This window comes from Pongo pygmaeus, chromosome 6 (genome assembly GCF_028885625.2).
Source record: "Pongo pygmaeus isolate AG05252 chromosome 6, NHGRI_mPonPyg2-v2.0_pri, whole genome shotgun sequence".
NCBI classification, from domain to species: Eukaryota; Metazoa; Chordata; class Mammalia; order Primates; family Hominidae; genus Pongo; species Pongo pygmaeus.
Genome location: NC_072379.2, coordinates 124,168,956 through 124,241,044, shown reverse-complemented (window position 1 = coordinate 124,241,044; position 72,089 = coordinate 124,168,956). Strand labels below are relative to the sequence as shown.

Here is a 72,089-nt window from a genome sequence, read left to right as displayed (position 1 = left end):
AAATAAGCAAGCATCTTTGATTTTCCTTGCACTAATGTCAACAAGACCTACCTCTACTTAACAGCTTCTATCCGCACATGTCTGTCAACAGATTCACCAAGGATCTCTGTAATTAATATGCTTATCCTAGTGTTAATGGTACAATTGCAAACCTATAATTAACACTTCAGTATATAATTAATACTAACATTTCAACCATATATTACAGCTGACACATTTCTGATTAAAAGAACAAACTGAATTCAACAAATATTTATGTGCAACTACAGTAATTAGATGAAGATTGTGGGACAATGACAAATCAATTCCAAAGACAAATTTGCAATCTCTTGAACAATGAAAAAAGCCCACAATTGAACCATGCTATGATTTTAATAATGTCAAAACACAAACAGGTATTTTCACACAAACCATGGATAACGAAATTTTTTTAAATATTCAATTATAGTTCAATACAAGAGTTGGAAATTTCCTTTCTACAAAGAGCAAGATCATAATTATTTTCAGTTTTGTGGGCCATTCCATCTCTTCCACAGCCATTCAACTTTTTCAGAGTAGGTGTGCCTGTGTTCCAACAAGCTTTATTTACAAAAAATAAAAAATAGCAGGTGGCTCAATTCTCCCCCGAGGTTGTACTTTACCAATTCCTGTTTTAGTGGACATACTTGGATCTGTGGTATTTTATACATTAGTGCAATGTGATATGAAAAGATTGCTTTCATTTTCAAAATCCTTTGTATAACATGTCTTGAAGACATGATAAACTTTGTATTATTTTCACAATATGAGAGTTCTAGAATTCACATTATCAAATATTTATTCCATACTCTGTGTTGTATGATGCATGAGGGATAGGGAGAGGAAAACATGTATTGGTATGAAATTCTTTCTGACAAGCTTTGTTTCAAAGTGGCTGCACTATTTCCTAGGATTGCTGTAACAAATTACCATAAATCTGTTGCCTTAACATAACAGACATGTATTTGCTCACAGTTCTGAAGACTAAAACGCTGAAATCAAGGTATGAGCAGTGCCAAGGTCCCTCAGAAAACTCTAAGGAAGAATCTTGCCTTGCTTTTTTCTACTGCTGTTGGCTCTCCGCAATCCTTAGCGTCCCTGAGTTTGTAGCTGCATTACTTCAATCATCTTCAAATCATCTTTTCTTTGTGAGCCTCTGTGCCCTCTCCTTTTCTTTTAAGAACACCAGTCACCATAAACCTAGGTCGATTTTATCTTGAGATCCTTAACTATTAACATATGCAAAGACCCTATATCCAAATAAGATCGTATGCTATGGTTCCAGATGGATATGAATTTTGGGAGGGGGCAGTATTTAATCCACTACACTAGTCACTATTTTTAAATTAAAGTATGATTTCATGACTCCTTTAATTTCTTTCAAGTAGCACTATTTTGCTTTTAACTCCTCAAAGAGCGGAGCTCAAAGCCTTTGTCAGTTTGGTTTTGTTGAGCAACACAGATTTTTGTACTTTTAGTAGAGATGAGAACCACTACAGATTGTAGCAGAATCAGGGAATTAATTAAAAATTGGAGCTTAAATAAATGTGAAAGAGTTGATATGAATTTTCTGGAAGGCTGTAGCTGAAAAATAGGAGAAAAATTCATGGGAGTGACTGTAGAAGCCAAGACTGATGGAGAAGTCTGAGATGCCTCTACTCTGTTTCATTAAAACTACAAAATGAGAGTTAATGGAAACATCTCCAAACTGTCAAGTATGTCCACCATGACTGCAAAATGAGAACTTATGGAAGGTCTACAGAATGGCTGTTCATGACTTTCATAACCTTCTGAGAATAATAGCTTCTACTTCATATACACCTTTACAGAATTTCTTCTTGTTGGCAAAGTCAAACCCAAAACCATACAGAGAAGGGGATTCTGGGCATATATTTTCCAGCCTTCACAGGGAGTGGTGGTAAATATATATATTTATATTTATATTTATATTTATATATATAGGCACAGGCTATGCCTGTGAGATTGAGACACATATATATATGTCTCCAAGTGCCTTTATCAACTTGGCATCCATAATCATCATTTTTACCATATTTACTTTACATATAATATGTAAAGTGCCATCAGATTCTGCAGTCAGTGCAGTATCCCTGCTATTTGCAGAGTCGTTCACTGGCATCAGGAGCCGAAATTGACCTTGTTGCATCTCAGCTTTCATAGTTTTGAACTCCGATGGCAAACATTACAAATCAGTAATGTTTTTAGGTTTTGTGGGGGGTTTTTGAGTGAAGTGGGGGTAAGGGAGTCAGTTTATGAGTACACAACTGCCTGACTCAGTTTGGTGGGCAGTGGTATGGTATGGTATGGTATGGTATGGTATGGTATGATATGGTATGGTATCATATCATATCACAAAAATCAGCATTAGTATGTAACTGTTATCTAATAAAACCCTCAACTACTGAATATCATTGTTTCTTCAATACACAATCACCAAAAAAAATGCCACCATAGTGCATTTAGAGAGAGTTAGAAAAGCAATTGGCAGAATAAATTGTTGGCACAGTAAAAGAGTCCTTCACTAAGGGTCTAAACTTTCTTTCTCTTAAAGATTCCTGGGCCTGTGAATTCACTCAATTCTGGGAATTACATGTGGTGCCATCAGTAATGTAAAACCTTGTTTATATAAATCCTTAAGAAGGCTACTGTATTAGTCCATTTTCATAGTGCTATAAAGAACTGCCTGAGACTGAGTAATTTATAAAGAAAAGAGATTGAATTGACGCACAATTCCACATGGCTGGGAAGGCCTCAGGAAACTTATAATTAAGGCAGAAGGTGAAGGGGCAGCAAGGCAATCCTGAGAATTTCACGATATGCTAGCAAAAGATTGTTCAAGATCTCTGTAGGTCAAACCATTCTTGGTGCTGCTCTGGTCCTGCTACGGATTAGGCTTACTCTATGTAGGCTGTCTATAGTGATTAAGTGGCACTGCATGGCCCCACCATTATAAAATTCCATCATTTCATTATATTTAATAATCCCATTTTAATAACACAATTTCCCACTACTATGCTTTGCTTGCAGAGAAAAACCACTATCATGCCTTTTGAAAGTGCTATTGCTTCCCTCATTGTGTGGGTTGAATTCCAAAAAATATGTTGAAGAACTGTAAATGTGACATCATTTGGAAACATATACTTTGTAGACATTATTGAGTTAAGTTGAGGTCATACTGGATTAGAGAGGGCCTTAATTCAATGACTGGGATACTTAGAGAGAGAGAGAGAGATTTAGGGAAAAAAGGGACACAGAGGAGACACGCAGAGGAAAGAGCCATGTAAGACGGAGGCAGGGATTAGAGTTCCAATGCCAAAAATCAAGGAATGCCAAGGATTGACAGCAAACAGCAGAAAGAAGAGGAAAGAAAAGACTATTCCTTAGAGCCTTCGGAGGGAGCACAGTGCTACCATTGGCTTGATTTGGGGGTTTGTAGCCTCTAGAATTGTGAGAAATAAATTTCTGTTATTTAAGCCACCAAGTTTATGGTAACCCACTAAGGTAAAACTAAGAAACAAACTCACTTGCTAATATATCTCACAAGGTTGTCCTTTGGATTATCTCAGGGGACCTAGTTAGGAATAAGAGAAAAGATTATATAAAATAAATCCACTCGAGCTTTTCTACCTTCTTAAACTTTGAACACCAAAGATTTTCTAACTTGTCAAGTGTACATATTTTTAAAATATTGGCCTTCATTGTATCCTAATTACCGGACAATTAGATTATTTATCCCTTTAAATCTAATCAGATCAGATGATCAATTCTAATTTCATAACCTAAGTCTGTACTCACCAAAGCACTTATGGTACCAAAAATTGTATTAATCCTGGTGTATTCAAGAAAATAGAGCCACTACAATTTTTCAGGAAAGAATTTAATCAAGAAATTTGAGCTTAAACAAATGTAGGAGGACATGTTAGAGGGAAGGTCTGGAATACCTTAGCCAAAGGCATGGAGAGACAATTGTTAATGGCTTCAAACAGGAGCAGGTAGAGAAGGCAGAGCTTGTGGAGAAGACTAAGAAGTCATTACATTCATCTTCTATTTTCAAAAAGGAGTTAGCTGGAGAGTGGCATCACTGCAATGTCTTGGTTGCCAAGAGTAATGGCTTCTAAATCTCACCTGAGCTCCTCTCATTGGAAAACCTTAAACCAACACCATATACTTAAGAGGATTCTAGGAAACCTAGTTCCCAGCTTTGACAGTGAGTGTTGTGTAGAAGAGTATGTTGGCTCCAACACAGGGCCCCTCCACTCCAGACTAAAAATATTTCTGTAATATTTCTATCTATATATTTCCATCTATGTATTTCTATATACGAGTTCTTACTTAGAAATGGAGATAAGACTATTCCTTGAAAAATTACCTTAAATTCTAGTTCTACTTAAATGCTATGGACCCAATTCAGTTTCTAAGCCTTATTGTCTAGAAGTACGTAAGAAAATATTCTAATTTTCTCTAGAGTTTAATTTCAGTATAAAGACCAAAGATATTTTTAGCAACATCTTGATGAGATTTCAGTGAAACTGTCTGCTTGCATCATTAAAGCATCTGTCTTAAACTCTGTGACAAAACAGGTAATATGTTTCAACTAAGATGTGTCATGCTTGGAAGTATTACTAGTCCACATTCAATTTCTGACATCATATGAAAAGATGCTTTGAGTTTAATTGTAGATTCTATTGAATTGTAGCCACTTACATTTCTAATATCATACTGAACTACACAGTGAGGTAATAGAGTGATGCTGTATTTTTACTTATACCATGAAAGGCAATAAATTGCTTAGTCATTCTCATATTCACAAGACAATATCATAATGGCATAAGAAATAGATTGATGATTTCAAAAGTCTCTCTAAAACCATTCACTAATTTTTAGATGAATGAGATTATTTCATAAGGCAAGACTGTTTAATATTTCTAAATTTTCAGTGATGAAATTTTGTTGTTGTCATTCTTCTTTATTATAACAAATATAACCCTGTATATGTATTTGTATAAGCAAATTCCACTGAGTGAAATTCAGTTTGCTCAATTATTCATAAATAGTCCATCCTCTTCCTACTTCCCTCAAAAAAGATAAACAAACAGAAACCAAACAAATCTGGAATTTTAACTATAAAGAGTCATGTGGTCTCAGAAAACAGAAGCCAATATATTGGAAAAAAAAAAAAGGAAAAACCCAAATCAGACTGCATAGACTTTGATTCCATGTTTGAAAGAATATGTACATTTGTAGATACCTATCTAACCTCTTCTGCTGATCCTTAGGGGTTATTGACACCTCTTCTGCAATATGTACCTTGTCTGCATTGTTTGTGGCAAAATAAAGAATAAAAGAACCAAGAGAAAATATTCTCTTAGGCTTGTATATTCTAAGTACATTTTGAGGGTACAAGCATGAAGCTAGAATTTAGGTTGCATAACTAAAAGTTTTTCAAATCCATTTATTTAATAACTATTATTTCATAAGTACTTGTGAGTCAGGACATTCTATTTGTCATCAAATTGATAATAGTTAAACTTAAATGCTATAATCATTTTGGAGAGCTAAATATCTGCCATGACATTAAAGTGAAGTATATTCAGGATAATTTGGGGTGTAATGTTTTCAACACATCAGCTATTAGACTATCATTTATAGAAAAAGTAATTACACTTAAATTTTATCAAATTCCGAGTAGGTCATTGGGGTATAGAGATACAGAGGTTATACATGTGTATGCCTAGAATATATGAGATATCAAAGTTGAAGATTTCAAATGAGGTTTTTAAGCTAAAAGGAACATATTTCTAAAATAATATCATAGTGGTAAAGAGCAGGACTACAGGAGTTAGACTATCCAGTTTGAAATCAGCTTCTAACAAGCATCTAAAATTCCTCAGTGAGAACTTTGGGAAGTGATTTAATTTTCCTGAGATCGAGTTTCATTTTTGTGAAAATGAGGGTAAAAAATAATTCCAAGATCTCACATAAAACACGCAAACATTTAAAGTGGTTCCAAACACATGCAAAAGGTGCAACAAGAGTAATGATTATTACTTGTTAAAATGTCAAATGTATTTTGTCCAATTACATTGAAACATGGAATATATATTTTGGCCTGTAGATATCCAGGTCCACTCAAATGCAGAGTCTATTGCTATATGATTTATCTTTAGATGTTCCTGCCATTGTAACCAAGATGTGCCATATTTTTTCACCATTTAAAACTAACACTTCCTTTAATGGCTTACCACAGGAAGTATAGTTTTCAGTTATTTGAGGGGTTCATTTTATTCCTTTTATTCTTCCCTCCTTCTGTCCTTCCTTCTTTTCCTTCCTTTCTCTTTAAACCAGGTTTTCCTATCCAAGTATTTCTGAAAATTCTCAGGGAAGATCACATAACCTCTACAGGCAGCTGATTTTAGACCTTAGCCTCAGTCTGAAGTTGTTAAAGGTGATAGTTATTAAAGCACTCCCATATTGATTCATTCTAAATGTAGATATAAGCTGCTCACTGAGAGGAGACAAGTATAGTTAGTAAAAATATCACTGCAACAAAACAAAAGATAAAACCAAATTCTATTAATGGCTGCAAGCCTGAAGTAGATATGCCTTCCCTGACCCAACTCCCCAGGCCTTGAAATTTCTGTAAAATGTAAAAATGAGCAAAGAAACAAAAAGTCTTCTGCAGAAGGTAATTTTGGCCTTCATGAATACATCTCTGGCCTCATGGCTTTTTTCTTATACTCTGGTCATTCCAAAAAATTATATACATAGTTTAATGGATAAATTATTTTGGAAGATATTAATCTTTAAATTTCAAACATCAAATTAACATTAAAGATATAACAACATAATAGGTAAAGACATGCTAATTTATTCATTTCTATTAAAGCACCAAAAATAAATGTGTTTTTTTTTTAATTTTTGAAACCAAAATTATACATGGCATAAATGTTTGAAACATCTTACTGGCAGGTTTTAATGCTTTAAAAATTGAATAATGTATCTTAAAAACCAAAATTACAAATAACACTAGAAATAAACACATTAAGGTAAAAATGTACACTTTTCAATTTGATTGCACACACATACTACCAATCTATTTGGGGTAAATAATTCTGATATATTAGATGTCTATGTGATGGTGTTTGAGGTTTGACCACAATGGGGAGGTTGGCTTGACACCTGTATATTGGTATCATTGGTCCTGCCTGTTTCAGTGCTGTTCTTACCCATGTCAAGTTGTGTGTTTACTTATTTATTCATTTGAATTGTTGATGCATGAAGCTAAGTAAATTCTATTTCTTGGTTTATGAAATATCACCTTCGTTACAAGATGTGACTCCTATTTTAATTTATTTGATTGTGTTTCTCCTTCATCTTTTACCATCGCTGACTTTCCTTTCCTTCTATAGGCATGCAGTCTTAAGATTTTGGTAAAATGTTGTTGATCTATTACTACTACTGCCTCTGGAGAAAATGTCTAGAACAAGATGCTAAAATAAAAATGATACCCAGTGAAAGACCTGTCACTATATTTTACAAAAGGCCCCGTGTTTTCAGTGTTTGAAACTAAAAACAACTAAATACAGAACTAAAAACAACAACAATAATAATAATATAGTCACATTGAAAGAAAACCACTCCTTTCGAATGTTTTGTATTTACCATTTTAGGACAATAGAAAAAAGTTTCATTTATTTTTTTCTAGAAGTAACTATGTTCAAAGTGGATTCTTTCCACAAGTTTGACATTAACTAGTTAAACTTTCTTAATAGATTCTATAGTCATAAACTTTTATTTGTTTAAATGCCAATATAGATATGCAGAACTTATCTTTACTATACATGGGCTTTTGAGGATCTGAATCATAATTGTCTATTTTAAGAGGCACAGAGAAATAGTATTGCTACTGATTTACAGCAGCTGCCTCCATAAGCCTCAATTTGTAATGCGATAGTAATCACACAAGGGGTAGAGAGGAATGTAGAGTAAGAAGTATTGATATTCTATATCAACTGTATTTGGTTGTATAAAACCATAGGGACCCTCTAAGTTTTCTGACATAACAAGATAGTGTCGGTTTTCTGAAAACAGCAGAGGGTGGGTAGGGGAAGGCAGCCTCGGAAACACATACTAACATTTACTACAAATTGTTGCCTTTTAATCAAATGACAAATGAGATCTATGACCACTTTATAGAATAACGGTTCTGTTTATCTAATAAGTACAGCATATTAACTATGCTATCCCAAGTACTTTTAAAAAAGCCTAATGATTGTATTGATGTTGATGACTCTAGTGTTTAAATATCAGTAACACTGCAAATCTGACAGAGGATAGTAGAAACAATTGATCTAGTTTTTCCAACTTTTTGAAAGCAAACATCCAGCTTTTAGTTTGTTTTATATTCATAACGGCCTTTTGCATGATATTAGGCAAAATTGAAGAGCAGTACGTCACTATTATGCAATTTTTTTTTTTTTTCTGGGGGGACGGAGTCTTTCTCTGTCGCCCAGGTTGGAGTGCAGTGGCGCAATCTGGGCTCACTGCAAGCTCCACCTCCTGGGTTCACGCCATTCTCCTGCCTCAGTTTCCCAAGTAGCTGGGACTACAGGTGCCCACCACCACGCCCTGCTAATTTTTTATATGCAATTGTTGATAACCAACTCAATTTTCATGTTTTAATTTTAGGAAAAACTTTCTCTCATATATGACCATAACTCATTAGTTATAAGATAACTTGATGGGAGTTGGAGGCTGGACTTAGTGAATATCCATTTTCACCAGGGAGCAATAAAGGGAACATGCAACTGTACTGTACTGAAAAATAGGGCACTAAAATTTGAAATTAAAGAAGACATAGAAAGTGAGGGCACGATGTAAATTTACAAGTATTTTCATCCAGAGCTGCCTAAGTCCTATTAAGAAAGGCAATACGTGGACATTCATCTACTTTCATAAGGAGTCTACAAGCCAGAAAAATATGTGTGACAATGAGGTAGAGAAAGCAAAACAGCTACAAGTTGAAGAAGAAAAATCAGTGACTATTTTATAAGACCATTAAAAAGATGATATTTTAAAATAAAAATGGTAGTGTATTAAAGTCAAATGGACAGAAACATTTGTTATAGATGTAGTGTTATTAGATACCTATGATACTAATCATCATCATAGCTAAAAATCACTAAGTACTTACCATTGGTCTAACACCATAATGTGTCTATCTACTTCTTCAGGCAGTTATTTTCCCCAATTTACAGATAAGTAAATTAAGACTCTCAGAGTTTCCTACAGCCTTACTATGAAATCAAATAATTTATCTTGAAGTCAGATGAAATTAGAAGTTAGACTAGAATCCTGGGTGTTTTGTTTTTTTTTTTTTTTTTTTTGCTAAGCCATTAGTAGAATTTAATCTTTTTTTTTTTTTTTTTTTTTTTTTTTTTTTTTTTTTTTTTGAGACAGTCTTGCTCTGTTGCCAGGCTGGAATGCAGCCGTGGGATCTTGGCTCACTGCAGTCTCCACCTCCTCCTGGGTTCGAGTGATTCTCCTGCCTCAGCCTCCCAAGTAGCTGGGATTACAGGCACGTGCCACCACGCTCAGCTAATTTTTGTGTTTTTAGTAGAGACAGGGTTTCACCATGTTGGCCAGGCTGATCTTGAACTCCTGACCTCAAGTGATCTGCCCGCCTCAGCCTCCCAGAGTGTTAGGGTTACAGGTATGAGCCACCGAGCCTGGCATTATCTTTTTAATTTCCTGTTTAACTGTGACTTATTTTATTAAATCAGTTTTGATTGTCTGAAAAAATGCACTGTATTTACAGTAGATCATTTCTAGCATTAATAGCGTATAGTAGTTCAAACCCTCAAATAAAAGAACATTGTTTTTGCTTATAAAACTTAAAAATATAATGTCTTTATTGAGTTAATTCTTTCTAGACATGTTCTTTATAAAATGATACTAAGTTTATAGCTTCCATACAAAAATAGTTTTTTGTTCCTTCCTAAATACTAAATAATCTACCTCAAATTTAAACTAGCATATAAATTTCACTAAGAGATATCTGTATACCAATCTATTGGCTTAAGTATAGGACAGAGTTGTTGGATTTTCTCTATGATGATTTCTAAAAATATTTTGGTGGCATAGCAATAATTTGGTGAGATGGCAAATTATACAACCCTGCCAAAAGTATAATTATATATTTTATTTGTCCATGCTAAAGACTGATGTCCAGCATATCTTAGAGAAATGATAAGAACACAGAAAATATAATTAGGCTTCCATTGTGGCTTTATATTTCACTCCCAGGATTATGCTTGAATCTATTAAATACTCTCAGACTTTATATATTCTTTTAAGTAAAGGAGACAGTGATATGGAGAACTTAAAATTGTAAACAATTTTAAAATATTTTCGTTGTTCTGTAGTATATTTTATTTTGGAGCTGATTTATCTTCCCAGGTGTGCTTGTCTTAGGCTAAAATTTTATTCCTACTTTTGAATATATGATTAGTTGAATAATCTATTAGGTCACAGGATGACCTAAAAGTGCATGGGAACAGAAAAAAAAAATAATCCTCCTCTAGAACTCCATGGGATAGAATTGGAACAAAAGAAACATCCTTAAAAGTGGACATATATGTTAGATATTAACAAAGAGAAAACTTAGGCTACAGGGCTTAAATTCAGCTATTCATTCTAAAAACCTTTATGTAGGTCAAGTAACTTTCATGAACACTGATGTTTTTTTCCTTTCATTCCTGCCTTTCTTTACATATGAAAGTAATGATACATGGAAGCAAACAGGTTCCTCTGGTCTATTTGCCGTGAACAACTTGATAACTTGATATTCTTCTAGGTGGCATTTACAATGAGGAAAGGAGGGAAAGATAAATTAGAGCTCTCATTTTGGTGAAATTTCATTTTAGTAATCATCCTAATTTTATAGCAAATTTCTTTTTTCACCTATCATATGTTCCATTCAGCACATATATTTCAAAAATGTATGTTGATCCCCAATTTTGAATTTTGGTTCTTTGTCATTCTGATGAATAGAAAGATGCATTTTTAAAAGCTGTCATCTGGGAATGAGTCAATGTTCTGCAGATCATTGTCAGGTAGGCCAAAGAGCTATTCCACCAAATTATATTCCCAGCAGGAGAGGATGTAGACACTCTAACAAACTCTGGGCATGGTGACATCTGTATCTTTGGAAAGAGACCAATTTGCATACCATCTGGCACCAGACAGTTGAGCTCCTTGAAGTGGTAATGGAGAGACATTTTGGTTCTGGCAATCAGGGTTACAGCTATGTGGTGAGTTAAATGCTCCACACAGAGATGCTGACAGGAGTATTACAGCCCTGAAAAAGACAAACTGGGTGATGTCAACGGGCCGACTAGAATTATTGCAACAAAAGGAAGCCATCTAAATTGGAGATTTCTGTTATTTTGGAGAGTTCAGAAAGGCTTATATTTCATATTAATTCACGGTATTGAAATTAAGTTCATCCTTTGAACATAAGTTAGTTTTTAAGACATTAGTCTTGAGACTCAATAAAAAAGCATAGGGATGTTCTTTCCTAGGTGCAGGATACTGTGTCTGTAAGTAACAGCTTGAGAGAAAATTACAGTCATTAGGGTGCAGTGGTAAAGAGTTTTTATTTCTATTTAATTCAAATTAAATCTGATTCAAAATACATGGGGAACAAGGATGGTTATTGCCAGGAATGCTATTAAAGCTTCTGTTCAGCATTTCTGAGGACGCTTTATTAAAACTAGAGTGACAGTATCATCCTCTCCAGTGCTGTTCTGTTTGCTATCCCTTCGCAACAGCCCTAAACACAATTGCTTCCGGTTTAAAATTGGGGATTAGAGACAGCAGGCAAGGGAGTAGAGGCATGAATAGAAACATTTACATATTACAGTTTATAAAAAAATTAAAACTTTTACTCACCATTTACAATATTGTGTTTATAAAAAGAAACTCTGCACTTGGTTTGTGACACCTGCATTTTTATAACGAATTAGTTTTATTTCATTAATTTTATTGTTTCTTTATACAATGAATTGATTTGATTTGATTGCGTTGCCATGCTCATACTAAAGTAATTTTTATATAAACTTCTACTAACTTCTAAGAAAAAATACTTTATGTGCTTGTTTTAAATTTTTGTTTGCAACAATTCGTGTTATTTCCTGCCCATCATCAGTTGTGATAATTAATTCTGTCTTACAATTTATGGGTCCGTTATTCACACCAACCAGAGATGTTACTTATAGCAAAGCATCCTATTTCTTCCAATCTTCTTTCTTTCTTATTATCTTTTTTTTTCATTTTCTTTTATTCCAGAAGCAGATTTTATAAATTTCCAATTGCTGCTGTAGAAACTTGCTATAAATTTAGTGGCGTCAAATAACACAAATGTAGCATACTAACGTTCTGGAGATCAAAGATCTTAGAATCAGTGTGTGAGCAAGGGTGAGTTTTTTATGGAGATTCTAAGAGAGAATCTATTCCTTTTTTTTTTCCAGTCTATAGAGGCTGCCTACATTCCCTGGCACATGTTCCTCATCAGCAATAGCACCTCTCTGACCCCTGCTTCCAATGTCTCCCTCTTATAAGGACCCTTATGATCAAACTGGGCTCACGTGGATAATCCAGGATGATCTCCCATCTCAAGGTTCTTAACTTAATCACATTTGCAAAATCCTCTTTGTCATGTAAGGTAACATATCCACTGGTTCTAAAGATTAGGACACAGACAACTTCGTAGGCAAATTATGTCACCTACCATATACATAGAAAGCACTAAATGATTATATCAGAAGGTATCAATTTCCACCAATGTTAACTGCCACTGTATTCTGACAGATTGTGTAAAACTGTCACAGTTAACAATGTTCCCTCCCACGAAAGGAAACAGAAGTCAGACTCCTGCCTCTAGAGAGTAATTGATTCTCTTATGCCTAAGTCTTATTGAGCAACATTCTGAGACTGTACAAAAAACAAATACTCTCTCTTCTCAAGAAGCTTAAAATCTACCATAACAAAAAGGTATGGAAATAAATAATTAAAAGGAAGGGTAACGTGGTAACGTCCATGAGTTGACTCCAATGTGTCAGAACACAGAAGACAGAGAGACCACTTCCACTCTGGGTCATCAGTGAAGACTTTATTTTTATTTATTTATTTAGCAAATATTTGTATTGCTCTTACTTTGTTCCAGACATAATTCCACATATTTTTCAGACATTGCCTTTTAATTATTCTACCAATTGTCTGTGAAACTTTATTATTATTATCATCATCCCAAACTTACAGATGAAAATATCTGGGGTATAAATAGATAGAAGAGTTAAACAAGGTCACATACTTATAAAGATGTTTGAACCTAGGCAGTTTAGCTCAATAATTTTTTATAACTACTGCACTAAGCAGCCATGTTCAGGTGAATATCTATGTCTCTAGAGTATCCATTTAACACCCACATGTTCATAGATGACCAAAACTCCAAATCACTGGGCCATGTCATCCAAGAGCTTCTTAAACTTTCAAATACTGTTAACATGAATCTTTGAATTTAGCACAGATGTACAGCTCAGAAAATCTTGATTTGAGGAATTTGGGCTTATTAACAATTACCTGTCAGGGTATTCAGTTAGTTTCATGTCTGAAAGTTCGTCTCTCAGTTCTTGGAATATGTTTTGATTTGGTGATGTCTTGTTTTTTATTTGTTTGTTTGTTTGTTTTGAGACAGGGTCTCACTCTGTTGCCCACACTACAGTGCAGTAGCATAATCATGGCCCACTGCAGCCTCAGCCTCCTGAGCCCAGATGATCCTTTAGCCTCAGTCTCTGAGGTAGCTGGGACTACAGGCACAGGCCACCATGCCTGGCTAATTTTTGTAGTATTTGCAACCATGGGGTTTAGCCATGTTGCCCAGGCTTGTCTTGAACTCATGGGTTCAAGTGATCCACCTGCCTCAGTCTCCAAAAGGGAATATGTTTTTCTCATTGTGAGAATTATTAAGCTATATATAACTTCATGATACCAACAGGCAAGAAAATAAAGTGGTAAATACTTAGAGTCAAAAAGCTCTGGATATAAATCATATCTCTGCCATTTGCTAGCATGAATAATACATTCCCATCTTGAGGCTCAGTTTTTTCATCTGTAAAATGTGGATAAAAACCACTACCTACTTCTTCAAATGGTAATCAAAGATATTAAGTTTTAAGAGTGCATATTAAATCACATAGTACAGAATCTGATACCTATTAATTATACAGTAAGTGGTAGATATTAGTACTGTTATTTTTATATTAAAATAATATGGTAAGAATTGAATTTTGAGCTATTAATAACACAGCACACTGAAGACGTTCAATATTTTAGAAAGCTTATTTTTGAACACTGATAAAGGGGGCATCAAGGCATAGTAGTTAGCATAATCGAGTTTTGAATAAAACAAAGTGGGTTGGAATTCTAGCTCCATGACTTACCATCACTTACCATCAACTGTGTGACTTTCAGCATGTCAGGTAAAACACTGAGCCTATTCTCAGCATCTGAATAAAAATAATATGAATAATAATATGAACAATAATGTGGTTTGGCTCTGTGTCCCCACCCAAATCTCAGCTTGCAGCTCCCATGATTCCCACATGTTGTTAGAGGGACCTGGTGGGAGATGATTGAATCATGGGGGTGAGTCTTTCCCATGCTGTTCTCCTGATAGTGTATGGGCCTCATGAGATCTGATGGTTTTAAAAACAGGAGTTTCCCTGCACAAGTTCTGTCTTTGCCTTCTGCCACCCACGTAAGATGTGACTTGCTCCTCCTTGCCTTCTGCCATGATTTTGAGGCCTCCCCAGCCATGTGGAACTATAAGTCAAATAAACCTCTTTATTTTGTAAATTGTCCTGTCTTGGGTATGTCTTTATCAGCAGCATGAAAACAGACTAGTACAGCAAATTGATACCAGGAGTGGGGTCTGTTTTTATGTTGCTGATAAAGACATACCCAAGACTGGGCAATTTACAAAAGAAAGAGTTGTATTGGACTTACAGTTCCACATGGCTGTGGAGACCTCACAGTCATGAATCAGAAGGCAAGGAGGAGCAAGTCACATCTCACATGGATGGCAGCAGGCAAAGAGAGAGCTTGTGCAGAGAAACTCCTGTTTTTAAAACCAGATTTCATGATACCCATACACTATCGTGAGAACAGCACGGGAAAGACCTTCCCCATGATTCCATCATCTCCCACCAGGTCCCTCCCACAACACGTGGGAATTACAGGAGCTACAAGATGAGATTTGGATGGGGACACAGAGCCAAACCACATCATTCCACCCCTGACCCCTCCCAAATCTCATATATTCACATTTCAAAACCAATCATGCCTTTCCAACAGTTCCCCAAAGTCTCAACTCATTTCAGCATTAACTCAAAAGTCCAAAGTTCAAAGTCTTATCTGAGTCACAGCACCATCTAATCAGCTGCCAGCATGGCCAGCATATAAAGCAGGCAGAAAAATGTGAAAAGGCTAGACTGGCTTAGCTTTCCAGCCTACATCTTTCTCCCATGTGGAATGCTTCCTGACCTTATACATCAGACTCCAGGTTCTTTAGCTTTGAGACTTGGACTGGCTTCCTCGCTCCTCAGCTTATAGATGGCCTATTGTGGGACCTTGTGATTCTGTGAGTTAACACTACTTAATAAACTCCCCTTTATACATATATCTATCCTATTAGTTCCATCCCTCTAGAGAACTCTGACTAAAATAAACAATATAATATGTTCTAAATTATACACACAGAAATCTACTACATTGCCAAAAACATAGTAGATAACAAATGCAATATTTGGTTTAACACTTTAATTGAATTCCTATTATTCCCTTCTAAAATGTTATTTGCGATAAAAGCTTCAACAGTGGTAACAGAAAGATAGAAGATAACAAATTGTTGGCATATCAGTATTTGATCAAGAATTCTAATTATTTCAAGATAACACCTAGTTATTTTACACTGGGCCACAATAATTATTTGACAAAAAAAGTTATAATTCATGAATTTTTTTTTATTACATAGGTTTGTGCCTAAATTTGCCCACTGGTTGTGATGAAAGCAGTTAAATTGATCATTCTTTAGGGACAATTGTATCTTCAACAAAATATAAACTGAAAGTAGTATAATACCCAATTTCATTGAAATTAGAGTTTTAGAATTTATATACATAATCTAATGAATAGTTGCTGGCTGAATCAAAGAAACTACTTTAGAAAATTTAAAACAGTTCCTGACATCTGCTCTTGGGCCATTATTTAATTAGCTTTACAGCAGGAGGGGTAATTATTATAAAGTTAATTGATCAACTAAGCCTTTCTACCAGCAGGTAAGAGCTGATTTTCCAACTGCAAATAGGTATGAAAAATTTAAAGCACATGTTCAGGCAGTCCCAGAATTATATATATAGCCTTTCTAATACTAATCATTTCATCTAGTATTTTTTTTGAACTTTTAATGCAAAACACTTCACAAAAAGGACCACATTCAATTGACAGATTAAAATCTATGTTTGGCTTTTTAAAAATATTTCCCCTCTACCTCATTTTCCAGATGAGTAAACTGAGGTTTAGATAAGTTTTTTTTTTTTTAATCGCTCAAGTCATACAGTTAGACATTGGCAGATCCAGGATTGAATTCAGGTATGGCCATTTCTAAAACTCATTTGTTAAGGCTATTCAGTTTTTAATGTTTTTATGAATAAGCACAAAAAACATCATCTCTATAGATAATCACAGGAAATGTCTTCTCTGGTCTGCTATCTATAGGTGTTACTTTGGTCTCCCAAAGTTATCATACTGTGTCTGGAATTGGTTCCTTCCAGTTGGTTCTTGGTCTTGCTGACTTCAGGAGTAAAGCCGCAGACCTTCGCAGTGAGTGTTACAGCTCTTAAAGGTGGCGTGTCCGGAGTTGTTTGTTCCTCCCTGTGGGTTCATGGTCTCACTGACTTCAGGAGTGAAGCCGCAGACCTTCACAGTGAGTGTTACAGCTCTTAAAGGTAGTACGGACCCAAAGAGTGAGCAGCAGCCAAGATTTATTGTGAAGAGCAAAAGAACAAAGCTTCCACAGCATGGAAGGGGACCCGAGTGGGTTGCAGCTGCTGGCTTAGGAGGCCAGCTTTTATTCCCTTATGTGGCCCCGCCTACATCCTGCTGATTGGTCCATTTTACAGAGACCTGATTTGTCCACTTAACAGAGAGCTGATTGGTCCATTTTACAATCCTTTAGCTAGACACAGAGTGCTGTTTGGTGCATTTTTACAGAGTGCTGATTGGTGCATTTACAATCCTTTAGCTAGACACAGAGCGCTGATTGGTGCGTTTTTACAGAGTGCTGATTGGTGCATTTACAATCCTCTAGCTAGACAGAAAAGTTCTCCAAGTCTCTACTCGACCCAGGAAGTCCAGCTGGCTTCACCTCTCATAAGTAAACCTAAGATTTTTCTCAAAATACTATTACTAAAGTCAACCTCAAAATTAATTTCAAATTAAACTCAAAAGTATATTAGCTCCACAAATTAAAAAAATAAGTATTTTGAATCAGATTTTTAAAATTGTAGTAGGAACACTATACATGAGATATACTGCCCTAACAAATTTTTAAGTGTATAACACAGTTTTGTTAATTAAAGGTACAATGTTGTGCAGCAGATCTCTAGAATTTAATCACCTTGAATAACTGAAATTGTATATCCATTGAATAGCAACTTCCCATAAACTGCATGATTGGATTTATCACAAAGATTACTTATGTTAGACTTCAGCACAGTTTAAAATGAGGTATCTAAAATAATCAAATAGACGATGTATTATCATTTTGATGTGTCACTGAATTATTTTACTGGTATTTGGTGAAGGATTTTGTGTCTACATTCATCCAGGATATTGGTCTGCAGTTTGTTATTGTGTCTTCATCTAGTTTTGGTATCAGGGTGATAACTGAACTCATAGAATGAGTTATGGAGAATTCCCTCCTCATGTATTTTTTTGGAACAATTTTGGGAGGATTGGTATCAGTTATTTTTATGTTTGGAAAAATTCAACTGTGAATCCATCTGGCCCTGGGCTTTTATTATTGTGTTGGAAGAGTATCTATGATGGATTTAATCTAGTTACTTATTACTGGTCTGTTCAGGAGTTCTATTTCTTCGTGGGTCATGCTTGGATGGTTGTGTGTTTCCAGGAATTTATTAATTTCCCCTACGTTTTCTAGGTTGTGAGCCTGTAGTTGCTCATACTAGTCTGTAATGTCTCCTTTTTCACTTCTGATTTTGTTTGTTTGGATCTTCTATTCTTTTCTTGGTTGGTCTAGCTAACAGTTAAACAATTTTATGTTTTTGAAAACCGACTTTTTGTTTCATTGATCACTTGTATTCTATTTTTGGTCTCAATTTCATTTAGCTCTGCTCATTTTTGTTATTTCTTTTCTTCTGCCAATGTTGAGTTTAGTTTGTTCTTGTTTTACTAATTCCTTGAGGCGTGAGGTTAGGTTCTTGACTTGTGATGTTTTTTCTTTTTTGATGTAAGCATTTAATGGTATAAACTTTTCTCTTAGCACTGCTTTTGCTGTATCCAAGACATTTTGGTATGTTGTGTTTCCATTTTCATTCATTTCAAAAAAAATTCTAAATTTTGTCTTGATTTTTTCATTGACTCAAAAATTGTTCAGAAGCATATTATTTAATTTCCATGTATTTTTATAGTTTCTAACGTTCCTCTTGGTATCAATTTCTAGTATACTCTGCTGTGATCTGAAAAGATACTTAATATAATTTTGATTTTTTTAACTCATTGATTCTGATTTTGTAGCCTTACCTATGATGTATCTTGGAGAACGTTACATGTCCTGATGATAAAAATTTATATACTTCAGTTGTTGGATAAAATGAAATGTCTACCAGATACATTTGGTTCACAGCCAAAGAAATAATCAATAGAGTGAACAGACAGCCTGCAGAATGAAAGAAAATGTTTGCAAAACCATACCTTAGACAGGGGGTTGATAGTCAAAATTGATGAGAAAATCACACAACTCAACCAAATAATAAATAAATAAATAAATAATTAAATCATCCCATTAAAAAGTGGGCAAAGGACATGAACAGACGTTTTGCTAAAAAAGATACACAAATGGCCAACAAGCACAGGAAAAACAGGTCACCAACCCTAATCATTAGAGAAATGCAAATTAAAACCATAATGAGATAACATTTTATACCAATCATAATTATTTTTAAAAATTAACAGAAGTTTGCAAGAATGCAGATAAAAGGGAATACTTATACACTGCTGGTGAGAATGTAAATTAGTACAACCTTTATAAAAAACAGTGAGATGATTTCTCAAAGAACTAAAAATAGGACTGCTATATGGTCCAGCAATCCCACTACTGGGTAATTACCCAAAGGGAAAGAAATTGTTACCTCAATAGGATACATAAACTCGTGTTTATTGCTGCACTATTCACAATAGCAAAATCACTGTATGTGTACATCAATGGATTACTAGATTTTTAAAAATGTGTTTATATATGCACAATAAAATACTATTCAGCCATGTAAAAGAATGAAATCATGTCTTTTGCAGCAACATGAATGGAACTGGAGGCTGTAAGAGAAATAACACAGAAGCAGAAAGTCACTTACCACATAAGTGGAAACTAAATAATGGGTATTCACGGGCATAAAGTGTGGAATGATAACAATGTAGACTTGAAAGCATTGGGGGCTGGGAACCATGAAAACCAAGAAACTACTTAACAGGTACAATGTATGTTATTCTGATGATAGACACACTAAAAGCCCTGAATTCACCATTATGCAATATATCCATGCAACAGAATTACACTTCACTTCATAAATTCATAAAAATAAAATAAAAAGTAAAAATAAAATGAATCAAACACAGAAAAGCAGAGAGTAAACAGTGGTTGTCAGGAGCTGAGGAGAAGATAAAGTAGGAAGTTGAATAACATGTTTTTAAAGTAAAAGTTGAATCCACAGCTAAAACAACAACAAAGTCATTTATTGTCTTTAACAAGAAATTGTTGAGCTGATAATAGGCTGATCATTTCTATCTGTCACCAGAATCAGAGGAGTGTGGAAGGTAAGATATCAAGCATTATAAGTATATTTGAAAAAGCATCAATTTAGTTGGGAAAAGAAAAGCCCAATTTTTATTTTACAGCCAAAAAAAAAAAAAAAAAACCAAAATAGGTTTATAATACAAAATACTTTTATGTAGGTAAATTCTAAAAATGCTCTCAACTGCGCAGAATGATGCCTCAGAGTCAGTGAGAAAACTGGATCTGAAAAAGGCAAACTACCTAAACATAACTACTGGCATCTTAGCATGTAAATTTGAAATATGACACATATTTTATTAATTACATATATATTTTTCAAAAACCTATTTTTTTTTCAGTCTACCCTCAGATTTCAAATCGACTTGCATTAGCCCTTTAAGATGACTGACAAGGATAAGCCAATTATTTTTATTGTCCCATGTCATCTCATATGAAAAATAAAATGAGATTTTTCAATGATATTTGTATGAGCTATGTCATGCTATAGTTACAAAAGACAAAACAAAAGCCTTGAAATCTCAGTGGATTCAAGCCACAAAGTTTTCTTTCCTGCTCATTTTTGTTCATACCTCATGTCCAGTATAAGTTAGCTAGGGGCACTTGCACCAAGCTACCCTCACTCTTGAACCCAGAGTGATAAAACAGCTGCTACCTGGAAAATCATTTCCATCTCAGAAGGAAGAGAGAGTCTAGTGCGTGATAACTTGGATAAACGTCCATCTGGAAGTGACTCATGTTCTCCCTGCATTAACATTTTTCTGGTCAAATCAAGAAATACGACCATTCCCAAATTCAAAGTAAAAAGCAAGTGCAAGCCTATCAATTTGCCAAGGAAAAGAAGCAGAAGTGTTTTCAGGCAGCATCAGAGACTATAACAATTTACCCTCTGGGTTGCCAAATATGCAGTTTATGCTCCTTTCTACACTTCAGAACATAAAGAAAAACCAAAAATTCTACTTAATCTCTGCATCAGGCACAAAGTCTAATGCCTGAGCATGATGACTGGCTGTGTCTTCATTTGATTTGGTTGCCATTCCTCTTGGTACAGAAATCTATAAACTTAAAATCCAATTTGTCTGCTTCCAATGCTCTTAATATATGATGATGAAGCATCAAAAGGAAACTCACAGTAAATATTCCATTTGATAGAAAAATGATGGAAGAAGCAGCAGTTACTTATGCATAGAGAATCTATAACCTATTTGCATACTATGCAAGATCCTCTACACTAGATTATGAAATGTATCATTATTAGGCCCTAATTCTTCTCCACTGAAGGCCTCCCCAGACTCTTATGCCCTGGCTCTGACCTTTAGGTAATTCCTCCTTTCTGATTTGCCAAATGCCATCATCATTCTTCACAGAACTAGAAAAAAAAATCCTAAAATTGATATGGAACCAAAAAAGATCCCTCATAGCCAAAGCAAAACTAAGCAAAAAGAACAAATCTGGAGGCATTACACTGCCCAACTTCAAACTATACTACACGGCTATAGTTACCAAAACAGCAGAGTACTGGTATAAATATCAGCACATAGTCCAATGGAAAAAATACAGAACCCATAAATAAACCCAAATACTTATAGGCAACTGATCTTTGACAAAGCAAACAAAAACATAAAGTGGTGGAAAGGGCATCCTATTCATCAAATGCTGCTGGGATAATTGGCAAGCCACATGTAGAAGAATGAATCTGGATCCTCACCTCTCACCTTACACAAAAATCAACTCAAGATGCATCAAAGACTTAAATCTAAGACCTGAAAGCATAAAAACTCTAGAAGATAACATCAGAAAAACTCTCATAGACATTGGCTTCATCAAAGAATTCATGACCAAAAAGCAAGTGCAACAAAAACAAAGATAAATAAATGGGACTTAATTCAACTAAAAAGCTTGCACAACAAAAGAAACAATAAGCAGAGTAAACAGACAACCCACAGAATGGGAGAAAATAGTCATAAACTATGCATCTGATAGAGGACTAATATCCAGAATATACGAGGAACTCAAACAAACCCAGAAGAACAAAGCAAATAATACTATTAAGAAGTGGGCAAAGGACAGGAATAGAGAATTCTCAAAAAAAAAAAAAAAAAGATATACAAACGGCCCACAAATATATGAAAAAATGCTCAACATCACTAATTATCAAGGAAATGCAAATTGAAACCACAATAAGATACCACCTTACTCCTGCAAGAATGGCCATAATTTAAAAATCAGAAAATAATAGATGCTATAATGCATGTGGTTTTTTACCACATCCTTCATATTTCCTTTTTAGGAAACACTTTTACACTGCTGGTGGGAATGTAAGCTAGTACAACCACTACAGAAGACAATATGGAGAATCCTTAAAAAACTAAAAGTAAAACTTACATTTGATCCAATAGGAAATGAAAACCAATTTTCATACAAGAAGAGGGTTGCTGCTGTAAAAATACCTAACCTGTAGATATGGCTTTGGAATTGGGCAATGAACATAGGCTGGAAGAATTTTGAGGAGTATAATAGAACAGGCTCACTAGAAACATAGCCAGATTTTACTGAAAGGAATAGAAAGATGAAGTAATGAAAAAAGGTGTTGACTTCCAAAATTCTAAGAGCAGGAAACAGGCTGGTAAAACTACTAACCTACTGTGCCGTCCTTCATGAAAAAAGAAGGACAATTATGAGGAAAGACCACTAGTCTCAGGATTATTCTCAGGCCTTTAAATTCAATGGAGTTTTCCATCTGAGATTTTGAAATTGGAATTGGTGACTCCTTTATTCTTCCCTTGTCTTCCTTTTTTAATGTGAATGTCTATAACTTGTGTCTTATTCCTGTCCCATCATTGTATTTTAGGAGCGGGAATCTTGTTTCCTAGTTTCATAAGTCTAAAGATAAAGGAACATTTTCCCTGTGGATGGATTTTACCCAGATTCTCACCCATACCTGAGTTAAATGATTTAGGTAATGAGATCTGAAACTTTGAGCTAACAAAATTTAGATGAGTTTTTTTTTTTTAACTTTTAGTTGATTCTGTAATTAGTTGAGACTTTTGAGAATATTGGACTAAATAAGGTGAATGTATTTTGCATGTAGATTGGACATGAAACTTTGGATACAAGGGGATCCTAATGCTGCAAATTGCAAACTCTTCCCCTAGGGCTACAAATTCATTAGATACTGACCTGTTTTGTTATCATAGCAAAAACTTCACCAACATTTTCACCACTACGTAAGATAGATGGCATGTTTTCCAACATCCATTCATCATTTATTCACTAAGATAGGCAGAATAATGACTTCCCAAAGACATCCACATCTTAATTCCATGAACCTCTGATTATGTTACCTTACATAACAGAAGGGACTTTGTATATGTGATTAAGGATCTTGTGGCAGAAAGACTGTCCTGGATAATTCAGGTGGACCACTGTAATCACAAGGATCTGCAAAAGTAAAACAAAGGCAGGATAGGCAGAGTCAGAGAAAAAGATGTGAGAACAGAAGCAGAAGTCAGGACCCTGAGAAAGACCTAACTGGCCATTGTTGGTTTTTAAAAAGAGGACAATGAACCAAGGAATTTGGTCAGCTTCTAAAAGCTGGAAAAGTCAGGATATAGATTCTCCTCTAGAGCCTCTAAAAGAAACAGTTCTGCTGGTGAGAGGTGACAGCGTGCTGGCAGTCCTCACAGCCCTCGCTCGCTCTGGGCACTTCCTCTGCCTGGGCTCCCACTTTGGCAGCACTTGAGGAGCCCTTCAGCCCGCCGCTGCACTGTGGGAGCCCCTTTCTGGGCTGGCCAAGGCCAGAGCCGGCTCCCTCAGCTTGCGAGGAGGTGTGGAGGGAGAGGCCGGGGTGGGAACCAGGGCTGCGCACGGTGCTTGTGGGCCAGCGCGAGTTCCGGGTGGGCGTGGGCTCGGGAGACCCCACACTCGGAGCAGCTGGTGGGCCCTGCCGGCCCTGGGCAATGAGGGGCTTAGCACCCGGGCCAGCGGCTGCGGACGGTGTGCTGAGTCCCCCAGCAGTGCTGGCCCACCGGCCCTGTGCTGGATTTCTCGCCAGGCCTTAGCTGCCTCCCCACGGGGCAGGGCTCAGGACCTGCAGCCCCCCATGCCTGAGCTTCCCACCCGCTCCGTGGGTTCCTGTGCCGCAGGAGCCTCCCCTACGAGTGCCCCCTCTGCTCCATGGCGCCCAGTCCCATGACCACCCAAGGGCTGAGGAATGCGGGCGCACCGCGTGGGACTGGCAGGCAGCTCCACCTGCGGCCCAGGTGCGGGATCCACTGGGTGAAGCCACTGGGGCTCCTCAGTCCGGTGGGGACTTGCAGAACCTTTATGTCTAGCTAAAGGATTGTAAATGCACCAATCAGCACCCTATGTCTAGCTCAGGGTTTCTGAATGTACCAGTCGACACTCTGTATCTAGCTACTCTTGTGGGGACTTGGAGAACCTTTATGTCTAGCTAAGGGATTGTAAATACACCACTCAGCACTCTGTCTCTAGCTCAAGGTTTGTAAACACACCAATCAGCACCCTGTGTCTAGCTTAGGGTTTGCAAATGCACCAATCCACACTCTTTATCTAGCTACTCTGGCGGGGACTTGGAGAACCTTTGTGTCCACACTCTGTATCTAGCTATTCTGGTGGGGAGGTGGAGAGCCTTTGTGTCCAGCTCAGGGATTGTAAACGCACCAATCAGCTGCCTGTCAAAACAGACCACTGGGCTCTACTAATCAGCAGGAAGTGGGTGGGGCCAGATAAGAGAATAAAAAAAGGCTGCCCGAGCCAGCAGTGGCAACCCACTCGGGTCCCCTTCCACACTGTGGAAGTTTTGTTCTTTTGCTCTTTGCAATAAATCCTTCTGCTGCTCACTCTTTGGGTCCACATTGCCTTTATGAGCTGTAACACTCACCGGGAAGGTCTGCAGCTTCACTCCTGAGCCAGCAAGACCATGAACCCACAAGAAGGAAGAAACTCCGAACGCATCCGAGCATCAGAAGGAACAAACTCCGGACACACCACCTTTAAGAACTGTAACACTCACCACGAGGGTCCGCGGCTTCATTCTTGAAGTCAGTGAGACGAAGAACCCAACAATTCCGGACACATTGGTACCTTGATTTTATCCAATAAGATCAATGCTATACTTCTGACCAAGAGAAATGTAAAATAATACATTTGTGCTGTTTTAAGCCATTAAGTTTGTAGTAGTTTGTTACCACAGCAATAGAAAACGAATACAGTGGGAAACTAAACCTTTGGCCTTTTTTTTCCCTGTGCTATTTTGTCCAGTTGAATGGACCTAATACACACCACTTTAATCCATTTAACGTTTTTAAGTACCAATATTGTACTTCTAACATTAATTGGATCTGAGCAGAAAGGCTGAGGTTCAAATAGACTTCCGTGCTCAAATTTTTTATAATATTTTATTTTATTTTGTATTATTTTGAAATATGTTACTCTTAATTTCATTCATATTGAAATAATATCCAATATTCAGTGACATCTCATTTTTTCAAATTATTTTGAATATCTTCTATCACTTTTATTTTACTTTATTTACTCGGTAATGGAGAAGCATCTACCTTTTGCAACCTCGCAGGTCCCTAATTTTGTGATTTTTCTCTATTCTCTTTCATTTCTAGTTGCAAACTGATCAATTATTTCCTCCTTTCATCTCTTCCTTTTAATACATCGCCAAATATAGCCAATAGCAACCAACATATGCTCCTAACCCTGCACATCCCAACTTCTTCCCTCAAAGCTGCAGGTTCATTAGTAATTGACCTGCCTTCCAAGCTATCATAGCAACAATGTTACCAACATTTTCACCATTACATAGCATAGATTGCTTGCTTTCTAACATCCAATCATTATTTATTCACTATCTACAAGTCAGACCCTAAACAAATACCACATATTTAAGTGTTTCCCCTTATGGGAACATTCATTTATACTAGGTTAAGATGCACAACAAACAACTTAATGATGGAAGCACTGAAGGTTAGTTTTTTACTCAAATTTTATGTCCTATGCAGGTTAGCTAAGGGCTCTTCTCTAAGTCATTCTTATTTTGGGACCTAGGCTGAGAAAACAAGAAGATATTTTCTGGAATATTTTGTGGGTACTCTGTGTATCATTTCGTTCTCATGCTGCTAATAAAGACATACCAGAGACTGGATAATGTACAGAGGAAAGAGGTTTAATTGACTTACAGTTCAGCATGGCTGAGGGAGGCCTCAGGAAACTTACAATCATGGTGGAACGGGAAGGAAACATGGCCTTCTTCACATGATGGCATGAAGGAGAAGTGCCGAGCAAAGCGGGAAATACCCCTTGTAAAACCAACAGATCTTGTGAAAACTCACTCATATTACGAGAACAGCATGAAGGTAACCACCCCCATGATTAAATTACCTCCCACCAGGTCCCTCCCACGACCTGTGGAGATGATGGGAATATAGTTCAAGATGAAATTTGGGTAGGGACATAGATAAACTATATCACTGTGGCAGAGAAAAAAAAATGTAGTGGATTATTGCTGGTTCAAAAATCTCAGTTCATAAATGATACAAGTCACTTCTGTTCACATTTTACTGTCCAAAGCAACCTAGGTCAGACAGCTTCCCAATTGCAAGGTGGCAGGGAAGAAGGCCCAGACATAACTGATATGGACAGCAATCATGTCTACCACATACATTATTTGAATGAAAGTTGTGATACTCATACATTTAGTTTTTTCGTTGAAAATGAGAAGCAGACTTTTTAAGAGAAACTTTAGGTATTATTCATAACTGCATACCACCAATATTCAACTGTGTGATGTTCTGAAATGCAAAACACAACAACAGAGTTTCTTCATACTGTATGATACAGAATCTTAATGATAAAACCATTACTCTGTCTATGCTTGGATTATTTTATAAAATGACACTGCTTATTATGCAGTAGTGCTAATGCTTTAGAAAATGAGAGTGTAAACTATAGTTTTACCACATTTATTTACATCTGTATGAAAAGATGCTGAACTATCTCATAAGGAGATCATTTTCATATAAAAATTAGTTGCATAATAACCTTATATGTGAAAGCAAAGTCAGTGAGTTTTCTTTTCAGAAAAGTGAAAAGGGAACATAATGGTGCATCAGGAAATTAGTTATTTTGTGGTTTTTATTTTAGGGTCAGTACCATTAGTGTCTGTCCCACTGGAATTCCCAAGCACTTGTCTGAGCCACAGTGGCATGGCCTTTGGTGAGGGGTAGAGAGAGTTCCATGTTGGACAGTTTCCACATTGGTATACCATGGAAAGTATAGAAACTTTCCAGAATAAGCCTATGAATGGCCTTGTGATTTACTATAAAGCTACATAATCTACCTATAATTTGGAAATCATAAGATGATAAAGAAAAGAAGGAAGGTAATTGTCACAAAAAAGACAAAGAATTAGTATTGTTAATCATTCATATTCTACAGTGTTAGCAATTTTATAGCATCTTTCAGGCAATTTTATGGACTTTCTTACAGGAAGAACTTATCATTTTGTAAACAACAAGCTGTCAGAATCAAAAAGGAAACAAATTATATGAGCAACACCAAACCTGAGATCACCACAGAGTGCAAGACTTATTAAAAATCCATGATTCTATAAAGCTTGTAAGAGACAGAGAGAGTAATAAATGAACTAATGGCAAGAATCTATAGTGAGCAATTACTCCTGTAATGATGCCTTAGTGACCCTCTAATAAATGCTTAATTTGTTTCTTGGCAGGAAAACACCCTTGGAAAGCCTAAGGTGATATGGTCAAAGTAATATGAACAAAAAATTGCTTTTTAATAGCTACATAATGAAGATTGCAGGACTTTAAAACATTGAAATAAACTCTACTATTTCACATTGCTGTTTTCCTATTCTGTATTCCAAAACTACAGTAATGGTGCAACTTTAGTATCTTTGCCATCTATATTTTTAAACAATATTCTTCTAACTCTTCATACTTATTGGAATGTGTGAATAACTTTAAATTAAGATATACTACTTAATATGGCTTAATATTCCTAAACACAATGACAAATTTTACTAAATTAATAATTCATAAATATTAGTTTTAGATACACTTAACATGTTTCTATGCCTAAATTATCTTCTGTATTTATTATATTCTACCATTCTTGTACTAATTAAAATATATTGTCAAAGAAACTGTCTGCTTAAGGATATATAACTCTTGGTTTTTTTTCTTAATATTTAACCAAGGAAAACCATGAAAAAGTTCTATATACACCTGTACACTTTTGATACTGCTTGTCCTGAAATTTTACTTACGTTCACTGCTTTATGTTGCGGCTTCTGAAGAACAAAACATTCTGCAAGTTAGATTTAATGCACAATTAGGCCTTGTTGGGTATATTAGAAGGGTCAGTGTTTAATAAAATTGTTTTCAAAGCCAGACTTTATCTCTTCTTCCACTGTTCATGGGTAAAAGCCCAAGTGTCTTATGAGAGGATTCCTTTGTCAGGGAATCTCTCAATGAATGAGCTTCTTATGCACCCCTGATGCTTTCCGATCAATCTCACTGAACATCATTGCAAGTCCTCTGTAGCTGTACCCAAGCCAGCTTTTAATTTTTATCCCGTGTCTTCATCTTTGATTTAGTTTTGCCATTTTTGAAGGTCCCTCTTGGTCCAAGAGCCCATAGTTTCCTGTCTGCCATTAGTTTCTAATTTCATGTCTTACTGATACAGGTTCATCTACCCCACTCAGATTAGCTCTGGATTCTGGGCTTCAGCTCAGGCCTGTGGTGCTTTAATTCCTGAGAAGGATGTTTAGGCAAGGAGATAAGAAAAGTCAGGTGATTCCACCAGTACTTACTATAATTGAAATGATGGTAAATTATAGACATGAGAACTTCAGAATCCCATGAAGGAACAGGATGGCTGAGGTGGGAACCCAATTGCCTGGACAAGCATTTTTAGAACACTAGATGCTATATGGAAATATATGCCACCCTGGATTTACAGACTAAAGAAACAGACTTGGTAAAACTCATTAATTATAGCTATGTTATATGAGGAGCATGGACAATGTAAAAGAAGGGGAAGAGGATGAGCAATAATTCTAAAGTAAGTTATAAGTAATTCAAAGATGGGAGGGTTATAAAACCCTTGACCAAGGATTATGAGTAAATTTCACTTTTAACTGACTCAATGGCATAACACCTTTCCAAAGAAAAGCATAACAAAGACCAAATTGGAATTCATCCTTGGTTTAAAATCCAAAGCAATCTTAGACCCATAGCATTCGAATACGTTTAAATTTTCATGCGCGTTCATGTGAAGAGACGCGCTTTGTGAAGCAAAGAAGAAACAGGCTTTGTGTGAGCAATAAAGCTTTTAATCACCTGGGTGCAGGCAGGCTGAGTCCGAAAAGAGAGTCAGTGAAGGGAGATAAGGGTGGGGCCGTTTTATAGGATTTGGGTAGATAAAGGAAAATTACAGTCAAAGGGGGGTTGTTCTCTGGCGGGCAGAGTGGGGGTCGCAAAGTGCTCAGTGGGGGAGATTTTTAAGCCAGGATGAGCCAGGAAAAGGACTTTCACAAGGTAATGTCATCACTTAAGGCAAGGACCAGCCATTTTCACTTCTTTTTTGGTGGAACGTCATCAGTTAAGACAAGGACCGGACATTTACACTTCTTTTGTAGTGGAATGTCATCAGTTAAGGTGGGGCAGGGCATTTTTACTTCTTTTATGATTCTTCAGTTACCTCAGGCCATCTAGGCATATACGTGCAAGTCACAGGGGATGCGATGGCTTGGCTTAGGCTCAGAGGCCTGACATAAATGACATACCAAAAAAGCTCAGAGTTATTTTAATTTAAACTTAATTATGAATCATCTCAGTATTGGTCTGGGTTCTCCAGAGGAATAGAATCATATAAATATATATACACACATAGAAACACACACACACACCTATCTATGTACATCTTGTCTCTCTCACACACACACACACACACGCATGCATACACATACACTCAGATTTTTTTTTTAATAAGGAATTGGCTTATGCAGTTATGGAGACTTAAGTCCCACAACTTGAGATCAGCAATCTGAAGGCTCAGGAGAGCCAATGCCATCGTACTAGTCTGGAGCCTAAAGGTCTGAGACAAGGAAAGCTGACGGTGTGAATTCCAGTCTGAGTCTAAGTCTGATCCTGAGTTTGATAGCAAGAGAAGACTATTGTCACCGCTTGAAGATAGTCAGGCAGAGAGAACTATGAAAGGAAAATAAATCTTGGGACCCCAAAATCACTAAGCAAAAGGGAAAAGTCAAGCTGGGAACTGCTTAGGGCAAACCTGCCTCCCATTCTATTCAAAGTCACCCATCCTCTCACTGAGATAAATGCATGGTTGATTGCCTCCTTTGGAGAGGCTAATCAGAAACTCAAAAGAATGCAACCATTTCTCCCTTATCTACCTATGACCTGGAAGCCCCCTCCCTGCTATGAGTTGTCCCCCCTTTGCTTTGAGTTGTCCCAGCTTTCCAGACTGAACCAATGTTCATCTTACATCTTTTAATTGATGTTTCATGTCTCCCTCAAGTGTATAAAACCAAGCTGTGCTCTGACCACCCTGGGCACATGTCATCAGGACCTGCTGAGCCTGTGTTACAGGCACGCATCTTCAATCTTGGCAAAATAAACAATCTAAGTTAACTGAGACCTGTCTCAGATATTTGGGGTTCACAGAACAAATTCTCCTTTCTCAGACTTTTTCTTCTATTAACGCCTTCAGTGGATTGCATGAGGGCCACACACGTGTGGGAGGGTAATCTGCTTTACTCAGTCTACCAATTCAAATGTTAATCCTATCCAGAAACACCTTCACCCTCACCCACACACCGAGAATAATGCTCAGCCAAATATCTGGAGCCTCCTATGGCCCAAGCCACACAAAATTAAGGATCAAAACCTCCACACAGAGATGAGGTCTTAAATATGAAATTGTGTCTTACTTTTTTCTGAATGTATAGCTCAATCACTTATACTCACACACTGATCTATCCAAAAACAATTTCGTAAGTATTTCCTTTGTCCTTAGAATTTATCTAAGTGAAGGAGAGAAAATAATTCTGCTGTGCCTGAGAGTTTTTGTCTGTGGAATAGGAAACACTAAAAGGTTTAGGGACAGCAATAAAGTTAATTTTCTTTCTGTGAATGAAAGACATTGTGCTCTCTCCAGCACAATAAGGGTGGCCTTTGAGGATCGTACTATAGATTACACAGAGACACTCACTCAATGATATTTATTTTTGGTCTTCAACTATCATAGTATTGATAGTGATGTGTGAGAAAGAAATGTAGAGTGGCAGTTGGAATGTTTGGGCTGTAACTACTTACTAGGCATTATTTTTGTGGCAATCTTTATAAACTTCTTGAATATACATTTAAAAACTTATGCTAGTCACACATGCATGACATGTAAATTTAAAAGCATTCCACATTATAATAATAAAATAAGTACAAAATATGCTGATTAGAACTATATTCTTATTTTGGGGGATAAAAGGAGAGTATTATGGTGTGTAATTTTTTAGATCTTTTCTTTTCAAATAATTTCAGATTTACCAAAGAGTTGAAAAGACAGCATAGCTTTCACTCAGCTACCCCTAATGTTAACACTTTACATAACTATGGTAAATATATTTTGAAAATATCGTCATATAAACAAGTAAATCTGTAATAAAAATGAACTTACAAACATTGGCATAATAAGTGTGAAATCAGCAGCCTGCCTGGAAGCTTAAAAAAAAAAAAGAGTCTCCTAGACTAAGGAATGGATTATATGAGTGAAATTTTATTAACAAGAGAAAGCATTTTAGTACCCTTTAAGGCTTTCAGTAGTGTATAAAAAGTTATTTAGAAACCAGGAGCCACTTCCGCATCTCATTTACCTAACTGATGAGAGATAAATGAACTCAGCATTTAAAGCACAGCCTGGAGGTATTGTTTTACATATGAACTACAGTCTAACTCCACTAAAAGACAAGAGAATCATTAACTTTCTGCTACCACAGTGCCAGCAGCAGTCACTAACGTTTCCTACCATAAATAGTTTCAGAAATAATAATAGAACAATTATAAATCCTGATTTTCATCACTGATTTAGTGCATTTTTATAAATCTAAGCCAAAACACTATAAATGTAATACTTTATTATGTGTAAACAGGATATTGTTATTTATTTAAAATGTCATTAAATCTCACTGTGATAGTGCGAAAATAATTTTTACCACCTCTTGGGAGCTCTTTTTGATGAAGGAACTGAGAGATAAATATCCTGTAGATTGCTTTAAAAACAGATGAAAGTTTCATTTGCTGAGAAGAGTGAACATCACCACTATTTGGGTAATGTTGAAGTCAGACTTGAGGCTATTGCCAAGACTAGAATCTCCCTTGCTGATACAAAAGCTGGTGATAAAATGTCTACATTTAAAGTGAGATAGAATTAACATTAATTTGAAAATACGAGAACGCACTCCAGTCCTGTCAGCCCTGTAAAGTATTATGTTGCACTCACATGGCAGTGAGATGGGTGGCATTAACATTGCACACAAGCACAGTTTACATGAACTACTGATTTAAGTCTTACCTTCAGGAAGTCTCATGACAGCTAAATGCTGCCAAATGCTGACACAGAGTTCTATCTGTGTATTCACTGTTTTCACCTTTCTTAGTAAAGCATCTGTAAGCACTGTCCAAAACAGTATGTAAAGCAATCTTATTAAATTCATTATAATTCATAGATTTTTTTATTTTCTAACTATATAAACATTGATAGGCAAATTATAAGAATTTTCTTTCTCCTTTTCTATGTACATGATTTCTACTTTTGTTTTTCTTTTTCTTTTCTCTATTTTGTTTTTGTTTTTGTTTCTTTCGTTATATTGTCCTGGCTAAACCCCATAGTGAGATGTAGAGCAAAAGTAATGATAGAGGTGAATTTTTCCTTTGTGCACTATCTGAAGTAGTGGAAAAAGAAACAGGGCAGAAGGGAAGAAAGTTTTAATATTTTATCATCAAAATATGAATGCTCTTAGATTTTTGCAGATAGTCTTTATTTCATAAAAGACAATTCTTTGTACACCTAACGTACTATTAATTGTTTTTAAATTATGAATGGGTATTGAATTCAGCAAAGGTATCTTAAAAAATTATTTTGAGATAATTGTTTTTAATCTTTTTGTAGTTATGATAAATAGCATTGACATATTTTTTATGTTAAATCATTCTGTGAGTTTGCTTTGTTATCTTGTTTAGGATTTTTATAACTATATCATGAGAGAAACTGTTTTGTAATTACAGAGTGGGTGATATCCTTGTCAGATTTTATAATCAAGATTGTGGTGACCTCATAAAAAAAGAGACATTTTCCTATAATTCAGAAGAGTTTGTTTAAGATCGGTGTAATTTATTCAGAAATAAATGGAAGAATACACCAGTGGAGGCATCTGGTGTCAGGATTTCATTTGTGAGAGTTTTTTAAATGCACTGGATATATGTTAGGAATTTAATATAGTTGACACGATTCTGTTTTCACATTTATTCTTCTACATCTTTCGGCTCAGTTGCACCCTTTCTTGGGTATTGAGTAGATAACTAGGAGTATGATTTCTGGATTGTATGGTAAGTCTGTGTTCAGCTTCATATAACACACAACCAAACTGTCTTTCAAATGGTTATAACATTTTCCCCCTCCACCTCATCAGTTTGGATGATAAAATTACATTTTCATGCAGAAATTCTCCTATCTGATTCTCTCTGGCCATAAAAATGAGATTTTTTTTTTTTGAAATAATGATCAGATTCCTGGGTAATGCTCAGTGGGATGTTGTGCTTTCCAAACCAAAGAGGATCCTAGCCTAGTTAAAGCCTGAGGCCATTTAAAAGCAAACTCCTTATAATTGTCAGCTTATAAAATTGAGTAAGACTATTCAAATTATGTAATGCTGAATGTTGAGTAAGACTATTCAAATTATGTAATGCTGAATGTAAAATGACACTATGCAATTAAAGGTTAACTTCTAACTCTAGAGGTTTTTTTAGTAAAAAAGAAAAAATAATAAAATTTTGATATTAGAATACTTTTTCCAAGAAGATTAATCAGAATTTTTTTATTTTACTTTTTGGCTTTCTTAAAAGAATTTGTTGTCTTTTGCTGAAATTGTTGGATAGATTTCCTATTCTAAGTGTGTGTGTGAGTAAATATGTTAGCGAAAAATACACTCCTCTAATGTAAAGGACCTTTTTTTTTTTCAGTTACCATGATTTTTTTTCTCTTTCTTCCTATCTCTAAAAATGTTTACAGTTCTTTTTGTTGCCAGGGTTACTTTTTTTTTTCTGCTCTAATTTCCTTTTCTACAAGTATCATTATGACTTCTAATTCTTTCTGCCACTATGCATCTCTTATTTGTCAGTGTTCATTCTCTTGTTTCCTTTACTAGACTCCCATTCTTAAGAATCCATTTTGCAGTTACAGTTTCTAAAGCCAAGCAATATATTCACCTGAATCATCTTCAGTTTTAGTTGCTCCCCCACACAATGAGTATTACGGTATTTGAGCATGCTACTATAGATGATATTATCTATTTGAGAATAACTTAAAACTTCAGATGAACTGTACCTGAAAATATTTCGGTTGAGACTAGCCAGAGCTAATTTATGTCAGAACAGGCTGTCATTACAAGACTAATGGGAACAAAAGTAATCACTCTTTGCCCTCAAATATTTTTCATATTCATAGAATATTTCTTGCATGAATTGCTTATTAATCATACTTGAGACATGTCAATACCTGAATTCCTATTACAACATAGAGAAAGGGAAAGAAGAGGAAGGTTTCAGAAATAGCAATGTCAGTTGTAAAAATGTGGAGTAACTATTTTTTTTCCACTGTTGCCAGTGATTAGCCCTTTCTGAGCCACTATTAGTGCTGTCAAACGTTTACGACCATGCCTCTGGAGTGTCACAGATTCAGCCAGCCTCTTGCTACTGCCTGTGCTCAAGTGCTTTGTCCGTTAGAGCTTCTTTCCAACACTTACAGTTGTGGTACACTGCCTGAACTCATGTGTTTGTGTGCCTTTAGAAAGCTTTTTAATGATATTTGAATAGTGGTACCCCTCAGCTCTGCATATGTTTAAAAAATAAGTTAGTATATTTAAAAATGAGATGTGGCTTGGCAAATTAAGAAAAGGAATTTGTGGTTGTATTAATTTTCTCAGGCTGATATAATAAGATACCATAGACTGGGTAACTTAAACAACGAATATTTATTTCTCACTGGTATGGAGACTGGAAGACCAAGATCAGGGTGCCAGAATGGTCAGGTTCTGCTAAGGGCCCACTTCCTGGCTTATACACAGTCACCTTCTCACTACATCCTCACATCTCCCAGAGAGAGTTCTGGTCTCCTCATCCACTTATAAAGGCACCAATCCCATTACAGGAGCACTATCCCCATGACTTCATCCAAATCCAACCAACCTCTCCAAGGTCCCACCTTCAAACATTATCACACTGGGGATTAGGACCACAACATAAAAATTGGGAAAAGGGGGACACAAACATTTAATCCATATCAGTGGCCATATTGTAAAGGTCTTATGTATCATTCTTTTCTGTCCAATATTTGAAATAAGTGTTAAAGTAGAGAATATTGTGCTCAAATCTGTGGAAAGGAAGACATAGAGGATGAGACATCATAATTGGGAAAAGAAGCCTGCACTGATAGAGCTATGGAGTGGAGGAAAGGAATTTCATGTTTAACATAGGCAGAATAATAAGAATGATTTGGTAACCAACTGATATGAGGTTGAAGGAAGGCATTTCAAAAATGTTTGAGCTTTTGTGTTTGGACACCTCGATGAATAATAATGTCATTGGCTTCATTTAATGAAACAGGAAACACAGGAAACTTTAGGGACAAATTTACTTTGGCCTTTTTAGTTTTGCTTATTTAAGAATGTCCATTGCTGTTAAGAAAATCTGCATAAGAGAATAATAGCACACACAAATCATGTCCATATGAGTTAAGGAGCAAAGGTGAAACCATGGGATGCACCAACTATTGGGACACAGCTAGAAGAAAGCCAGAAAGACAATGATCAGTGAGCTGAAGGGTGGGTAATAAAATAATGTGTTACAGTGAAGTAAGAAAACCATGATCAATGTTATCATTCTATACAGCAGTCTAACTAAATAAAAGGCAATCACTGGATTTAATGATTGCAGGTGCATGTCTATCATATTAAAAACAGAAATAATATCCAAGTGAGTTTACTAGAAAATAGGAAATGAAAGAAAATAAGTGGTTTTGTAGGTTCTCTAACAAAGTTTGTTTATAGAAGGGAGAAAATGAGGGTAGCTGCTTACAAAGAAACATGGCTGCGTGTTTAGAGGACATGTTTGTAGACTGAAGGTGAGATTAATATTTCTGAACAGTTGGAAAAAGTGAACTTAAACAGAGGAAGGGTCAGTCTCTCTGTAGAGAAAAAAGGTATAGGGAATGATAAAGATTGCTGGAGGAGAAGACAGATGGACTGTAAATGGTTTGATGAGTATGAATGACATGCAATAGGTTTATGAGACTTGAAGAGAATATAACGTATCCACTGGATGATGTATAATTCAAACAAAAACGAAGCCCCACATGCCAGCCCAAGCATGGAGTTGGATGGAACAAAATAAAATCTAGCAACTGAAAGTAATGAAAAAAAAATTGCTGTTTACTGTCATCTCTCAAATAATGTCAAAGGGTAAGAAACATATTCTCTTTGTTCTGAACATCTTTACCAAATGTTATACTTCTGTCATTAGCAATATCTTTCCCTTGAATCACAACCGATTTCCTTAAAATCTCTCCCCCACAACCTGACTACAACTCTGAATTCCTACTGTTTTTTTTTTTTTTTAGCCACAATTCTTTCTACTCTTTTTTGAGTATGCAGGCCCTTTTCAATGATGCTCAATTTATGTGTTTGTGTCTTTCTTTCTTTCTTTTAAATGGAGTCTTGCTCTGCTGCCCAGTCTGGAGTGCAGTTGGCTCACTGCAACCCCCCGTCTCCCTGGTTCAAACAATTCTACTGCCTCAGCCTCCCAAGTAGCTGGGACTACAGGCACATGCCACCATGCCCAGCTAATTTTTGTATTTTTAGTAGAGATGGGTTTTTACTCTGTTGTGCAGGCTGGTCTTGAACCTCTGACCTCATGATCAGCCCACTTCGGCCTCCCAAAATGCTGGGATTACAGACATGAGCCACTGCACCCAGATGGGTGTGTCTCTTTCTATTTGTTTTCCTAAATTCATTATGCTCTCCTTGTTTCTATTTCTATTTGTTATCTTAAAACTACATCACAGGCCAGGTGCAGTGGCTAACACCTGTAATCTCAGCACTTTGGGAAGCTTAGGTGGGTACATCACTTGAGGTCAGGAGTTCAAGACCAGCCTGGTCAGCATGGTGAAAACCGTCTCTACTAAAAATACAAAAATTAGCCAGGTGTGGTGGCAGGCACCTGTAACCCCAGCTACTCAGGAAGCTGAGGCAAGAGAATCACTTGAACCCAAGAGGCGGAGGTTGCAGTAAGCCAAGATCAAGCCACTGCATTTCAGCCTGGGTGACAGAGTGAGACTCCATCTTACAAAAAAAAATAATCTACATTACAAAAAGCCCAAAGGCACAGCTGACACAAAGCAGGTACTCACTAGATGTGGATGAGGATATAGAATCACAATAGAAAAACAGAAGAATCTTCTTGATCGTAGAGAAATAAAGTAGACTGAAAATATGCAAATGTAGATATCTTTACCTTGTCAAAGATGGGAGAATAAGATAATGTTCCAAAAAACGTGTTTATCATTTTCTTCTAGAGTTGCTAAAATATTAATGACTCTTCAATGGTAATTCAAAAACTATATCATTCATAATTTGGGTATATATGTATCTAGAATAAATTACTATGGTATTATATCTTATTAAATTATCATATATTGCCTCACAAGTCCTACCACTTTCCATCAATATATGTGGGTGGTGTAATTTTTAACTCCATGAGGGTATTTGTAAAATTATATTATTCACTGCAATAGTAATAGCTTCTTAAGTATCTCATATGTGCCAGAACCTTCAAAGCATTTACTCTTCAGAACAAACCTAAGTTGTTGTAGAACTCTTATTACCTTTTACAGATGAGGAAATGACAGCATAAAATTAAAAGAAATAAGCTCCCCATTGAATTGATCTGATTGATGATACAGAAACATAGTAGGCAGAATAATAACTTCCCCCACCCAATTAAGATGTTCATGGCTTAATTCTCACAACCTGTAAATATGTTATATTCCATCTAAAAAGGGATTTTGCACATGTGACAAAGTCAAGAGTCTTGAGATAGGTAAATTATACTAGATTTTCCAGGTGGTTTCAGTGTATATCACTATACTAAATATAGTGGTTACGAAAGGACCTTTTCGGTGAAAAGAAGGCATCATTCAGGTGAAGACGTAGGGAGGTGCGTTCCAGGCATGGGGAACAGCTAATGTGAAGTTCTGACAGCAGAAAAGTCAGGGTATGTTCTAAAAGTAAAACAAAGACCAGTGTGGATAAATTGTGATACGGAAGGAGACAGATGGGTAAGATAGGAAGTAGAGTTAAGCAGGGGACAGATTATGTAGGACCTTAGAGTCCAGAATGATGAATGTAGAATTTATTCTGCATGTAGTAATAGCAAATTTACTATAAGCATTTCCCAATTTTACTAAGCATTCTTCTAAAATACCATTTTAATGGCTTCACATTATTCTGTCATATGGATGTGCTGAGACTCAATTAATCATTCCCTTATTACTGGATATTTGGCTTATAAGACTTGGGCAAAATCCGACTTGAATTAATTAGTGAAACAGAATGAATCCACCTTTTCACCACTTCAATCAAATGCCAGTTAGTAGCAATTAGTACCCACTGAAGATGATATACGATCCTGAAAATTCTAATCAGGTAAGAAATATGCATTATTTTCCCCGATATAACTTATTTTGACATGTGTGAAAAATAGTAGATGCTTAAATTAATCTCATGCATGTTTGTGACCATCTCTGGAGAGCTATTACAAATCTAATAAGTGGATATGCTAGCATAAATAATGTGACAATTTTAAAAGAGTTTTATTTGAAATAAATAGAATATTCGTTTCACAAAAGAGAGCCTCAGGAGATATAAATGTAAGCATAGCATATGGATTATTTGAAAGAATAATAGAGAAGATGTTTATATTTATAGTGGGGGTCAGCCATCATTTTAAAGGGAGCTATGTTACCATGGGACGTGTCTACCATGGTCGTGGATCCTGTCCTACCTATCACTTCTGGATTTCTGAGGTTTGAATTGCATCTGCAATAGCTGCCAATTTCTCTTCCTGTGTTCACATATTTATTGCTATTACCTTGTGATAGTTGGGCAAAGCCTATTGACCCTGTCTCACAATATTGATTTTAGCTGTATTAAATTAAATACACAGGATTATAAAGGAAATCAATCATATTGAAATGTAGTTTTATCTGTCTTCTCAGGACTCTGATGTAGACCTACATTATCAGCACTTCATGGATGATTTCTAAATTGTAGTAGAAGACTCCTCTGACCCTTGGCTCAAGTAGATATATATGTATTGTAAAGAATATTTATGACCATATTGTGCAGTGTGTTTATAAAAATTGGTCCCTCAGGCTACAAAAGCCTGGATGTATAGTCAGTGTCCAAGCAAATTTAAAATGCCTTACTTTGTATCTGGGCTCCAGGAATCCCAACCCAATCCAGCCCTTCATTTACTTTGATTCAGTGGTTGATATTGTGGGTCACAGAAAGTCCTTATATTTTTCTAAAAGCTATCATTCTCTGGGTCTCATATGTATTGGAATGCAGCACCAAATAAGCTGTCATGTTAGTTCTGCAAGGATGCTGGTTATAAGGAGGGATAATTTCTGTTATCATTACTGCAGGTGCTGAATTCCTACAGCTGTATCTGTTTCACTGATCCTAAGGCTAGCAAACCCTGTGTTCTGCTGGACTGGAGTTGCTAGAATGGTTCACACACCACTTGTCACATAGAGGTGCTGTACCCTTTCCCACATTTCCCTTCTCCTCACCCCAAGTCAAAAACTCACTCAAAGAAGTCACATTGCACACACCTAGACTCCAGGTCAGACCGTATCTGCCCATAGACTTGAGCTTTTTTTGTTATTGTAGACTTGATTCTGTTTTCTGGGGTCTTGTTTTTGTTGTTGTTGTTGTTGTTTAACTTCTGGCACCTTCACAGATCAGGAAGCAATGTTTGTTCTTCTTCCCCACTGTCCTCCACGGAACTCCTCCATACTCTCTCCCAGAAGCCAATTTTTATGCTTACTCATTTTAGTTATTCGTCAGCTACTTCTCTCAACACTCAAGCAGCACACTAGATTCAAAACTAATTTTTCATGACATATGAGTCTAAATAGCTAAGTTCGAGTTGCATAATCTCACATACTATGATCACCTCTTGCTTTATCTGCCAGTTCTCCTCACACCAAGTCTTTTTTTTTTCTTTCTTTTCTTTTCTTTTTTATTTATTTTTTTTTTTGAGGCAGGGTCTCACTCTGTCAGCCAGGCTGGAGTCTGTCACATGATCACAGTTCACTGCACTGCAGCCTTTACCTACTGGGCTCAAATGATCCTCCCACCACAGCCTCCTGAGTAACTGAGACCACAGGCATCTGCCACCACATCTGTTTTTTTGTTTGGTTGTTTGTTTGTAGAGCTGGCATTTCACCATGTTGCCTGGGTTGGTCTCAAACTCCTGGGCTGAAAGTGATCCTCCCACCTTTGCCTCTCAGTGCTGGGATTACAGAAATGAGCCACCGCACCTGGCCCACAGACACCTTCTAATATGCTTATGTGCATGTCCATATTAGTGAATGGAAGAATACCTTCTTCTATCTCTATGTGAGTATCTACTATTGGAATTGTAAAGATTGGAATATATATGTGTATTTGTAAGGATTTTTTTCTTTATAGATATATGAGGATTATAAAGAAGACATGTGCATCTTTTTCTGGGTAATTGTGTCTCTGCTAGAGTGCCTCTGGGCATGCACATAAAAACTAACATGCTTTAAAATCATTCTCATTGGGAAATGAAACAGAAAACTGAAGGAAGAACAGAGCTTCTGAACATAGAATAAGAAAGCAAGCCAGTACTTTGGAGTCAGATGATCCTGAGATCTCCTTCGTCTACTGAGTGAGTGCCTTGTAGCCTCAAAAGGTTGTTCAGGGCTTCAAATTTCTTACCTGCAAATAAAATATACATAAAATCGTTTGAGGATTAAATGCTTGGCACAGTGTAAGGAATCAATCTATATAATCAATAAACGGAAAGTTCCTACCTCAGTCAGCAAGTGTTGCTTTTTAAGACCTTAAATGCTTAGTGATCAAATTTGTATAAGTCCATAAAGATAGCAACTTTTATTGAGTTCTTAATATATAGGAGGTGTTCTCCTCAGTGCTCCAAATCTTTTATATCATTTGATATATGTAAAAATCTATAAGATAGGTATTTCTGTTATTTGTACTTTGCAAGTGAGTAACCTGAGGCCCAGAGACAGTAACATGATGAAGATGACAGAATAACAAGCAGAAGAGCTGGGTTTGAGCCACAGCAGTCTGGATCCAGAGCACATGCACTCTAACACTCTTACTCTATATGCCAAACTACCTCTTACAAAGGAGGTAGAATTGACACAACTTGGCAGGATGCAGAAGATAGAGATGCTTTCCTACAGGCCCAGTTTTGGTGGATTAAGGAGTAAAATAGTCTCTTCTTAGAGAATAGTGAGTTTGTATCATACAAGAATCAGGACTGTTTGAGTAAGATCTTAGGGGCTCACTCCGTGTTCCTTAAACAAAGGGCTAGCTGGATTTCAGGAGACTTATTTTCTCAGCTAGAGAGCAAACCAAACTCGGTTTTTCATAGGATCAGTGGTGCCCTCCCTTTGGCATGTAGCATCCCAAGGACTTTGTTTCTCAGCTGTCCCTTGATCAACAGGTGCAGGTTACCTTGCTTTCCCAGACACTCTGTTAGCAAGCAACATCATTTAATAGAAATTCTCTAAGCCAAACAGCCTATTTATTTTCTCCTGTGCAGATCCGTTCTTTGAACATCTTCTATATGAAGAGATCCACAGGTGGAAGTAGTATTGGAATGAATCTCACACTCCATGGTATGACGGGAAACTTGGGACTGCTTCTATTCTCTGCCTTATTGATTCCAACCACAGAGATGATCCCTTAGACCACACCTGGCCACATCCTATGCACGACAGGTGACACTCCTGAAAATATCCACGATGCATGAGAGTTTATCAGCAATATAAGAAAAGAGGAGACAGTTCTGTTTAGCCACTGAGTGACTGAAATGACCTGCTTATGTTAGCAGGTTGATGATGATGATAGGACCACATATTTGTACATCACTTTGCAGTGTAAAAACCATTTCTCCATCTATTATGATATTTTATCTTCAGGGAATGCAATGCAAATTATTCACATATAACAGCTGAGAGAACTAAGACACTAAGAAATAGAGACATTTCCAAGTTTGGCTGCTAGTAAATTCAAGAATCAGCACAAGCCTTCTGATTATATTATATCATGATGCCTGAGAAATATCAGGCAATTAATTCAAAACTATCAACTCAAAATATCAGTTTAGAGATGGGTCCCAGATAAATGGGAATCCTGTGTGCAATGAATTATAATATTAGCTAAACATAACCAAGATACACGTAAATTATAACTAGTCAGGGCAAATTGCAGCTTAAACTTTGTATGCTTCCTCTGTACTGGTAAAAATATGAAGGTCAGCTGAACCGAGACACCTTTCCATTAGAGCGTATTTGAATGCTGTTTAGCATAATTCTACCATCAGCATTAATTTTCTTTCCTGTCAGATTGACTATTATTTTTTAGTTACCAAGATAATTTGATAGTCGTCTAATTAAATAAAAGGAACAAAAAGGAACAAACACAGTCCTGTTTTCCCCAAAACTAATGTTCTTTAACTGCTCATTGTTCTTTCTCTTTGTAGTCAATGTAAAGTGTTGCCTCTAAGTGGACTTTTTATAGGTACATATCTTCTCAGCCAGGTTCTCCATCTTGGCACAAAAAGGCTGCATACACAAATTGAATATGAAGTTAATGCCAATGGTGTGGACAGTAGTTTTATAAAAACTGAAGTAGTTTATCATGCCGTTGTTCCTTATATCATTCTCTTTGTCACACATAGACTTTTTTTTTTGAGACGGAGTCTCGCTCTGTCACCCAGGCTGGAGCGCCGTGGCACGATCTTGGCTCACTGCAAGCTCCACCTTCTGGGTTCACACCATTCTCCTGCCTCAGCCTCCCAAGTGGCTGGGACTACAGGCACCCGTCACCACGCCCAGCTAATTTTTTTTTTTATTTTTAGTAGAGACGGGGTTTCACCGTGTTATCCAGGGTGGGCTCGATCTCCTGACCTTGTGATCCGCCCGCCTCGGCCTCCCAAAGTGCTGGGATTACAGGCGTGAGCCACTGCACCCGTCCTCACATAGAATTTTTGTCAGTATTGAAACAATTGCCAAAAACTGCTAAAACTCATGTCTGAGTACTTTTGATCCTTGGACACTAACATTTTAACTGGACATCAGTGAAGACCACTGACTTTTTAAGGTTCATCACAAGGGACTGAGTCTGATATCATCTAGCATTTAAGCCTTCACCACATGTAAATAACGACTCTCCTTGTGTGCATTTCTCTACTGGATTTGAAGGAGTCAGCACATTTTCACAGGAATAACTAGTCAAGAAAGTAGAAAGTGATGCATGTCTAACACAGATTAGTTTACTCTTGAAATCCCGTGATGATACTTTCTCTGCCATCAGCAAAATACTATACGATCTTTTATACTGACATAGAAAAAATGTTATTTAGTAACTCATTTATTCATTGAGCTACCCTTTATATATAACACTATGTATATTGTTTATATGTATGTTATTTACATTTTATATCTATATTATATGCCACTTTTGTTGAAAGAGTTTGAATTCTGGATACTCTATAACTGGTTCATTGGATTCTATTGATGATCCAACAACATATATTTTGAAAAAAATAGCATGAGTCCCAGATTGACATTATTATCTTTTAAAGAGGAAATAACAGTAAAATATTAGTATGTTATGGCCAGGCATGGTGGCTCATGCCTGTAATCCCAGCACTTTGGGAGACCAAGGCGGGCAGATCACCTGAGGTTAGAAGTTCGAGACCAGCCTGGCCAACATGGGGAAACACCATCTCTACTTAAAATACAAAAATTAGCTGGGCGTGGTGGTGGGCGCCTGTAATCCCAGCTATTCGGGAGGCTGAGGCAGGGAGAATTGCTGGAACCCAGGAAGCGGAGGTTGCAGTGAGCCGAGATCGCACCACTGCACTCCAGCCTGGGCGACAGAGAGAGATTCTGTCTCAACAACAACAACAACAAAAAAAAAGAATTGGTGTCTAGTATAAACTTTTCTACCCTGCCTTTCAACGTTAGAGTTATCTATATTGATATATCCAAATGATTTTTTTAAATAATATGAGAATAATCAGTTAATACTTATCAAAGTCTTCTTGGGTAAATAAAACTGAATTTGATTGAAGCAATACATTATTATTTGAACTCTTTTTTATATTCTGATATTTGTAATTCTACTGTATCTGATGTATAGTCAGCTGTCTGTTGCCTTAAATCCAGAGACAGCAAATAACCATCTTGTATCAGATAAATATACTATCCTAGGTATTAAAATTCAGTGGTGATTTAAGACTCTTCATTGATAAATAAAAATAGCTGATGACTGTGCATTTCATTTGATTTTGCATATATTCAGCTTATTGTTTTTGTTTTTAAGGCAAAAACAGATTCAAGGTAAGTGGTTTAGTGTAGGAGTCCTTTTAAATTGGATTAGTCAGAATGGGGAAATTTCCCAAATGTCATGTTTCTAAAAGCATCATCTTCTTTCTCTATTTTTACACTACTTTTTCTTAAAGAGTCCTCCTCCAGCTGATTTAAAAGTGCTAAAATTTCACTATTATTATTGCTTTACTCCTTTAACCTCTGTTAAAGCAAATTCCCTTTGATAGAATAATAATTAAAGTGATTAATGATAATAAGCTCCTCAAAGTGTTTCCACAGTGATGGTTTTCATAAGGGAAAAAGAGAAAATATAAATCAAGAAGTATAAAATGAAGACAGACTTCACTTATTTGACTTTTCCCCAGGGTCATCTCTAGAAACTCAGAAAGTAAAATACACAGCACAATACAGTAGAGCTTGTGAGCAAAAGGGATGACTCCCAATCATGGACATAAACATGTAGTGGATTTTCTGTCCTACAGAATTGCAAATCATCTGTGTAACATATACAACAGTATAGTAACCTGAAAGAGCACATACTTTTAGAAACTCAGAAAATCCTACTTTGAGAACTGAAAGTGAAACAAAGGAAAATTGATTGACATTAATATTGAAACTACACACACAAACACTGAAAATCCTCAGCAAACATTCTAAAAGATTACTAACATAAAGTGTAATCTGATGTTCAGTTGGGATTTATCTGCCATGTGATTGTTTTAAAGAGAACCTCTGACAATCAAAAAAATAATACAGAAAAATAAAGAGAGTCCGGCAAATAAGTATATATTTATCCAACACCCTTGGATGGTGTTGGATAAATAAGGAAAATGAGAATTTTTCCTTAAATGACATGAGAGTGGGACAACTATCTCAATTCTAAGGGTGTTTTACAGCTTAAATAATCTGGCATCTCCATGATGCACGTACAATTCTGAAATAATTATCCATGGTGGCTCAAACCTCATCAATTAGACTATACCAGCATGTGGTGAAATACCCCAGGGCTAAATGAATTTCTTCAGACTAGAAGCAAACGACTACTAGACAGAAAAATCATATGGTCAGGAATAATTAATTTCAGAAATCATAAATATGTGAGAGAGTATGAAACAGCATTTTTCTTTATGCAAAATACATATAATGGCTTAAAAATTATAACTTTGACTCTGGCTTTCTAATATTTGTAATTATTACATGAATATGCCTTAGAGATATCACGGGTTTGGTTCCAGACTGTCACAATGAAGCAAGTCACACAAACTTTTTGGTTTCCTAGTATATATAAAAATTATGTTTATATTATAGTGTAGTCTATTAAGCGTGCAATAGCATTGTGTCTTAAAACAATGTACATACCTTAATTAAAGAATAATTTAGGGGCTGGGTGCGGTGGCTCACCCCCATAATCCCAGCACTTTGGGAAGCCAAGGCGGGTGGATCACGAGGTCAGGAGTTCGAGACCAGCCTGGCCAATATGGTAAAACTCCATCTCTAATAAAAATACAAAAATTAGCTGGGTGTGGTGGCATGCACCTGTAGTCCCAGCTACTCGGGAGGCTGAGGCAGGAGAATAGCTTCAACCTGGGAGGCAGAGGTTGTAGGGAGCTGAGATCATGCCACTGCACTCCAGCCTGGGCAACAGAGCAAGACTCTGTCTCAAAATAATAATAATAATAAAAATAATAATAATTTATTGCTAAAAATGCTAAGCATCACCCGAGCCTTCAGTGAGTTAAAATATTTTTGCTGGTGGAGGGTATTGCCTCAAGTTAATGACAGCTGATGAATCAGGGTGATGGTTGCAGAAAGTTGAGGTGGCTGTAGAAATTTCTTAAAATAAAACAATAAAATTAGCTGCATTGATTGACTCATCATTTCACAAAAGATTTCTCTAAGCATGTGATGCTCTTTAATAGCAGTTTACCTACAGTATTAACTTCTTTCAAAATTAGAGTAAATCCTCTCAAACCTTGCTGCTGCTTTATCAGCTAAATTAATCTAGAATTCTGAATTATTTGTTGTCATTTTAACAATGCTACAGCATCTTCATTAGAAGTAGTTTCTATCTCAAGAAACTGCTTTTTTTGCCCATCCATAAGAAATAATTCATCATCCATTAAGTTTTTTCATGAGTTTGTAGTAATTCAGTCACATCATCAGCTGGATTTCTAATTTTAGTTCTCTTGCTTTTTCTACCATATCAGCATTTACTTCCTCCACTGAAGTCTTGAATGCCTCAAAGTCAACTAGGAAGGTTAGAATCAACTTCTTCCAAGCTTCTGTTAATGTTGATACTTTGACCTCCTCACACAAATAGTGAATGTTCTTGAAGGCATCTAGAATAGTACATTCTTTCCAATGGATTTTCAATTTATTCTACCCAGATTGATTGCAGGAATAACTATCTATGACAACTGTAGCCTTACAAAATGTATTTCTTAAATCATAAGATTTGAAAGTCAAAATTACTCTTTGATCCATGGGCTACAGAATAGATGTTTTGTTAGCTGACACGAAAATTGATTGCCTTGTAAATATCCATCAAAACTCTTGGGTGACTAGGCACATTGTTAATGAGCAGTAATATTTTGAAAGGAGTCTTTTTTACTGAGTAGTAGGTTTCAACAGTGGGATTAAAATATTTAGAAAACCATCCTGTAAACCAATGTGCTGACACCCAGACTTTGTTGTTCTATTTACTGAGCACAGGTAGTGTCAATTTAGTGTAATTCTTATCAGCCTTAGGGTTTTTCAGAATGATAAATGAATGTTAGCTTCAACTTAAAGTTACCAGCTTCATTATACTCTAACATGAGTACCAGTGCCCTTTGAAGGTTTGAAGACAATCATTGTCTTCTCCTCTCTAGCTATGAAAGTCCCAGAAGGTATCTTCTTTCAATGGAAGGCTGTTTGACTGCATTGAAATCTGTTATTTAGTGTGTCCAGCATCATTATTGATGTTAGCTGGATCTTTTGGGTAACTTGCTCTAGCTTTTACATCAGCACTTGCTGCTTTACCTTGTGCTTTTATGTTATTGAGACAACTTCTTTCCTTAAACCTCATGAACGAACTTTTGGTAACTTCATACTCTTATTCTGCAACTTCCTTGCCTATCTTAGCCTTCACAGAATTGAAAAGAGTTACGGCCTTGTTCTAGAATAGGCTTTGTCTTAAGGGAATGTTGGTTTGATCTTCTGTTCAGTCTACTCAAACTTTCTCCATATCAACAGTAAGGCTACTTCACCTTCTTATCATTTGTTTGTTCACTGAAGTAGTATACTTTTAATTTTCTTCAATAACTTTTTTTTTGTATTCATAACTTGGCTAACCATAGGGTGCAAAAGGCCTAGATTTCAGCCTTTTTCAAGTTTTGACATGCCTTTCTCCTTATGCTTAATCATTTTTCATTTTTGATTTAAAGTATGAGACATGAGGCTCTTCCCTTCACTTCAACGCCTGGAGGACATTGTAAAGTTATTGATTGGTTTAATTTCAATATTTTTGTACCTCAAGGAATAGGTGATGTAGAAGCAACTATTGTTTATACATCTACAAGGAGACGTAGAAGCAACTCGTTGATAGAGCAGTCAGAAAACACACAATATTTATTAAGTTTGTCATCTCTTATGGCTGTAGTTTGTGGAACCTCAAAACAATATAGTAATAAGATCAAAGATCGCTGATTATAGATTACTACAACAGGCATGATAATTTAAAAGGCTGAAATTTTGTGAGAATTATCAAAATGTGACATAAAGACACAAAGTGAACATATGCTGTTGAAAATGTAGCACTGATAGACTTGCTTCATGCAGGGTTGCCATAAACTTTCAATTTGTGAAAAATATATTATCTGCAAAGCACAACAAAGCAAAGCCCAATAAAATGAGACATGCCTGTATATATATATGACAAATGTGACATTAAAAATGAAGAAGCAGGCTGGGCGTGGTGGCTTACGCCTGTAATCCCAGCACTTTGGGAGGCCGAGGTGGGCGGATCACGAGGTCAGGAGATCGAGACCATCCTGGCCAATATGGTGAAACCCCGTCTCTACTAAAAATGCAAAAAACAAAATTAGCTGGGCATGGTGGCAGGCGCCTGTAGTCCCAGCTACTTGGGAGGCTGAGGCAGGAGAATGGTGTGAACCCGGGAGGCGGAGCTTGCAGTGAGCCGCGATCGCACTACTGCACTCCAGCCTGGGCAGTAGAGCCAGACTCCATCTCAAAAAAAAAAAAAAAAAAATGAAGAAGCAGAAATGAATGAACCTGTATGATGATTGCAAAGTTTCTAAAGTTTCTGAAAAATAATATAATATGAAACTTCAGTAGATGATTAAAATTTAAGGATACATTTTGTAATCCCTAAAGGAACTGGCATATTCTAAAGAATATCTACTATAAACTGAAGAAAATATACACAGTTAAAAAAGTCAATACGTTGATTGAAATGTAACTTCTAAAAATTCAAAATCAGAATGAAAAAGGAAAGATGGGAACAGAAGAGAGAAAAAAGAGAACACACTGAAGATAAAAATAAAATAATAAGTACAAATCCAGCCATACTTATGATTATATAATAAACATAAATGAAATAAATACTTTAGGTAAACAAAAAGGAAATAAAGGTAAATAACATTCTATTTATGGGAAATGCAACTAAATATACCGATACATTGTAGAGGAGGAGATGGATAAAGATAAACCATGCGAAGAATAAAATACAAAGCTAGAGATAAAATTGACTTCAAGAAAAAGTGTATTGGCAAAGATAACAAGAAACATTTTTAATGATGAAATGTTCAATTCAGTAGGAACACATAACAATTGTGAAAGTATAAACATCTAAGAACAGAGCCTCAACGTGCATGTAGCATAATTTGAATTAAAGACATAGAGAATTCTACCATGAAGAAAGAGATTTTAATACCCTGCTCTGAAATACAGTAGAATAAGTAAACAAAAAATTAATACAGAAATAAGTAATCTGAATAGTACTACCCACCACGATCTAATTAATATTTATATAACACTATACCCTAAATTTTCAGAATAAATATTATTTCTTTCTGCACATGGTAGATGCACCAAAATATATATGTTAGACATAAACAAAATTAATTAAGATTGAAAAGGTTGTGATTATGCAGAATATATTTTAGGGCCATAAAATATTTAAAATAGAAATTAACCACAATAGGTTATCTGTCAAACCCCTAAATATTAAAAAATTAAACAAACATTTCTAAATAATTCATGTGTCAGAGTAACATGTTACTATGAAAATTAGAAAGCACTTTAAACTTAATGAAAACCAAATAGAACTGTGGGATATAGTTAAAGCAATACTTATCAGACAATTTACATTATTAAATGCTTATACTACAATATAACTTTTATAAAAGTTAACAACCAATAACTAAGATTCTACCACACCATACTAGAGAAAAAAAATGGAAAAAAGAAACATGGAAATAACAGCAGAAATCAATAAACATCAGAACAGAAAAAAAAAAAATAGAGAAAGTCAAAGCCAAAAGCTGGCAATATGAAATAATCAACAAACAGTGAGAGAACAATAATAATCATTTGAGGATAGAAAAAAGAAATATCCCAGGACATCCTATAGATGTTAAAGGCTAAATAAAAGAACATTATACATAACATTATGTCAAGAAAGTAAGCAGCTGACTTGAAATTAAAAAAAATTAAAGATAAAAATTACCTGCTTATTCGAGAATATATATAGACTTAATTTTCTATATACCTATTAAATAAATTAAAGTTATATTTTAAAACTTTATTTTACTAAGAAAATTTACGGCCCAAATGACTTTATTAATCAATTCTACCAAATATTTAAGAGAGAAACATTACCAATTTCACACAAACTTAGAATAGTAAACATGACAAAACACTTTTTAATTCATCTTATAAAATCAATACAACCTGGGTAGTAAAACCAGACAGAACCTTTGTTAGAAATGAAAATTATAGATTAATATCTTTCATAAATATATTGTAAGAGCTGCTCTAAGAGATGTTTTATATCGTGTATACTCTTAACTCCATTGTGGAGGAGTACCAGCCCAATTTCCCCTTGATAGTCAAGATCATTCACCCCAGCCAGCATCGTAACTCCCTTTTTTATCCATTGATTCAGAGACGTGAGGAGTCCAAAGTGATGAGGCAGCAGTCTATTTTTTTTTTTTTTTTTTAGACGGAGTCTCACTCTGTCACCCAGGCTGCAGTGCAGTGGCGTCAGGCAGCAGTCTTAACTTCCAGTTCAATGAAATCATATTGTTTTGTCTCCTGGTGAAAGCATTCTTCCCTTTGGAATGCAAACCTCTAGGCCACAACTTCAGTTGTGTTTCTACACACCAGCAATGAACAATCTAAAAAGAAAATTAATAAAGTAATTCCACTTAACATCCAAAGGAACAAAATACTTAGGAATAAACTTAACCAAGTATTGAGAGACTTATACTGAAAACTACAACAAAACATTTTTTTTATATTAAAGATGACAGTTCAATCAAAAGATATCTTATGTCAATGGATTAGAAAGCAATGTTCCTAGCACCTTGGGAGGCAAAGGCTGGTGGATTACTTGAAGTCAGGAGTTTGAGACCAGCCTGGCCAACATGGTGAAACTTTGTCTCTAATAAAAATACAAAAAATTAACCAGGCGTGGGGGCACACACCTGTGGTCCCAGCAACTCGGGAGGCTGAAGCATTAAAATTGCTTGAACCTGGGAGGTGGGGTTGCAGTGAGCCGAGATTGCACCACTGCATTCCAGCCTGCGCAACAGAGAAAGATTCCATCTCAAAAAGAAGGCAATCTTGCTAAAATGACAATATTTCTATAGCAATATACAGATTCACTGCAATTCCTATTAAAATTCCAAACACCTGGTGGTAATAGAAAAGCTGATTCTCAAATTCATATTGGAAGTGCAAGGGACCCTGACTGGTAAGAACAATGTTGAGAAAAAAATACAGTGTTAGGAGACACATATTTCTTGATTTCAAAACTTACTACAAAACTACTCTAATCAAAACAGTGTGACACAGGCATAAGGATAGACATGTGGACCAAAGGAATAGAACGGAGAGCCCAGAAATAAATCCAAACATTCATGTACAATTGATTTTTGGCAAAAGGGCCAAGATCAATTAATGAAAAAATAATAGTCCCTTCAACAAATGGTGTTGGGAAAATCAGATAACCATATACAAAATAATGAACTCTGATGCCTACCTTATACTATATACAAAAATTCACACAAAATGAACTAATGACTCAATGAAATAGAGCCAATTAGGCTCTTAATGAAATAGGAGACCAAAATCATAAAATTCTAGAAGAAAATAGAGATAATTATTTATGACCTCAGATAAGGTAATGGATTCTTAGAGTAGACTGACACCAAGAGCACATACAACAGAGAACAAAAATATAAATTAAACTTTGTCAAAACTAAAGATGTTGTGCCTCTAGAAACATTATCAAGGAAGTAAGAAGAAAGTCTATAAAACAGGAGAAAATACTTCCAAATCACATATCATATGAGTTGATATACAGAATTTATAAAGAACATTTACAACTCAACAATAAAAAGAGAGAGAGCTCAATTAAAAAATGGGCAAAGAAATTAGACTTCTTTTTTAATAAAAATAGACAAACAGTGGGCAAGCATATAAAAAGATATTCAACACTTTTGGTCATTAAGGAAATGCAAGTCAAAACCACAGTGCAATAGTATTTCACACATACTCAAATAGCTGTAATAAAAACAAACAAACAAAAAGTAATATGTTTTGACAAAGATGTGGAGAAATAGGAAAACTTGTACCTTGCTGGTGGAAATGTAAAACTGTGCAGCCAGTGTGGAAATTGGTAAAGGTACCAAATTAATTCAATGAGGAAAGAGTTATGGTTACAAATAATATGCTAGAAAAACTGGTTATACATACATTTGAGAAAAAAGATTGAGCATTGACTTTTACCTACACAAAATTTAAAAAAAACACAAATTGAATAATAATTGTAAATGAACAACTATAAAATTTCTAAAAGAAAATATAGATGACCCTAGCAAGCTATCTTTCATAAATGAGAGAGAAATAAAGTATTTCTTAGATAAGCAATAGCTGAGGGAATTCAACACTACTAGATAGGTCTTACAGAAATGTTCAAGGAAGTTTTTGACAAAAAGACAATAATCACTGTCATGAAAACATGAAAAGTATAAAACTCACTGGGAGAACAGATACCCAAAGGAGAAAGAAAAAAGAATTAAACCTTAGCATTACAGAAAACCTCTAACTGCAATGATAAATAATAAGGGAGGAAGAAAGGAATAAAGAATATACAAAATAAGCAGAAAACAACTAACGAAATGAGAGAAGCAAGTCTTCACCTACCAATAATAACCTTGAATGTAAATGAATTTAATTTCCCCCATTTAAAAGATACAGACTGGCTGAATGGATTTTAAAAAAAATTACCCAACCATATGCTGCATACAAGAAACACATTTCACCAGTGAAAACACACATAGACTGAAAATAAAGGAATGGAAAACATATTCTACACAAATGAAAACCAAAAGGGAGCAAGAGTAACTTTACTTATATCAGATGAAACAGACTTTAAGTCAAGAACTATAAGAAGAGACAAAAAAAGTCATTATATAATGATAAAGGGATCCATTCAACAAGAGGATCTAACAACTGAAAATATCCAACACCAGGGCATGCAGATATATAAAGCAATTATTACTAAATCTATAAAGGGAGATAGACTCCACTACAATAATATTTGAAGACATCAACACCCCACTCTCAGCATTGGAGAGACCACCTAGAAAGAAAATCAACAACTGCAAAAAAAAAAAAAAAGGAAAGAAAAACATTGAATTTAAACTTCAGTTTAGAGCAAATGGACCTAGCAGACATTTACAGAACATTCCATCATTCCATCTAACAAATGCAGAATATACGTTCTACTCAATAGTACACAGAACATTCTTCAGGACATACCACGTCTTAGGTCACAAAACAAATTACAGCATATTTTTTAAAGAATTAAAATAATATCACATACTTTTTCTGACCATGATGAAATAAAGCTAGAAACCAATAACAAGAGGAAGTTGTACAAATTTATAGAAATTAAACAACATGTGCCTGAACAACCAAAGGGTCAATGAAATTAAAAAGAAATTTAAAATTTTTTGAAACAAATAAAAATAGAAAAACAAAATATCAAAACCTATAGGATACAGCAAAAGCACTACTGATATAAAAGCTTATATCAATAAACTTTTATTAATATATCAAAAAATAAAAAGACCAAATAAGCAACCTAACAATGCATTGTAAAATACTAGAAAGAAAGAGAAAATCAAACTGAAAATTAGTTGAAGAAAATAAATAATAAAAATCAGAGCATGAATAAATAAAATTGAGACAAAACTACTAAAGATGAATGAAAAAAAGTTGTTTTTTTGAAAAGAAGAAATTTTTAAAAAAATCTGTAGCCAGAGTAAGAAAAAAATGAAGAGACGATCCAAATAAATAAAATCAGAGATGAAAAGGGAGACTTTACAATGAATACCACAGAAATTCAAAAGATTATTAGAGGCTATTATGACAACTACATGTCAATAAATTGTAAAACCTAGAAGAAACGAATAAATTTCTAAACATACACAACTTACCAATGAACAAATTATCTAATTTGTTAGATAATTAGAAAATCTAACAAATAACAAGTAACAAGACAGAAGCAGTAATAAAAAGTCTTCTGTCAAAGGAAACCCCAAGACCTGATGGCTTCACAGCTAAATTCTACCAAACATTTAAAGAATAAGTATTACCAACCCTACTCAAATTATTGCAGAAAGTAAAAGAGGATGGAATATTTCCAAACTCATTCTATAAGACCACCATTACCCTCACACCAAAACCTGACAAAAACACAACTGTAAAAGAAAACTGTAGTCCAATATCCCTGTAAATACAAAGATGCAAAAATCCTCAAATAAATTCTATCAAAATGAGTCTAACAGCACATTAAAAAGATCATTCATCATGATCAAATGGGATTTATTTTAGGGATGCAAGGATGACTCAATATATGTAAATAAATAAACATAATACATTACATCAATAGAATGAAAGACAAAAACCATACAGTCATCTCAATAGATCCAGAAAAAGCTTTTTATATATAATTCAACATTTCTTTACGATAAAAACTCTCAAAAAGTTAGGCATAGAAGGAACACACCTCAACAAAATATAGCCATATATGACAAACTGAGAGCCTGTATTATACAAAATGGGAAGATGTTGAAAGCTTTTCATCTAAGATCTGGAACAAGATAATGATGCTCATTTTTGCTACCTTTATTCAACATAGTACTGGAAGTCCTAGCCAGAGCAGTTAGGCAAGAGAAAGAATATAAGGGTTTCCAAACTGGAAAGGAGGAAGTCAAATTGTCCTTTCGCAGATGACATGATCTTCTATTAAGTTGGCGCAAAAGTAATTGCAGTTTTTGCCATTATCATTAATGGCATTATCTTTAATGCCGTTATCTTTAATAGCAAATATCTTTAATGGCAAACATAATGCCATTATCTTTAATGGCAAAAACTGCAATTACTTTTGTGCCAACTAATATATAGAAAGCCCTAAAAGCTTCACTAATAAACTCTTAGAACTGATCAACAAATTCAGTGACATTACAGGATACAAAATCAACATACAAAAATCAGTAACATTTCATACACAAACAAATCAGTGGAAAATAAATTTTAAAAAGCAATTTTATTTATCATAGCTACAAAAAAAATTACCCAGGAATAAACTTAAATAATAAAATGTCTATACAAGAAAACCTATAAAACACTGATGAAATCAATTGAAGATGACCACCATAAAAGGAAAAACATTCCATGGTCACAACTGAAATAATCATTAATGTGAAAATGACCATACTACCAAAAGCAATTTATAGATTCAATGCAATTTATACCAAAATACCAATGACATTCGCCACAGAAAAGGAATAAAAAGCTATACTAAAATGTATATGGAACTATAAAAGACTCCAAATAGCAAAGCTACCCTGATCAAAAAGAACAAAGTTGGAGGCATCACAATACCAGTCTTCAAAATATGCTACAAAGTTATAGTAACCAAATAGTATGGTACTTGCATAAAAACAGACAAAGACCAATGGAACAGAATAGGGAACCCAGAAATAAGTCCATGTATTTACAGCCAGCTGATTTTCCACACAGGTGCCAAGAACATGTATTAGGCAAAGAATAGTGTCTTCAACAAATGGTGCTGAAAAAACTAGATATCCATATAGAGAAGAATGAAACTATACCCTTATCTCTCATTGTATTAAAATAATCAACAAAAATGAGTGAAAGACTTAAATTTAAGACCTGAAGCTATGATATTTCTAGAAGAAACCATTTCAGGATGTTAGTCTGGGCAAAGATTATTTGGGGTAAAACCTCAAAGCACAGGCAACAAAAGTAAAAATTGGCAATTAGAATTATATCAAACAAAAGCTTCTGCAAAGCAAAATAAAAATAAAAATAAACAATTAATGGAGTTTAGAGGTAACCAGCAGAATGAGAGAAAATATTTGCAAACTATTCATTCAACAAAGGATTAATACACAGAATATACAAGGAACTTAACAGCAAAAAAAAAAAAAATTAAAAATGGGCAAATGAGGTCAATAAATATCTCTCAAAAGAAGACATACCTTGGCCAAAAAGTATATGAGAAAAATATTCAATATCAATACTCAGGGAAATGCAAATCAAAACCACAATGAAATATGATTTTACTCCAGTTAGAATGCTGATTATAAAAAAGCCAAAAACACACAAATGCTAGTGAGGATGAAAACGGGAAATCCGTTGGTGGAAATGTAAGTACAGACATTATGGAAAACAGTAGGAATATTCCTTAAAAAACTAAAAATAGAACTACTATATGACCCAGCAATCCTACTATCAGGTATATATCCAAAGGAAGCAACATCTGCACTCTCATGTTTGTTGCAGCACTACTCACAATCACCAAGATATGAATTCAACCTATATGTTATTAACAGATGAATGGATAAAGAAAATATGGCATATATACACAATGGAACATAATTTAGCCAGAAAAAAAGCATGAAATTCTGCTGTTTATAGCAACATAGATGAGTTTGGAGGACATTATGTTAAGTGAAATAAGCCAGGCACAGAAAGGTGTATATGACATGTCCAGTACACCTCATAGATTAAAATAGTGGTTACGAAAGCAGGGAAAAGTAGGTGCATGGGGTGATAACAAAATACTGGTTAATGGATGAAAAAGACAAGCAGATAGGAAAAATAAGTTCTAAGGTGCTATAGCACTATAGAATGACTATAATTAACAACAATTTATTGTATATTTTCAAATTGCTAGAATAATGGATTTTCAATGTTCCCAACACAAGGAAATGATAAATATTTGAGGCGATGGATATGCTAACTACACTGATTATTTGATTACTGCACATTGTGTACATGTTTTGAAATATCACACTGTACCTCATGAACATGTAAAATTATTTTGTGTTAATTAAAAACAATAATAAAAGCAAAAATAAGAAAAAACAGGAGAAAATTGTGTAAAATAGGTAGGTCAATAAAATATAAACCTTTAAAATTTATACATTTTACTGTATCAGATTTTAATACTTTTTCCTGTTTAAATGATACCATTGAGCAAACTAAACAGCAAATTGCAGAATGGGAGAAAATGTATGCAATACATCTATATAACAGAATCAACAGTAAGAAGGCAAATAATTCAATTTAAAAAAACTGGCAAATATTTGAACAGATCCTTCATAAAATAATATATACATTTGGATAAGAATTTTATATAATAGTCAACATCATTAACCATGAGGGAAATGCCAATTAAAACCACAGTGGGACAATACTACATTCTCATCAGAATTGCAAATATTAAGAAAACTAGGAATACCTAGTTTGCCAAGGATCAACTGCAACACTCATTTACTGATTGTTAGAAATGTAAAATGATGCAACCACAGATGAAAACTGTTTAGAAGTTGTTTTTTAAAAATGTTACAAATACAGCTAACATAATAACCAGTCATTCTACTCCTAGGTATCTGCCAACAGAAATTAACACATATGTCAAAATAAAAACTTGTATATGAATACTCCTAGTGGCTTAGTCAACAAGAGACAAAAATAGGAACAATCTAAAAGTCGATTGACATTTGATTGAGTAAACACATTGTGAGAAATCCATATAGTAATGGGATGCCATTCAGCAATTTAAAAAGGAAGAAACTTCTTAGTGTGACTACAAATTGATGAATTTCAAAATCTTTATGCTGAGTGAAAACAAAAAAGAGAGAAAAGATTCCTTCTGTGTGATTCCATTTGCATAAAGTGACAGGTTTATAGTGATAAAAAGTAGATTAGATCATCTCTGGGGCCAGAGCTAAGGGAGGATGAGCAGCAAAGAGGCACAGGTAATCTTTTGGAAGTTCTGAAAATAATCTGTACTCGATATAGTTGTTTCGTGGACATATATAACTGTAAAACTCATTAAATTCTAGAGTTTAAATGTATGTAGTTTACTGCATGTATATTATTACTTTAAAAAGTTGTTAAGAAAAGAGATTAAGTTCATGAAATCACAAAATAAGAGTAGAGACATTTATCTAGTCCAATTTTTAAAATTATACTAGTTAACCACTTTATTAAGACATGTGTTTTTATGACTAAGCCCTGTTACCTAAAGCAGTACCAAAAAGTCATAGAAGATTCTCAATAGCTATTTATAAAATGAATGTATGTATATAAAATAGTCATGGACATCTCAGATTTATGATAATCATTTTCTGAACACTTGCTTTTATGAATGGCTTATTCCAAGGCCGCTTCAATTCTGAGGAATAAAAAAATTTTCTCATGTTGAGCTAAATTGTACCTTCTTATATCTCCTTCCCTCTGATTCTTACTCTTTTCCGTAATGTAATACCTTCATTAAGATGACAGGCCTTCAAATAGTACGTGGTAACTTTTACTTTTTGCCCTTACTTTCTTGTCCAGGTTGATAATTTAACAATCCCTCAAAGGCCACACTTTTCACAACTTTCACAATTATTTGCTTTTTCTGGAGCCATATCTGTTTGTCAGCATATTCCTTTCAAAAAATGGTATTATAAAATATAATCAGTTCTTGACACTTTCCTTATTTGAATGTGTTGTAGACATGTTTTCTCATTCAATTAAAAAATCAAGTTTCAAAAGTAAAATCACCCACAAAGCAAGGCTTAAATTCAGTATCTTCCATAGAGAGTATAATTGTCAAGACTTTTTTTTTTGTAAGTGTTATGGACTGAATTGTGTCCCCCTAAAATTCTTATGTAGAAGTCCTAACCCCCAGCATGTCATAATGTGACTATACTTTTGAAAATTGAATCTTTAAAAAGGTAATTAAGGTAAAATGAGATCATCTAGGTGGGCTCCGATGCAATATGACGAGAGTCTTTGTAAAAAGAAGAGATTAGGACACAGACATGTGCACAAAGAGGAAAGATGAGGTGAAGACGTACAGAGAAGATGACCATCTGCAAAGGAAAGAGGACTCAGAAGAAAACAAACTTCAGAACAGCATTTTGATCTTTGACTTCTAGCCCCTAGAGCTGTGAGAAGATGAATTTCTGTTGTTTATGCCACTGAATCTGTGGTATTCGGTTATTGCAGCCGTAGCAAACAAATACGGCAACTGACAGGAACGCAACTTAAACTAGCTTAAGTAAGCAGGAGATTAACCAAAGGATACTGAGATAACTCGCATAATTTTGGAATGTTATTTATGAAAGAATATTAGTAAGGATGTTCTAATGTCACTAAGACTTGCTCTCCACTGTTTCTTTGAATTTCAGCAGATTTTAACTGCTTTTTTAAAGGCATTTTTAACATGTGACAATCTGCCAAACAATTCCTGAGTCTCATTCCTGAACCTCTAATCCCAGAGAGGGCCTACCTCTTCCATTAGCTACGCATCACAGAATTCTGGACTCTGATTGTCCCACTTTGAGTCACTACTAAAATGTGCAAAATTACACAGAATTTTAAAATGTAGCACTTTCTCAAGTAAAATACCTCATTAATAACTTGTATGTTGATTGCATATTTAAATTGTAATATTCATTATACATTGGAGTAAATGTTATATATTATTATAATTACTGTCACCTGTTTGTTTTACCTTTTTTCCATGTGGCTACCAGAAACATTAAAATTAAATATGTGGTTCACATTGGTGGCTCACATTCTATTCCTATCGGACTGCCCTATAGAGGATATGAGACACAAAGAGTAAAAATAAAACAAAACAATTGGTTCCTTAAGCAGCATTTAGATTGATTCCCCTACAGCAGCAACAGGATAACTGGAACCAGTTCCTCTTCTTGGCAGAATCCACATAGATTACATTATAAATACACGTAATTTCAAAAATCTTCATTATGTCAGCTGGACACAGACTATATCATCATTCTGCAGAACTTATGCTCATCAGTATATAATTCAGGGAAAATTTTAACCAAACTTAGAGAAAGCTAAAAAAAATTCCTGGAGCAACCTACAACACAGATCCTTACATTCTCTACTAATAACATTCGTCTTCTTGCTCTTGAACATTTTACTGATTTTTACTATTCACATTTCTTACACTCTAGATTTTCCATCTTGGTTCGTTTTCACTTTAAGAAAACAATCCAAAATCTGTTTTCTATCCATGACCTTGACTTGACCTTATGTTTATCTTTAATTGCTTTCTCCATGGCTTTACTTGAAACACTCTTGCTCAGCCATAGTTTTCCACCTAGGGAATATTCAGATTCTCTATTCTTTTTTTTTTTTTTTTTTTTTTGAGATGAAGTCTTGCTCTTATCCCCCTGGCTGGAGTGCAATGGCACGATCTTGGCTCACTGCAATCTCCGCCTCCCGGGTTCAAGCAATTCTCCTGCCTCAGCCTCCCGAGTAGGTGGGATTACAGGCACCTGCCACCATGCCCAGCTAATTTTTATATATATATATTTTTAGTAGAGACGGGTTTCACCATGTTGGCCAGGCTGGTCTTGAACACCTGACCTCCGGTGATCCCCCCGCCTCGGCCTCCCAAAGTGCTGGGATTACAGGTGTGAGCCAGCACGCCCAGCTGAGATTCTCTATTCTTTATCCTATAAATATAGCTATGGTCATTGAAGTGGTAAAAGGGTGATGAAAGATGTTGCACTGTGTATCACTAATTACCAGTAATGTTTGAAACACTGAACAATTTTCTGGAAATATTCAAAACATACCTCATACTATAAGTATCCCACTAGAAAGAAAGAGGTGATTTAAAAAGTCCTTTTGAGGGTGATTCACTTATAATAAATGCATAAATATGGGTTGTAGTTGTTCTAAAAAATATCAGTCCTATAAATTTCAATTTAAGAGAAGAAATTGAGACTGCTATTTATTTTTACCTGTTTATCCTTGAAATTCGGTATCTGGTATATAACAGAAGAGCTTCACAATTATAACCAACGTATTTGTGCAATGAGTAAAATAAAGGGGGTCTAAATGCCACAGGGATTGTGTACTATGTTGATCATAACACTATGAAATAGGTTTTAAATCTGTAGAAGTTTTAAGCACACAAATGCTATTTATTATGAAAAGCAGAGGGATTTTAGAAATATACTATATTCACATGTGTCTTTTTTAGGTCAGGCTTTTATTTAAAACCTGGAGAGGTAGAGGGCTTATAGTGGAATGTCCTATGTACAAATAGTACTGCATTTGAAAATACATTATTTTTGAGGAAATTCTCCAAAAACATTTTAAAATTAAAAAATAAGATTTGTTTTTTGAAAGCAACATAAAATTTCATGAATTAGAAAATGTTCGAGGGGGAAGTACTCTTAAATCTTCCTATTTGTTAGATGAACAGAATCAGATAATATTTCACAGAAAATATTACTCACTAATGCTAAAATTAATTAGCTTTTGAAAAACACACAAAGAGTAGTATCTAGATATAAGGAATCATTTATTTATAATAACTGCTAAACAGCATAAAGGGAAAAAATGTTAGAAACTTTTTATCATGACAATAACCCTTCATCATACAATTTCTCTCATATGAAGAGTCAGTAATGGAAATGAAACACTCATTTGCTTTGCATAAAAATAGTAATTTATTCTAAAACAGGGAAGTATAAAATGAAATTAGAGGTATGTAGGTGAACTGCTAAGTGGCTGAACTGATCAAGGTTTAATTATAAAGTACTAATATGGATTTATAGATTCACTCTAATTTATTCCTGTCACAGAAGTATTTTCCATGAGACAGGCACTTTGCAACATGGGTTATACTAAAACTAGTAAGTATGGTTTCTGCTTTAATATGAAATAGTATAAAAAGTAATTTGTAGGTGATCCCAAAGAAATAAGAAAAAGCCTTTGAATTACATTGAATAATAGAATGGAGAAAGGCTGAAATCTTGGCAATAATAATTCTAACAATAATAACGAATATGGACCAGAGTTTGGACCTATTTGCCTTCAGATCCATTCTTTGCTCTTCTCCCTGAACACTCTGGACAACTGGCAAGCTGATCTCATGAGCTGGATTTTTAAGGTTCTCTTATCACTTGACTTCTAGTTAGGTTCCTTGAATGGGAGGATAGAAGGCGAAAAGATGAGAGAAAGCAGGGTATTTGTTGTCCATCTTGTCATCAAGATCAGGCAGTGCCTCCATCTCCTTCAAGGCAGCAGCTTCCAATCATGTGACTTTGCCCCTGAGCTCTCATGTTGCCTGATCTCTTTGTCCAGAATGCCTAGAGGTGGTAGCAGCATCCTGCTGTTGCTCATTTATGGATTGCCTCACCACAGTTTTTTTCAGCTTTTCCACCACTTGTGTAAAAAGCTATATACATCAAAACAGAGTGTTTACTGTCTTTCTCATTAGACACTGAGGATATAAACACCATAGTTATGAACGAAATATTTGTGTTCCCCTAAAATTCACATGTTGAAACCTTAATCCCAAATGTGATGGTATGTGGGAGTTAATGAGTTCATGAGGGTGGAGCCCTTATGAATGGGATTAGCACCCTTATAAGAACAAACAAGAAAGCTCTCTCTCTCTTTCTCTCTCTCTCTCTCTTTCTCTCTCTCTCTCTCTTTCTCTCTCTCTCTCTCTTTCTCTCCTCTCCACCATATGAGGACACAAAGAGAAGAAGGTGTTATACATATCAGAAAGACTTCCTAATCAGACACCATGTCTGTTGGCATCTTCTCTCGGACTTCTCAGTCTCCAAAACCACAAGAAATAAATTTATGTTGTTTAAGCCACCTCATCTATGGTAGTTTCTTATAGCAGCTTGAACTGATTAAAATGACTAACAAGTTTTACTGGGTGCTAGGCACCATAAAAATGATTTATATATGATGTTGCATATATTGCTTACAACAACCATAAATATAGATAATATTAGTAAAATCATTTGGTAGGTGAGAAAACAACTTTAAAGTTATTCAATAATTTTCACCATGTCACACAACTATAAGTGTCAGAGTGAGAATGTGAATTCAGATAGACTCTAAATTTAATGCTCCTAACCACCAGAATACTAGATAAAAATCATCCTTGTCACCTGTAATTATCTCCAATAGGAATAAGTCCAAGCTGACCAAATCTCCAAAAGATGAATCTGGTTCAAATACATATTAATATCCAAGAAGGTAGGGCAAAGCACTAAGGCTGCAATTCATTAATATCCTATGAAAAAATTCACTGCCTTCATGAATTAGCTTACAAACTATTAAAGAGTAAAAGATAACAAATAAATAAATCATATAAATATAGTATCATTGTATTATCTAGAATTAAGTCCTATCATATAAAGTAAAAAAAGTGGGAAGAAATATGAGAAGCCTCAGAAAAGGATTTGGAATTTTAAATGAAAAGGTTCTATGTTGGGAATATTCTTCCAACTAGTTCCTTTCCTCTTTCTCCTGGTCCATATCCCGCCTCTCAGAACTGCATTTCCATTCCATTTTTAGACATGGATGAAATATCATACTACAGGTTATAGGATATGGCTTAGTGACCAGTCACCCAGAGGCTGGACATCATCACACAGAAGTGAAAGAGGTGATTATCTCCAAATGTTCTGCATCATGTGATCTCATGGGAAGCAGGAGGCAGGAAAGCACTAGACAAATAGCCTGCCTCCATTTCCACTCTAGTGAACTACTCTGATGTAAAATTTCTCCGTTCCATGTTTTCAAAAATTGTTATGTGGCAAGTGAAAAACTGTACTGTCTCTTGTGTTACTATGCCTCCTGGTGAGCAGATACGCAGAGAGAGATACATTGCATTATTTTACTTGGCATCTTCCTTTCCTTTGTTGCTATGTTTTCATCACCCACATATTCTATGCATGTTTCTCTTAAGTAAAGTATTAGCGCTTAGGTGTTTCCATGGACTCAGTTTAAAGAAACCGAGGTTATACTATCACATAATTACAAATTTGGAGGGAGGCAGCTAACAATCACCAGATCTGTGTCTCGGAGATGTCACAGATGCATCCCTGATGTTATCTTGACCTTTTACTAAAATCCAAATGAAGGCTAAAACTCTTCTCATTGTATTTAAGTTTGTAGCAGGAAGCAGAGGGATGGAAATACCACCAATTGGGTTTCTCTTTTCATCATGAAAGAAGGAACTTCCCACAAGTTCCAATAACACAATTCCACTTAACATTTCATCTTTAAAACTGTACTTGGCAAGTCTTGCCTTTAAGAGAGGCTAGAAAAGTAAATATTTAGCAGCTCTGGTCTTTTTAATGAAAGGGTGTAAGGAAGAAGAGGTCTGGGAATACACTGGCCAGTGGTAGAATCCACCACATTCATTAGTAGGAGCTCCAACAGCACAGTATAGAAGGAATGTCACAGAACCAATTCTTGTAAAAATAATGACTGAAATCATTCAGCACTTAGTAAAGATATGAATTATCACATTAAAATATGCCATTTATTCCCAAGCAAAATGAATAAAAAGAATTCATATATAATTAATAGTTAAAATAACCCTCACAAAAGCAAATAAAAAGTATTGAAGCCAGTCGCGGTGGCTCACACCTGTAATCCCGACACTTGTGGAGGCTGAGGCAGGCAGATCACTTTAGTCCAGAAGTTCAAGACCAGCCTGGGCAACATGATAATATAAAAATGAGCCAAGCGTGATGATATGTTCCTGTAGTCCCAGCTACTTGAAGGGTTGAGGCTGCTTGAGCCTGGGAGGGTGAGGCTGCAGTGAGACGCATTTGCACCACCACACTCCATGGTGGGTGACAAAGTAAGACCTTGTCTCAAACAAAAAAAAAAAGAAAGAAAGAAAAGATGTTGAAAATAACCATAAAGATTAATTACTTATAAAGTACTTATAAAGAATAACAATTAGACTGACAGTTGTTGACAGCAACAAGAGGCTCAAAGACAGCAGAACGGTATCTTAAAAGTGCTAAGAGAAAATGAATGTCACCTAAGAATTCTGTACTCAGTTCAATTATCATTCAGGAGCATAGATGATATAAACACATTTTCTTTGAAATACTGGAACAGTTTAGCCCTAATACATACTTGCTAAAAGAATTACAAATAACATACCTGGATAAGAAAGAAATTGAATTAGAGGAGAGAAGTAAAATGCAAGAAGCAGTAGTATAATCTGTAACCAAGTTACCAGATCCTGGTTGAGAACAATTGCAAAGCAAAGAAAGAATATTCAATTCAATACTAGGTGACCAAATAACTTACTGATCCAAATTGGGAAATTTTTACAGTGAATGGGGTTACTAAAATAATTATAAAATATAATTTTATAAAAAATTTTATTGACTAGCCATTGGTTTCATTATATTGGTAGACCTTAACAGAATTATGTTTTAAAATATTTTTGAAATTAATATATTTCTTAAAAATGTTTAAATATATCCACATATTTATTTACATTAAAGAAAATTTTTGAAAGTGTTTAATTTTCTAAGCCTTTAAAAATAATACAAATTCACCTGGGCATAAATTTACATACTTTATTCAGTTTCTTAGTCATATCTGTTTCTAATACTATGCCAACGATGCTAATATAAATACATTTTAAATATGTTCTTAATTTTTAAATATTTTTTATAAAACTGCCTATACTTGTTCTCAAAATAGTATTTTATAGTTAACAAATAGGAAAATGCTAACAAATTATATTGAAGAGTCTTCACATATTTTTAAATTATGAAAATCTCTCTACATGCTGAAGTCCCTGGGAGGCTGAGAAAAAAAAAATTTCTACTAAGCATAAGACATTTCAGTTATTGTCTTTTCATCTCCAATCAGAATATATTCCTTCAATAAATATTTTCACAAAATGAAACTCATAAAACAAGTTGTAACTACTTCTGAAACATGAAGTATTATAGAAAGTAAAAAGAAAGGCTGCATGTATCACCATACTGAGCTTTCGTATATGGGTTCATTCAACATCAGTTTTGCTATAAGTTTTTTAGTTTATTTACTCTAGAGGTATATAGGCAAAAATTGTAAATGTTCACAACTTCAAGCTTCTATGTCCATTAGTAGAACATTCATCTTATTTGAGTATAATTACAACTTTTGTGTGTCCAAAAACCAATTCCAGCTACACTTCCGCTCCATAGGTTTAATTTAGTTCGAATATTCCTTTTACTACAAAGCTTTGCCTTGCCAATTGGCTAAAATATTTGTATCGTTCCCGGCCAGTTTTTACTGATCTTCCAATAGCATGGTAACTGTTTCACTTTTATCAAATTGAACTCCTACATCTATATTTTCAGTCAATGAATATATAGGAAAAAGAAGCATTTGAAAACACTATTTTAAAAAAAAACTAGAATAATTTATTTTTGAAGTTTCTCTTGCACCAATGGAGCCAAGACATTTCACATCTATCATATCATTCTTCATGAAAATGGACTAATACAAGAAATTGGTACAAGGAGAGGGGCACTGCTATAAAGATAGCCTGAAAATGTATAAGCAACTTTGGAAATGGGTAACAGGCAGAGGTTGGAACAGTTTGGAAGGCTCAGAAGACAGCAATATGCGGGAAAGTTTGGAACTTCCTAGAGACTTGTTGAGTGGTTTTGACCAAAATGCTGATGATGATATAGACAAGGCTGAGGTGGTCTCAGATGGAGATGAGAAACTTATTGAGAACTAAAGCAAAAGTCACTCTTGCTATGCTTTAGCTGGAGGTATTTTGCCCCTGCCCTAGAGATCTGTGGAACTTTGAACTTGAGAGAGATGATTTAGGGTATGTGGAAGAAGAAATATCCAAGGAGCAAAGCATTCAAGAGGTGACCTGGCTTTTCCTGAAAGCGTAGTCATATGTGTCCACAAAGAGATGATTTGGAATTAGAAATTATGTTTTAAAGTAAAGCAGAGCATAAAAGTTTGGAAACTTCGCAGTCTGACAGTTGGTTTAGGTTGATGCAAAAGTAATTGCGGTTTTTGCCATTATATTTAATAGGGAAAAAAATCCTGGGGAGAAATTCAAGCTAGCTGAAGAAATTTGCATAAGTAATGGGGAACCAAATGTTAATCACCAAGACAATGGGGAAAATGTCTCCAGGTCATTTCAGAGATCCTAGAGGCAGCTTTTCCCATCACAGGCTTGGAGGACTAAGAGGGAAAAAGTGGTTTCTTGGGTTAACCTTGGGATGTGGCACCCTGCATCCCAGTCACTCCAGCTCCAGACACAGATACAAGGGCCAAGGTACAGCTCAGCCCATTGCTTCAAAGGGTGGAAGCCCTAAACGTGGACAGCTTCCATGTGGTGTTGAGCCTGCGAATGCACAGAAGACAAGAGTTGAGGTTTGAGTACCTCCACCTAGATTTCAGAGGATGTATGGAAATAACTAGATGTGTAGGCAGAAGCATGCTGCAGGGGCAGAGCCCTCATGGAGAACCTTTGCTAAGGCAATGTGGAAGGGAAATGTGTGGGTTGGATACCCCACAGAAAGTCCCCACTGGGGCACTGCCTAATGGAGCTGTGAGAAGAGATCCAATATACTCCAGACCCCAGAATGGTAGATCCACCTACAGCTTGCACCATGCACCTGGAAAAGCCACAGACACTCAACACCAGCCCATAAAAGCAGCCAGGAGGGGGACTGTACCCTGCAGAGCCACAGGATGGAGCTGTCCACAACTGTGGGAGCCCACTCCTTGCATCAGCATGCCCTGGATACGAGACATGGAGTCAAAGGAGATTTTGGACCTTTAAAATTTAATGACAGCCCAGCAGGGTTTCAGAATTGCATGGGGCCTGTGGCCCCTTTGTTTTGGCCAGTTTCTTCCATTTTGAATGGGAACATTTACCCAATGACTCTACCCTCACTGTGTCTTGGAAGTAACTAACACCTCCTTATTGATTTTACAGGCTCATAGGTGGAAGGGACTTGTCTTTTCTCAGGCGAAACTTTGTATTTGGACTTTTGAGTTAATGCTGGATGAGTTAAAACTTTGGGGGCTGTTGGGAAGGCAATGACTGGTTTTGAAATGTCAAGACATGAGATTTGGGAGGCGCCAGGGGTGGAATGATATGATTTGGCTCTGTGTCCCCACCCAAATCTCACTTCAAATTGTAATCCCCATGTGATGTGGGAGGGACCAGATGAGAGGTGATTGGATCATGGGGGTGGTTTTCCCCATGCTGTTCTCATGATAGTGGGGAGTTCTCATGCAATCTGATGGTTTAAAAGTGAAAGTTTCCCCTGTGCTCTCTCTCTTTCCTACCACCTTTTGAAGAAGGTGCTTGCTTCCCTTTTGCATTCTGCCATAATTATAAATGTCCTAAGGCCTTTCCAGCTATGCTGAACTATGAGTCAAATAAACCTGTTTTGTTTATAAATTACCCATTCTCAGGTAGTATCTTTATAGCAGCATGAAAATGGAATAATACAATATATAAATGCATAAATGGAGCCTTTGCAGCTTTGTGGGCAATCTTCTTAACCAAAATTTAGAAGTAGACAATGAGACCATGAAAAAAGCTAGAAATAAGATGCTTTGAGTTTTCCCATACCTATCCTGATTTATTCTAAAGCAACTATTTACTTTAAAAAAATCTTGATTAAAAAATGAAAATCTGGGACAAATGCTAAACTAGATGGATGCCAGAACAATAGACAGAAACCAGACCTGTCCCAAGCAAACCAGAATGTGCAGTTGCCCGTAACAAACAGCACATTACACTTGGTCATTTACATATAGTATAGTGGCATTTTGGATAATGTGCTTTAAAAATCTGACTTCAATTTTGTATAAGCAGCATTATGGACTTAATCTATAAGGTTTAGAGTAATGTATATAAGGCATTGAAGAGGATTTTACAAGGCTTAAAAACTTACTTAAAAATATTGAATGCTTTTATTCAATAAAAGGAAGCATGCTATAAAATTGTTTGAATCTATGGTTGTCAAGACATTTTATTTTTTTCATGAATAATATGACAAAGTGCTATTGCTAAATGTTGGTCTTCACTTAAGGCCAACTGCTTCATTTTCCCCACAGCTAAAAAATGAGGAACTATCTTTTTTATTGATTTATTTTTATATAAAAAACTGTTAGAACTAGTAGGTGAATCCAGTAAAGTTGTAGGGTATGAAATCAACATACCAAATCAGTAGCATTTTTATACACAAATAATGACCTAACTGAAAAAGAATTCAAGACAATTATCCCATTTATGATAGTGTCAAAATATAAGATATGAAGGAATATATTTAACTAAGGAGATTAAAGATCTGTACACTGAAAACCATATAATATTGATTAAAGAAATTGAAGAAGACACAAATAAATAGAAAGCTATCCCATGACCGTGGATCAGAGGAGTTGATTTTCTTCATGTATTCATGCTACCCAAGGCATGTATATTGCCATATACAGATTCAGTGTAATTCCCATCAAATGGTATTCTTCACAGAAAGTTTCAAAAACCTTAAAATTTGGCCAGGCGCGCTGGCTCACGCCTGTAATCCCAGCACTTTTGGAGGCCGAGGCGGGCGGATCACGAGGTCAGGAGATCGAGACCATCCTGGTTAACACGGTGAAGCCCATCTCTACTAAAAATACAAAAAATTAGCCAGGCGTGGTGGCGGGCACCTGTAGTCCCAGCTACTCCGGAGGCTGAGGCAGGAGAATGACGTGAACACAGGAGGCGGAGCTTGCAGTGAGCTGCTGAGATCGCGCTACTGTGCTCCAACATGGAGGACAGAGCAAAAGGCTTTCCAAAAAAAAAAAAAAAAAAAACACTTAACACTTAAAATATGTGTGGAACTTTTGAGAAAGAAAAGCACAATTGGAGGCATTAGACTCCCTGGTTTAAAATTACTGTGTATTCCAAAGCTAAGGGAATCAAAAGAGTATTGTACTGGCATAAAAACAGACACATAGACAAGTGGAACAGAATAGATTCAAACTCCAGAAATAGATTCAGACTCCAGAAATATAAACATATAAGTTCAACTTATTTTTGACAGGGACACCAGGAGGACACAATGGGGAAATGAGAGTTCTTCAAACAAAGGTGCTGGGAAAACTGGAGGTCCACATGCAAAAGAATGAAATTAAATCTTTATCTTAAATCATAAACAAATATCAACTCAAAATGGATGAAAGACCCAAATATTTAAGATAAGAAACTATGAAACTCCTAGAAAATAACATAGGGGAAAAGCTCCTGGATAATGGCTTTGGCAATAGTTTTTCAGCTATTACACCAAAAACTCAGACCACAAAAGCAAAAATAAATATAGGAGACTACATCAAACGAAAACACTTCTGTATGGCAAAGGAAACAATCAACAAGATGAATGAATGACCTACAGATTGGGAAAAATATTTGCAAACCATATATCTCATATGTGGTTCATATTCAAAATTTATAAAAATTTATATAACTAAATAGTGAAGAAACAAATAGCCTGATTAAAAATGGGCAAAAGACATGAATAGACATTTCTCTAACAAAGACATAAAATAGCCAACCATTATATGAAAAGGTACTCATCATTATTAATCATCAAGAATATGCACATCAAAACCACTGTCAGATACTATCTCACACCCATTAGAAAAATCCTAAAGACAACAAATGTTGGCAAGAGTGTAAAGAAAAGGGAACTCTTACACACTATTGGTAGGAATATAGATTGGCATAGCCATTATGGAAAACAGTATGGAGACTTCTAAAGGAATTAAAAAGAGAACTACCATATGGCCCAGCAATCTCCCTTTGGGCATATGCCCAAAAGAAATGAAATAACCACCTCATAAATAAACCTTCGTTTCCATGTTCATTGCAACATTATTTGCAATAGTGAAGATATGTAAACAACCTAAGTTTTCATCAGTGGATGAATGGATAAAGAAACCATGTATATTTACAATGTAAATATACATATATACAATGTAATATTATTCACACCTAATAAAGAATGAGATCTTGCCATTTGCCACAACTGGATAAGTCTGGAGAATATTATGCTAAGTGAAATAAGCAAGATGCAGTAAGAAAAATAGTGCATGGTCTCACTTAGATGTAGAATCCAAAAAAAATTGAATATACAGAGAAAACAAAACAAGTCTAGAGAGCTAATGTATAGCATGAGGACCATAGGTAATAAAATTGTACCGTATAAGAGATTGATGTTAAATGAGTAGATTT

At 35.4% G+C, this 72,089-nt stretch overlaps 1 long non-coding RNA gene across 1 annotated transcript; it reads left to right on the top strand.

Moving 5' to 3' along the window:
- Nucleotides 1–39,088: 39,088 nt before the first annotated feature.
- On the top strand, nucleotides 39,089–69,148 carry LOC129041449 (uncharacterized). Its single transcript, XR_008503886.1, has 3 exons — nucleotides 39,089–39,230; nucleotides 41,024–41,210; nucleotides 67,887–69,148. It is a non-coding gene; the product is annotated as an uncharacterized LOC129041449 (long non-coding RNA).
- The last annotated feature ends 2,941 nt before the right edge of the window (nucleotides 69,149–72,089 follow it).